The following is a 69,463-nucleotide window of genomic DNA, read 5'->3' on the forward strand; positions in this document are numbered from 1 at the left end:
TTCTCGCTCTATTTGTAGATAGGAAAACTCGTCCTTTGATTAGGTATTTGCTCCGAATTGGTTACAGCTCGTTGAATACTCGTGAGATGTTATCAGTGATGAGCAACAAAGGGTTCGATTCATATCACCGAAACGACGTCGTTTCTGTTCCGGATCTTAGGGCGTCTTCGAACTGAGTGCGTGCATAGTACGTGCCAAGTTGGTTGTGTAAATCAGATTTTTTACTTTATTTATTCGTTTTGAAATAATTTTTTTAAATCTATACAATGGTGTACCACACTACCCTATTAAATCCATGTTTCCTATTATATCCTCCTAAAATAGACAGCAAAAAGAGTTTGCTATTGTGTTTATAGAAGGCCAAAATTGTAATTTACGTTCCTCCCTATAGCCATGACATTGGTGTTGTCGCCCTACTTACCAACATCATCCCCGTTTTACCCTCAAATTGAAATACATTAAAGGGAGACTACTGACCCAATTTTGTGATTTCACATCTCGCAACTTTTTTCCGTTTACAAAAGTGCAACCAAAGAGGCCGCACCTACGCTCCAAGTCTCCAACTGTGTGCCATTTTCAGTGTTTGGATTTACTCTGAAAAACTGTCTTTGGGTGTTTGATTTATTTTCTGGAAAATGAGTAGAAGTGTATAATTATATATTTTTTATTATTTTATTTAAAATATAAAAATACTAATAATATTTATTATAAATAAATTTAAAAGTTTAAAAAAAAAAAGAAAAAAAAAGAGGTCGCTGCCTCTAGTTTCCGTCGGACTGAGGGAGGGACGGCGCACGAATTCCATGTCCAGAAAATGATTTCTGAACTTTTTGTCCGGAAGTCATTTTTCGAAAATAATAGGGTTATTAGTGAAACTTGTGTGAATAATATAGGAAGAAAGATTCGTAATGAAGAACCATCTTGGTTGGCGTGAGTGGCCGTTCACTATTCTCCCTTAAGAGAGGTCGGGAGTTTGAATCTCCTCTTGTATGAAAAAATTAATCTGGCCAGCACTTTCCCCATTCATTGAACTAGCCAAGTGACACCTCATGGTCTAACCCAAAAGAAAGATTGTCCTTCTTGTGAAATAGCATGTAAACAAGAAATTAAATGTGAGATTAGTTTTTAAATTTATATTAACTTATTTATAAATTAAATTAAGCTTTGTAAAAAATAGCCCATAGCCCATAGACAGAGATATTACCTTTGAAACATCATGTGTAAACAAGACTAGTATATTATCATAAAACAATTTAATTTCAAAGAATATAAATGATTGATATTGTTGTTTTAAATTAACTCAATGGGCATATATTAGTATAAGTACATAGAGGTTGCAATAAGACAATAGTTGAATAAATAAGATATAGTCACGTATGACTAACAAATATTATTAACTTAATGTATATGACGTTAGAACAATTATCTACAATGAAAATGACAGTGTAACTATGCATATTTACATAGCACATAAGCGAGAAACGAGAAATAATATTTTAAAAAAATATAGGAAATGAAATGTGTAAATATAAAAATAATAAAAAGTTGCATCATACAAACAAGCTAAGATCAATGAGAGTTTTCGAATGAAATTTTACTTGTATGGATGAATGAGTGTGAAATGAAATAGGAGAGGTTTGACTGCAACACACTACCTTTTTTCATTGTTTTCTGAAAGAGAAGGAAAAAAAAAAATCAATAGCAGCTAAAGTGGCACCTCCAAGTTTCGTGGAAAGGTTAAAAAAAAAAAAAAAAAACCTCACGTGTACTTAGACTACTAGAGCAGCCAAAAGAGTACCTATGAGTTATGAGGAAAAAGTTATGAGGAAAAAGAAAACCAAAAATAAAAAATAAAAAATAAAAAATAAAATAACCACACACATAAGTAGCCAAACTGGCGCGTACACGTGTATTGCACGCATCCGCACGGTTAGTGTAGTTGTCACTAGTTCTACTTTTAAATATTATTATTATTTTCAAATAATTCACTAAAACCCCTTGAATACAACTCAACACAACAGATGATCCTAAAATGAAAAAAAAAATATTGAAATTACTCTCACTCACCTACTCACTTTCGCAAAGCTCTGAAGAATTTTCGTTCTTCTAAGCTTTCAGTCTCCTCAAATATGTTCTTCTTCTCGTCTATTTCCTATGCTTAAATTAAATAAGAATAATATAAAATATTTTCAAAATATGTTACACTAGTATTAGTTAATTGTTAAGCTGATAAATTGGTTTGTTTCTTATATTATTTAAATTATATTATGGACTTATTATTATTTAATTGTGTCAGCTTTGTGCATATTCATGTTATTTACATTATATATATATGCTAACAAAGACTAAATTGAGTTAAATCAATGAAATTAGGGCTCAATTTCAAGCTAAACGGATGAATTTGAAATAATTCAACAAATATTTGGGGTTAAGTTGTAATTACAAAAAGCAAATTAGGGAAAAATATATATATATATTTTTTTAAAAGGACCTCAAAATTCATGCCCATTTATATTATATTCATCCCTACTAATTAATTATTTCCAAGCGTAACAATGTTCAACAACAAATAAAATATTGAGAAGTAGAGCCTACAAAGTTCAATGTCAAAGAATTTTCAGAATCAGTGATGTCGACGACGTTGGTTTGGGACTCCATAACTAATTGATGATAAATTTTTGAGGTGGTGTCCAATCATGGTAACATTAGGAAAAAAAAATTATAAATAAAGAACAAGAATCGATGATTGGAAATTGCAACAAGGATGAAGATGGAATGGTGGTTATGTTTTCCTCTATAGTTGGCTTCTATGAGATCGAAAGTGATGTGAACGACTTCCTTCTCGGGTTAATTCGTTGCTTAACTCAAGTCACACAAAGGTAGTCTTTTCGGTTGTTGTTTTTTTGTTTGCTTGTTTTTATTTTTTTTATTTATTCTAATGTGAAAATAAAAAAATTGATGGGTTAGTGTCTGGATTTTTGAGGATGAAGAATAAACATTGGTTTGTTGCAAACGTGAAATTTAAGGGGTTTATTGGTTTGCCAAGAAGTATATTTCTTTATTAATATCTTAATTATATATATATATCGTGATGAGTGTATTTTTGTACTCATTTTGCTTGCACTTTATCCCATATTTAATCTCATTTTTAAGCCCCAAAATGTAGATATCATTGTCAAAGAGCCTTTACTTGCTCTGTTTGTGCATTTAAGTACAACACCTCACACTTGAAGCAACAAGGAATATTTTTTTTCATGCATTTTGGAAGACATTGAAGCCAAATATATAGAGCATTTTTTACGTATTTGGAGTCAGCCAATAATAAGCTAAGAAGATGGATAAAATACTTCCAAGTGAGACAATGAGTGGTATTTTCAATGGGATTGGTCATTTGGCAAACCAACGCACAAGAAGAGCAAAAGATCAAAGTGGGAAATTTCTTTCATCTAAACCATTGTTCGGTACTTGGGTCATATCTCAACTTAGAAATTTCTAAATCAAGTGATTCCTGTGCCATAGGCAAGAAAACTCAAAGGACTACAACTTTCATGAAAATCAGTAAGCTAAATTATGCTTTCAGCACACCACCCCGCGGTTACAAGCTTCGTGACACCATATTCCAGTGAAAAGTCTTCTTGTTGTCACACCATCCCACCACGCAGTAATGCACCTCATGAGGCCATATTCCAATAAGCCAAATTTTTTTCGTGACGAGTGATTTCATGGGTTTAAAATTACATATTTTATATCATTTCTCCTTGGTTCCATATACCACACGAACCCTAGCTATTTCCTACTCGTTCGTTTCATATTTTAAAATTAGATTAGGTTTAGGTTTAGGTTCGTTTATACTTTTGGAGCTTGTATTTAAGATTTTATACATGGATTTCAAGATTTTACCATCCATTTTAATAGACAAGCTTTATTTCCCATTTTGTCTCTTTATCTTGCAATGTTTATGCTTTACATTTATGCTTTTATGTTCTTTATGCTACTGAATCATGAGTAGTTAGTTTATGGGTTTGAGCTAGGATTGTATTGTCAATCTTGACGCTTTATTTGTGATTAATGTATAATGGGTAGAATTCTAACTTATGATTCATATGTTTATTAGGGTGTTGTGAATGTATCTTGTTAATGAATTCACTTAGATGATTAATGAATTAATTCAATTTGGATAGTTTGAATTTTTTAAAGGCTAGCACATTTGGGCCAAAATCGCCTTCTCATTTTTTGAACATAAGATATATATATAGATTATGATCAAATAAGACCACCTGAAAACTATGAATTAATTTTGGCCCTTGATTTTGTGTTAATCTATGGTGCTGATTTTTTTTGTTTTCCAGTTATTTATGATTATTTGTTTAAATGTATTTATGAGAGATTGTTTAGTAACTATGGTTGTATTTATAATCTAAATATAATTATATTTTTATTTTATGCATGAGTTTAGAGGTGTAATTTTGGCAGGATTCTATCGTATCTTATATTTTCAAGATCAAAATATAATATGCCTTGTGGTAATATGCATGCGAACTATGGACTAATTATATTTTGATTTTAGGCTCCATTCGTGTGCATTTCATTTGCCGGTTGTGTGCATTTCAGGGTTGCCGCCATGTTCACTATCGATTCTTGGTGTGTGTACTTTTGGATCCCTTTGTGCGACTCAGTTGTGTACACTTTTGGCATGTGGTTTGTGTGTAAATATGCTTTGTGGTTGCCAAAGACCTTGTGGGTTGTGTGTAAACATGAAATTCGGCGAGTTGACCGTAAGTAGGTACAAAAGTAAAAAACATGAAATCCGATGAGTTGAGTGCGGGTAGGTACAAAAGTAAAAAACATAAAATCCGGGTATGATGAATTGAACATATGCGTTGGCAACTTTAATGACATTTAAGACCGTCCCCAATAGGGATTTTTTAGCTCACTTTTTTTGGAAAGAAAAAAAAGTAGATGATTTTTACACTATTGGGGGAGGTGAGTTTAGCTTGTTTTGTTAATAAGGTAAGGAGATGGTGTTTATTAGACCCACATGAAAAAAACACAGGTGAAAAAAGAATATGAGAGCGCACTACTGGGTGCGTGCATATTATGTGCCAAGTTTGGTGCGTAAATCATATTTTTTACTTTATTTATTTGTTGTGAAATAAATTTTTTTAGAGTTAATATCCAATTTAATTAGTCCTCTAACTTTTAAAATCACACCCAATTAGGTCAATTTCCATCTATATCCACCGTTATTTTGAGGGCAAAGAAGTCATTTTATTTACTCCAAACCCGTTTATCCTGTGTCAATTCAGTTCCCATCATTTTCTCATCGATTCCATATATTTTCTCTCATTTCACATAAAATCGCACCATTGTTGTCCCATTTCTTGCTCAATTTGTAGATATAAAAACTCGTCCTTTGATTAGGTATTTGCTCCGAATTGGTTACAGCTTGTTGAATACTCGTGAGATGTTATCAGTGATGAGCAACAAATGGTTCGATTCATATCGCCGAAACGACGTCGTTTCTGTTCCGGATCTTAGGGCGTCCTCGAACTGAGTGCGTGCATAGCACGTGCCAAGTTGGGTTTTTTACTTTATTTATTTTTTGTGAAATAAATTTTGTTAGAGTTCAAAAAATAATAATAAAATAAAGTTAATACCCATTTCAATTTTTTTTTAGAGTTAATACCATTTTTTTTTGAAAACAGTTACTACCAATTTTGATCCTCCGATTATTACGTAATACTTGATTTAGTCCCAACCTATTAAAAGTACGTAATTTATTCCTCTAACTTTTAAAATCACTCCCAAGTAGTTCCTCCGTTATAATTTTCATCTATATCCGCTGTTATTTTGAGGGCAAAGAAGTCATTTTGTTTACTCCAAACCCGTTTATCCTGTCTCAATTAAGTTCCAACATTTTCTCATCGATTCCAGACATTTTCTCTCATTTCCCATAAAATCGCACCACTATTGTCTCGTTTCTCGCTCTATTTGTAGATAGGAAAACTCGTCATTTGATTAGGTCTTTGCTCTGAATTGGTTACAGCTCGTTGAATACTCGTGAGATGTTATTAGTGATGAGCAACAAAGGGTTCGATTCATATCGCCGAAACGACGTCGTTTCTGTTCCGGATCTTAGGGCGTCCACTCTCAACGACGTCGTCCCTGTTCCGGATCTTAGGGCATCCCCAAACTGAGTGCGTGCATAGTACGTGCCAAGTCGGGTTTTTTACTTTATTTATTTGTTGTGAAATAAATTTCTTTAAAAGTTAGTAAAAGCAAACTAAAAATTTGAAATAATTCATGAGCTAACCATAGAATGGTGTACCACACTACCCTATTAAATCCATGTTTCCTATTATATCTTCCGAAAATATCCAGCAAAAAGAGCTTGCTATTGTGTTTACTAGAAGGCCAAAATTGTAATTTACGTTGCTCCCTATAGCCATGACATTGGTGCCGTCGCCCTACTTACCAACATCATCCCCGTTTTACCCTCAAATTGAAATACATTAAAGGGAGACCACTGACCCGATTTTGTCATTTCACATCCCGCAACTTTTTACCGTTTACAAAAGTGCAACCAAAGAGGCCGCACCTACGCTCCAAGGCTCCAACTGTTGCCTCTAAGCAACGGAAGAGCCCAAAAAGAAAAAAAAAATCGGAGAAAAAAAAATATAAAAACTCACACTCTCTCCTACTCACTCTCGCAAAGCTCTCCGAAGAATTTCCGTTCTTCTGAGCTTCCGGTCTCAAACATACCTTTCTTCTCGCCTCTCTGCGCCGCGGTTCCGCCATTTCTGGTTCTGTACAGCTCTCTCCATTTCTCTCACTTGCTCTGAGCGCTGACGTGTACGAATTCCTGTTTGTTTAATCATTTGTTTATTTTACATTTCGCAGGGTTTTATTTCACTGCCTTTTTGTCGGTTTTATTTATTTTTTTTGCCGTTTTTTTTTTTGTTTATTTAACTTCCATTTGACTCTATTGCTGGAGCGGTGTTGATTTATTTGTTCATTGTGTGATTTGTCTCGTTTGTTCTGAAGTTGGAACTAGGGTTTTTGGCGCGGTGGTTCTGTGGTTGGGTGCGGGGGTTTTGTTCCTCTGCATGTGAGTTTTGGTCGGGATTTTTTCAATGTTGTTTCTCCTTTTGTGTTTTGGTCAACGCTGTATGTCTGTTTAGCTCGGAAATTGTGCTAAAGAGAAATGATCGGGAAGAGCTGCTTGTCGTCTGTGTTTTCTCTGCTTTTATTGAGTTGAATTTTACTAGAACTGTTAATGCGCGTGTGTTTATTCACTTCATACTTCATTTTAGAACAGGTTTTAACCGTGTCATTATTGTTCTTGTTATTGTTTTTATATATTTTAAACATATGTGCCCTTTGAGATTTGATACTTGTTTGCAGATGTTTTTTGTTGGGCATGGTTATGTCAGTTTAGGGCCACTGCTCACGGGCATGCCCTGTTTTTATTGTAAACTGTTTTAGTCAACAAATTGAAAAAAGAAAAAACAACAAGAACGGGAAAAGCTTGTATATATTGACCCAAAGTGAAGATACTCAGTCCAGGATATCTAATTGCAAACAGATATGCAATGCACTTTCATACCTTTAGAAAGAAGATGAAATTTTAAAAGTAGCATGCAAAAAAAAATTCAGCACTGCTGATAAAATTAAAAGCAAAGGGTTTTACATAATTATGGAAATTAACTTATAATCCAAATGCATGCTCAAAATCTTTTGTGCATTTTAGCTTATTATGTCATGTGATTATAGGTGTGCTTTTAAGCTTATTATGTGATGTGATTAGTTTCTGTCCCTTCAGTTCTTGCTTTCATTAGGTAATATACAGTTTTAGATTAAAAAAAGTTCAAATCACATCAGTGCTTAGGCTTTACTTGTGCCTCTGGTATTAAATTATTTTGCTAAAAAGGTAACATTTCTTATTTCTGAGAAAATGTTTGGGAAATTGAAAATGTGAGGTTTGGAATAAGCTATTAAGCTGCATGGATGTTATTGGAATATTTTTATACCATTATCGTACAGTGTTGCATGGATTTGGGAAATGAGGAAATGAGGAATGCAGATTAATTGTGTCTGGTTCTGTTTGAACAAATTTTTTAACTGGAAATTCTGGAACCATAGATCCCAAAGGCCAAAGCACAGAAAACTGTTTAATATTATGAGTTGGAATGACATCATTTTGCTCTTTTTGTTTGCCTTTGCATTTTAGTTAGGGCATTTGCTTTATTTACAAATTGCAACTTTGTTGAAGAGTGACTAGCAGTATTCACGTTAATCTTGTTATATTTCTTTTGTATTTCCAGATTAGTTGATTTGTTCACAGTTGTAATATTTTATTCCTTTTTATTTTTTATTTTTTCTTTTTCAGCTTTGGTGAATCGAAATGGAAGAGGGTACATCATTCGAAATATTGCCTGGGACGATAAGGGGTATTAAATTTGGCTTAGCTACTAAGCAAGAAATTGTAAGTAGTGTATCTGCATTATAATATAATGCCCCTACATCTATAAGTTTTACAAAAATTATTCAAGTTAGTCCTTGACTTGAAAAGTAACACAATACGCTGTGGATTTTGCTTAGGTCAAGTCCTCTATAAATGAGTTCCCCATAAATCATCCTAGTCAGCTCTTAAATCCTTTTCTTGGGCTTCCGCTTGAGGCAGGAAAATGTGAATCTTGTGGTACTGCTGAGCCAGGGCAATGTGAAGGTAAGCAAGAGTCTATTCTTCGTACCCTTTTTGATGTATGACTTTATCATGATAGCTGATAGGCTTTTAATTTCTTGTGCTGACATTTCAGGTCATTTTGGCTACATCGAATTGCCAATACCTATTTATCACCCTGACCATGTTAGTGAATTAAAGCGGATGTTGAGCTTATTGTGCTTAAAGTGCCTGAAATTAAAAAACAGGAAGGTATTTTATCTAACAATTGTCTCCATCTCTTGCTTGCTCATACATAAGAAGTTGTTCTTTGTGTCAAGAGTCTGCATAAATTGCTTGTTATTTTTTAGTTCATGTATTCCATGAATTCAAACAGTGTCTTCTTTTGACTTTCTCTATGTTCTATTACCCTTTTGTTTATGCTGAAACTCAATAGCATTTAAGTACTAATGCTGTTATTTTAATATCTGTTCTTGGATTTATTGTGAGGATGAGCATCCATTTGATCTCTGATCCATGTGAATGCTTCAAATATATGTGTTACATTGACTCATTGAGTGATGTCTGGTTTATACCTTATTCCACCTCTTCATGAACGCAACCTTTTGTGCTTGAAGCTTTAAAGCATTGAAAAAGGCCTTCCAGTTTTTATTAATGTTTATGTATATGTTGTAACCACTGAGGTATCATGCATGTGACATGGAACTTGCATTAATTGCATCGGTTGTGTTTCTGATATTTATTTTCTCCTCTCCCTCCAAGATATCTGTCCCTGCAAGGAGCTGATGATGTCTGAACTTCAACATCTGTAAATTTGAGCAATTGGTGTCTGTGAAATTTGCATTTGCTGCTTGCGTGGCACTATCTTTATACCACCTCTTAATGAACATCATCTTTTGTGCTTGAAGTTTTAAAGCATTAGAAATGGCCTTCCTGTTTTTATTAATGTTTATGTGTATGTTGTAACTACTGAGTATCATACATGTGACATGTAACTTGCATTAATTGCATTGATCTTGTTTTTGATATTCATTTTTCTTCTCTCCTTCTAAGATATATGTCACTGCAAGAAGCTGGTGATGTTTGAGCTTCAACATTTGTAAATTTGAGCATTGGTGTCAGTGAAATTTGCATTTGCTTCTGGTGGCACTATCTTTGTGTTCTAACTTATTCTGCTGGTGTTTTTAGTTTCAGGTGAAGCATATTGGTGTTCTTGAAAGGATGCTGTCCTCATGTTGTGAGGTTAATAATTCACTCTCCCTATTTCTGAAGAATGCCATTTTTCAGTTTACTTCCTGTCTATTAACTACTCCTAATTCGTTGCTCATCTATATTTTCTATGTTGATATGGGTTTATGTAAAATTGTCATTGCCTGCTATTCTGCTTGTTTGATGTTATTATGTTTTCTCTTCTCATCTGTTTTCAAGGAATAAAGTTACATTTTTAAATTCCTGGTGTTTTACTCTAATTTTCATCAGTGGTCAATGCTTTCCTTCCATAGATTAATTATAACTTGTCTGCATAAGAATTTGTAGTAGTGGATAAATAAGCTTCTTTGTATTGGTGCATATGTTGAATACCAGACTAACTACCATGAATGTAGTAAGTATTGTACTTTCATTCCAGGAAATTTCTAATATGGGGACGACCTGACTTTGTGCTGGGAGCCCTGGGAGTTATTTGGGATGTGGGTTTGTGGGAATCCAAATTTATGGATTTCACTGTCTTGTTCATGATGAAAATGCCTTTGCATTCCACAGTTCAAAGTTTTTTTGGGATTTACATACATACAGCATCTTCAATGCTTAAATGCATTAAAAATTTGCTGTAGATCTTCTTTCTCGTTCATATTTGGAAAAATCTATAGCATTGAATTCTCTCTCTCTCTCTCCTTTATTTTATTTTTTATTTTTTATTTTTAAATTTGATTTATTATTTATTTTTTTGTTTACTGCAATTACATATTCTTGATAAAAGTTTGATGTAAAGTGGTAAGTTTAACATGAGCAGCATGATTCATATGCTTAATAACCTCATTGTGGCATTTTGCTACAGGAAGTTTCACAAATATCAGTAAATGAAGTTAAAAATTCTGATGGTGCTTGCTACCTAGAATTGAAATTACCAAAGAATGCAAATCTTGATGATGGCTTTTGGAGCTTCTTGGAGAGATATGGATATCGCTATGGTGATGGCTATTCTCGTCGGTTGCTTCCTTATGAGGTCTGGCTTCTCAAACACCAACCACATTTATTTATTTATTTTTTGTTATAAATAAAATCTTTTTATAATTTTTTATTTTAATAAATATGACTTCTTTTGCTTTTAATTGCTTTTATGATTGATATTAATTAATTTATGGTAGCAGAAACCTTATGCCATTTATGATGGATAATAATTTAATCTTCCCCTTGATAGTTTTGAATGTAGTAAACTTTGGAGTACGGGAGTAGTAATGTTATTCTATATCAAAGTAAATGGTGAAGATTTTGGAATACTTTGATGCAGGTGGATTAAATTGATTATCATAGAAACGTAGTGTTTCCTAGAATTCAAGTAGATATAATGTATTGTTTGATTCTTTATTCATTTAGAATTTAGAATATAACAAATAGATAGATTCCACTTAGCATTCCAGCTGACTTGTATGGAACTCATATCTATGATGACAATATGTTGATCGAAGTTGCCTGGCTGCCCCTTCTGGCCATCTTTATGGAATGTGTTGTTCTATGTGAGGAGCTTTCTTCGGTCGGCCTTGAATAGTTATAACTTATAAAAACAATTGGTATTTCTCATTAACTTATTAGAATGCGAATACTTTAAAAATCATTATGTGGTTCTAATGTTTGCTTCAAGGGTGATTTCACTGATTTGTATTACCTATCTTATTAATGTGGATGAACTCAAATAATGGATTGGCCTTCTGTTTTCTTGTTAAGTTTCTGTATACAGGAGGCATCCTGTTGTGCTTTTGAATACGGAGTATGTTTTTAGTTTTACAGTGTAGAATAAAGCACGCTGGAAGACTCTGGTGCTTGAAACTTGTTGTCGTGATATGACTTACCATCATCTTGATTTTATTGTTTGCTTCTAATCTAACTGTACTTGTCTAATTTTAGTTTTTTCCCCGCAGGCAATGGAAATACTAAAAAGAATACCTGAAGACACCAGAAGAAAGCTTTCAGCTAAGGGATATTATCCACAAGCTGGTTATATCCTGGAATTCTTGCCTGTTCCACCAAACTGTCTGTCTGTGCCTGACATTTCTGATGGGATGAACATTATGTCATCAGTAAGGCATTTCTGTAGTCCTGATTTAATCTTGAATCTTGTTATTTGCTTGCTATTAATTGTCCATTACATGTCTGTGATTAGGATCATTCAATTACAATGCTAAGAAAAGTCCTAAAACAAATAGAGAACATTAAAAGTTCAAGGTCTGGGACTCCAAACTTTGAGTCTCATGAAGTGGAAGCGAATGACTTACAAGTTGCAGTTGCACAGTATCTTGAGTTTAGGGGGACAGGAAAGGTATTCTGCTATACTTTTGCATCTGTCTCTTGAAATATGCTGATTGTGTGCCTTATCTCTTAACCTATAATTCTATTATTTGATTTGTTGCATATTTATGTGCAATAAATCAATTATCACTTAAATATGATGCTTTTATAACTTAGGGTTTACATATCAATTATCTGCTTCTTTTCAACAACTGGGCTTATATTTTACCTAAAATTTGTTTATTAGGCATCTCGTGATGTGGATAAACGTTATGGAGTTGGGAAAGAATCAAATGACACAACTACCAAGGCTTGGCTCGAGAAAATGAAAACATTATTTATTAGAAAGGGGTCTGGCTTTTCTTCTCGTAGTGTGATTACTGGTGATCCTTTTAAGGGGGTTGATGAAATTGGATTACCATTTGAGGTTGCCCAAAGAATCACTTTTGAAGAAAGAGTTAGTCTGCACAATGTGGCATACCTGCAGAAGTTAGTTGATGAAAAATTGTGCTTGACCTACAAGGATGGATCATCCACATATTCCCTAAGGGAAGGATCCAAAGGGCACACCTTTTTGAGGCCTGGCCAGCTTGTTCACAGGAGAATTATGGATGGGGATATTGTGTTTATCAATAGGCCACCAACTACACATAAGCATTCCTTGCAAGCTTTATCTGTATATGTACATGATGATCACACAGTCAAGATCAATCCGCTCATCTGTGGGCCCCTAAGTGCTGACTTTGATGGTGATTGCATACATCTGTTTTATCCCCAGTCTCTAGCTGCCAAAGCAGAGGTTTTGGAGCTCTTCTCTGTAGAGAAACAACTATTGAGTTCACATACTGGTAATTTCAATTTGCAGATGGGCTGTGACTCTTTGTTGGCATTCAAACTAATGTTTGAAAATTACTTCTTCAGTAAAGCTTGTGCCCAACAATTGGCCATGTTTCTCCCAAGTACTTTACCTAAGCCTGCACTTGTAAAGTCACATATTTCTGTCCCTCATTGGACCACCTTTCAGATTTTGGAGACTGCTTTACCTAAGTGCTTTGACTGTTTAGGGGATAGATACGAAGTTAACAAAAGTGAGGTGTTAAGAATTGACTATAGCAAGGACACTGTGTCATCGATCCTCAATGATATTGTTTCTTCAATTTATTTTTCAAAGGGTCCAAAGGAGGTCATTGAGTTCTTTAATGCATTGCAGCCTATGTTGATGGAATATCTGTACAAAGAGGGTTTCAGTATCAGTCTTGGGGACTTCTTCATTTCTAAAGCTGCAATAGAGAAAATTCAAGGAAGTATTCAGGGTGAGTCTAAGCTATTGAACAACTTGCGGTCATCCTACAACCAATATGTGGAGCTACAATTGGAGCGTCTCCTGAGGGCTGAAAAAATCCCAGTCACAGCTTTTGCTTTACATTCATCGGCTATTGGCCACTTAATTGACCCTAAGAGTGAGTCGGCTCTTAATAAGGTTGTGCAACAAATTGGGTTTTTGGGATTGCAAATGTCAGACAGGGGGAAATTCTACTCCAAGACACTTGTTAAGGACATGACTTTGCTGTTCCGAAACAAGTATCCTTCTGCTGGTCATTATCCTTCTGAGGAATATGGCGTGGTGAGCAGCTGCCTCTTTAATGGTTTGGATCCATATCAGGAGATGGTTCACTCAATATCCAGTAGGGAAGTGATTGTCCGTTCAACAAGAGGCCTGACTGAACCTGGAACATTGTTCAAGAATCTGATGGCAATCCTCCGAGATGTTGTTATTTGTTATGATGGGACTGTGAGAAATGTATGCAGTAATTCCATTATTCAGTTTGAATATGGGGTTAACAATGAAAGCAAGTTTCAGAGTGAATTCGGTGCTGGTGAACCTGTTGGAGTATTGGCTGCAACTGCTATGTCAAATCCTGCATACAAGGCAGTTCTTGATTCGTCTCCAAGCAGTAATTCCTCGTGGGAAATGATGAAGGTATTCTCCTTAGGACATCTGATGGTTTGAGTACTGTCCTCTTTTCTTATTGAAATGTGTTGTCATATGTATACCTGCTTTTCTACACCTCAGGAAATTCTGCTGTGTGGAGCCAGTTTCAAGAATGATCTATCAGATCGCCGTGTAATACTCTATCTCAATGATTGTGGATGTGGAAGGAAGTATTGCCGAGAAAGAGCAGCCTACCAAGTGAATAATCATTTGAGAAAAGTTTGTTTGAAGGATGCTGCTGTTGAATTCTTGATAGAGTATGCTTATATCATTTTCTTGTTAGTTATTATTGTTATTATTATTATTATTATTTCATATTTTCAAAGTATCTTGATTAATTTAGTTTTGCTTGTTGCCCAATGGTCTTCAAATCTTGTATTGAGATGGTCATTTATTTTTTATTATTATCTTTAGTTTTTATTTCATGATACATGTCATGCTGTTTTGTTTTTGTTTTTGTTTTTGTTTTTGGGTTTTTTTTTTGGTTTTTTGTTTTGTTTTGTTTTTTTTCTTGTTTTTGTTTTTTTGGGTTCTATGGTATACAAAGATAAGCCTCTTGAAAGGATTCAATGCATTAGATTCTTATCATCTTAAAAGAAAATATTGGTGCTTCTTTCTTACAGATATGGAATACAACAAACTACATATGAGGTTCTTGGAGTGGGTGCTTACCTTGTTGGTCACATTCATTTGAACAAGGTTTTATCTTGTTATTTTAGTCTTTGTAGTTGTTTTGGATTGTTTTGCTTTATGTTTTTTTCACATCCTTTTGGATTTTTGGTTTTTAGCAGAAGCAACTTGATGATCAAGGTCTTGATCTCAATGAGATTCTTGAAAGATGCCAGGATAAAGTTTATTCCCTCCGGAGGAAGAAAAAGATTGCTCTTTTGTTCAGAAGAATTGATTTATCAGTCAGGTTGCTTTTGACTCTTGAACTTGTGTTAACTTCTTGTAGAACATATTTACTTGTGATGCTATTATTATCCCCACTTTTTATTTTATTTTATTTTATTTTTAAAAATTTCTGAAATTATAGTTCCATTCATATAATTTATATCTAAGTGGTTTTTGAACTGCTCAGACTGAAACCAGTATACAAATCCTCCAAACTAAACTATACAAACTTGAGCATACCTATGATGTCATTCAAAGAAATATCATTTTTGGGCAACTCTCGATAAGCGGCCCATACAAAAAAGGTATCCTTGAAAAAAAAAAAAAAAGAAAAAAAAATGTGAAAGGGATAAGTCCGCCTTTGAAGTTCTTACATTTCTTCTTGTTCTAACAAAGCCTCATAAAAAACACAGGGATTAAGTGGCATTAATGATGTTTCTTATTGGTTCTCTTGAAATATTTGGAGATAATTTTTGAGCTAGACACTAGCTACTTATTCTTCTGTGCTCAATATCAATAAACTATTACATACCTTGTTTTCTTCTTATTTGCTTCAGCACATTACTCGTATAATTTTGCTCCTTAGTGGTGTAATGTGTTTTAGAGTTACACTTGTAAAATTTGAGAATTCTGCTCATTCCTAGTGTTCTCATTACAAGATACAGGTTCTTCTGGCATTCAAAGGAGTTGTATGTTCAATATCAATAATTATTAAGTACCTTGGTTTCTTCTTATTTGCTTCAGCTTATTACTCTTATTATCTTATATTTCGCTCTTTAGTGGCATAAAATGTGTTAGAGTTACAAATTTTGAAACATTCTGCTCCTTCCCAGTGCGTCGTGTTGTTTTAACCAAGGCAAAAGTACATCAAGAGAGATGCCATGTTTGAGATTCTCTTGGCCAATTGATTCAAGTGATGATCACTTAGAGCAAACTGCGCATCTTCTTGCTGACACAATTTGCCCTGTTCTGTTGGAAACTGTTATCAAAGGTATGGAGTATGCATAGGTTAATTTATTTTTCTGGTGATTGTATTTATGCTGCTTCTTGTTTATTATAGTTGACAATGTTTACATCTCTTCTCATTTGGCTATTGCTTGTTCCCCTAACTCATGATGAGGTTGCCATCCAAAAGAGAATAAGTTAATTCTCATTCAAGGCACCGGCAAAAATTTTCTAGAATTAAATATATTACTCCGTAACTTATTCTCTTTTGGATGTTATGCGTAATTGCTTATCTCTCTACCTCTTATGATTTTCCTTTGGAAGTTACTTCATTTAACATTGTTACCTGTTGGATGTATCCTCTTTACTGCAATCCTCTTCGTTGAGACACAGACAAAGGGTTGTTCTGTGCACTTATAGCAGAATGAAATGACATTGTGAACTTTAATTTCTAGGTGATCATAGGGTCTCTTCTGCAAGTATAATCTGGAGTAGTCCTGAGACAATGACTTGGATTAAGAGCTCAAGCAAGAGTCACCCGGGTGAATTGGCTGTAGAAGTTACTCTTGAGAAGGAAGCCATCAAACAAAGTGGAGATGCTTGGAGGATTGTCATGGACTCATGCCTTCCTCTTATCCATCTAATTGACACAAAACGTTCTATACCATATGCTATCAAACAAGTACAGGAGTTGCTTGGGATTTCTTGTGCTTTTGAGCAAGCTGTTCAGGTATTATAAAAGAATTGACTTATCTTCTCTATGTGGCATCCTTATCTGATATGGTGTTTGTTACTTCTGGTTGGCCAATTTTGGGACTGTTTTTGTCCAATTCAGTAGTTACGGCCTACGGGACCACTCCTTTCCATGGGGACAAGTGGAATTTCACTTGTAGTTAAGGGATGAAAGTTGGAGATAACCTTTTTTTGTTTGTTTGTTTAGTTTTGATTTTTGTAGCTAGTGCATGTCAATAATTTTCTGAGTCAAACTTTTTATGGAAGCAACAAATAGTTACTTGTGTTTGGAATAACTGATGAAGTATAATGTTGTGGTTGATCTTTGGCACCCTCTTACCTGTGGATTATTGATTAATGAAAAAGAGATTCGCCATACCTGTAACCTCTTCTACTGTTGAAAAAAATGATAATTATCTTTAGTTCTATGCTTTGTTCATCTCTAATGCCTGGGTTATTGATTAATGAAAATGAGATTTGTGGTACCTAGAATATCATCTAATGTTCAAAAATATGTCATCTTTAGTTGTTCTAGATACCTTTGTTGTTTTAAAGGCTGTTGTGTAAATACTTACTAGATTGGCTTGTGTTTCAGCGCTTGTCAACATCTGTGACAATGGTTACAAAGGGTGTTCTAAAAGACCATCTACTTCTATTAGCCAATACCATGACATGTGCTGGGAGTCTTGTCGGCTTCAATGCTGGTGGGATAAAAGCATTATCCCGTTCATTGAATGTCCAAATACCTTTTGCTGAAGCCACTTTGTTTGTAAGTTTTCTCACTGATATTGTTCTTTCTAACTTCTTTGGAATCACTTATCAATTTGTATAGTTCGTTCCAATCAATGTTATGTTTTGATATTTTCTCAAGACACCAAGGAAATGCTTTGAGAGGGCTGCTGAGAAGTGCCATGTTGATTCGTTATCAAGTGTTGTGGCATCTTGTTCCTGGGGTAAACATGTATCTGTTGGTACTGGATCTTCCTTTGATATTCTTCTTGATACAAGGAAGGTAAATGCCCCACTCTTTCATTTATTGTTTTGAGAGTTTAGGTTTTCTCAAAAACATTGTTGGAGAAGAAAAAAAAATTTAGTCTGTTGTTTTGTGCTAGTGATGCTCTCTCAATACTGAGATGTATGTCTCTTCTGCTAGGTTGAGTTAAATCAGCAGGAAGGTCAGAATGTATATGATTTCCTTCTACTGATGCGAAGCAGTCATGCTCAGGAAGAAAAGGGTACTGACTGTCTTGGTGCAGAAATTGATGATTTGCTACCCGAGGATGAAGATATGAACCTGTACTTATCTCCAGAAAGGGATTCAGACACAATGAAACCAACCTTTGAAGATGGAGTTGAGGATCTGAACGAGAATGTGGATGAAGGCAAATCAAGTGGCGGTGGTTGGGATAAGGTTTCAGCCAACACATCAAATACAGGTGGTGGTGGATGGGACCTGGCTGACAAAAACCCAACGTCAGCTAAATCGTCTGCTGATCAATCAGACTCCTGGTCTTCCTGGGGTGGTAAAAAGGTTGAAGAAGAATCCCCTGGTTGGGGTAAAAAAGTGGATAGCGATGGTCTCTCCCAGCCTGCTACTGGATCCTGGGGCAAGGCAACCCAATCTAATTCTGCTAAGGTTTCAACCGACACACCAAATGCAGATGGCGGTGGATGGGATCTGTTTGACAAAAACCCAACAACAGCTAAATCATGTAATGATCAATCAGACTCCTGGTCTTCCTGGGGCGGTAAAAAGGTTGAAGAAGGATCCCATGGTGGTTGGGGTAAAAAAGTGGACAGTGATGGTTTTTCCCAACCTGCCACTGGATCCTGGGGCAAGGCAACCCAATCTAGTTCTAAGATTTCAGAATCTGGAAAAGTCCCTGATCAGTCTGGGTCACAATCTTCTTGGGGCAAAGCCTTTGGAGAATCTGGAAAAAGCCTTGATCAACCTTCGGATAATCATAAACAGTCTGATCAATGGTCTTCATGGGGGAAAACTGTCAAAGATGATGTTAAAGTCACATCATCAAGTTCTGGAGATTGGAACCAAACAACTGAAGGAAAATTGTCAACCTCCAGTGGTTGGAATAAACCAGAATCTAGTAAAGGCCTTGTTCAGTCAGCATGGGGGAAAAATGCTAATGAATCCAAGGGAGGTGCTTATCTTTCCAGTAATGTACATAAGCGAGCTGATTCCTCCCCTGCGTGGGGAAAAAGTCCCAAAGAAGATGGTGGGCAAAAGTCAGGACGGGAATGGTCTGCATGGAAAAAAGGAAATGAAGATGCAAGATTGGTTTCACCAACTGCTAATGCTAGCATAGAAACAGCACAAGGTGATCGCTCATCTGCTTTGGACTGGGGTGAAAGTGGTCCTAGGTCTCCAGAGGGTAGCTGGAGTAAAAAAGGCATACTGGGTGAACAGCCTAAAGAAGCGGCTAGTGGTTGGGCTTCCTCTAAGGGTGTTAGTGGTGATTGGGATAATGTTGTACCTAGGTCTCCTACGGCACAGAAAATAGAATCTCATAACAATACCTGGAATTCCAGAGGTGTGGTAAATGAAAGGTCTAATGACTCAGCTGGTGGTTGGGGTTCTCCAAAGGTTGCCACTAGTGATAGTACACAATCTCAATGGGGTGTGCAGAAGAGTACTGTAAAAGTGGATAGCAATCAAAGTCCACGAGGCTGGGGCTCTGCAGGTTCTGAAAATGAAAAGTTAAATGAAGCTACTGGAGTAGCTGGTGGTTGGGGTTCTTCAAAGGGTAGTGGAGACTGGGGTACTGCTGTACCTAGGTCTCCTGCAGCACTGAGGGAAGAGTCCCCAAATAATACCTGGTCTTGCACAACTGCTGCAGATGAACGTGGGAATGAATCAGCTGGTGGTTGGGGTTCTCCAAAGGTTGGTTCTAGTGAGGGTCATGGTTGGGGTTCTCCAAAGGTTGGTTCTAGTGAGGGTCATGGTTGGGGTTCTCCAAAGGTTGGCTCTAGTGAGGGTCATGGACAATCTCCATGGGGTCCGCGCAAGAGAAAAGGAGGAGACGGCAATGAAAGTTCACGAGCTTGGGGCTCTGCAGGTTCAGGTTCTGGAGACTGGAAGAATAAAAGAAACCGCCCTGCAAAGCCAGCTGATGACTCCGGTACTGGTGTAGCATTCACCTCAACAAGGCAGAGGCTGGATAGATTCACTGCAGAGGAGCAAGATATTCTCCTAGAGGTTGAACCAATTATGCAAAACATCAGAAGGATAATGCACCAGTCAGGGTAACCTTCATGACTCTTCAAACTATCAGAAATTGGTTTATAAGAATATTCTAAATATGCAGGAATGCACTATGAATCTCTAGTCACATAGTTCTCTTAATAGGTTTTTAAGCATGATTGCTGCTTGAGGGTTAGCAATATTTCCATTTAGAGTTTCATATATTTGTGAATAGTCTGCTTTATAATAACTATACAAAAAATTCTGCTAAATTTGATATTTTGAAGATTGGATACTAGGATATTTCTATATATGATGCTCTTTTGTTGATAAAATTGGAAAATAAAATCTGCATCCCATTCCTAACTTGTTTTATTAACTATTTTTCTATCTTTTCATTTTTGGCTTAAAGGTTGAATGATGGTGATCCATTATCTGCTGATGACCAGTCATATATTGTTAATAATGTTGTCAATCACCACCCGGATAAGGCCGCAAAAATCGGAGCCGGAATTGATTACCTTATGGTATGCTGCTGGACTATATTTGAAATATTGCTTGGTTCTTTTAATGTGTTTTGCTGACTTAACTCTCATTGGCATGTGTATTCTTTTGCGGAATTGCTTTAGTCATGCAATGGCATGACACCTTTCTTTTTTGTTGTGTCTGGGTGTGGATGCTGCTGCATTGAATTGGCTTTTTATTCTTCTATTTTTAAGTAAGAATATGGTATCTTGGATAGCTTTTCTGTTACATTGTTATTCTCATACATGATCATACATAGAGTGGTGTACCATTTTAGGGAGTGCATCTAGTTTCACAAGTAATAGTATGTGTTGCAGATTCTAGTTGCAGTGTTCATTTTCTAGATGTTTTAGACTATTGATAACTTTCTGCCTAATTTAGTATCACGAATGCTACCTTTTGTAGACAGGGATCAAATGAAATCTAGTCAATGGGTGAATGCATTCATACATGGGGAATATTTTGTTGATTTGCAAAGTGAATATGAATAACAATGTGTTAGACATTATTATACATTTTCTTTACTGTTCAAATTCAACTTTCTAATATAATCTTTACCAATTTAATTGTTTTTCTTTATCATTTTACACCCAAGCAGAGTGGTTAAAAACTATATATGAAATTTAAATGAAGTTAGAAGAAAACACGAAAACAAATATTTTGCTAAATACTTCACAAGTGAAGGACAAGAAGCAGTGTTGGTTTTTGGAGACTGATGATCCATTATTTAAATATAATTGAAATGGAATATGGGTCTATTGTGATTTGTTGAACTGCAGATGAGGTGGGTGGGTGTAAACAATTTCGAGAAAATGCTGACAAATTTCTCACACTGCTCTAGTTGTTGCTAAATGCAGTATGTATAATGCATGCTCTTTTTCTAAGTACTAACAATCAATACTTATTCACTGGACAGATTAGCAAGCACAGTAGTTTCCAGGACACTAGATGCTTCTATGTGGTCTCCACTGATGGTGCTAAACAAGATTTTTCCTACCGTAAATGCCTGGAGAACTTCATCAGGAACAAGTTTCCAGATAAAGGTGATGGCTTCAACCAGAAGTATTTTGCAAAAAAGCTTCCACCACTGCCTCGTCCCGGTTGGAAGCGAGAACAGAATGCTGCCCCAGAAGAAGCAGCTGCTGCTTGGAGGCGAGAACAGAATGCTGCCCCAGAAGAAGCAGCAGCAGCGACTGAAGAACCCAAACAACCTAGTGCTGCCACAGAGGAACCCAAACAACCTAGTGCTGCCACAGAGGAAACCATGACTGCAGAAACTTAACCAATTGTTTTCCCTTTCGGCTAGTAGTTGGCTTAATGTTGAGATAGTCTCACTGTACAGTTTCTCTGTAGAAAGTTGTTCTAACTCTAGTTAACTGCATTTTGATGGAAATGTATCTCCTCTGGCGATGAAATGCCCATTTTCTATGATCCTCTGAAACATTCCTGCGACCATTTTGGCAGGCCTTTGTGCGAAGATTGTGACAACATTTTAATTGTTTATGACATCTTTAATTCAGTATATAGTTGTGATCCATGATTATTATTTATTTATTTATTTATTTATTTTTACTCGATTATAGATATAGTATAATACTCGTACTTGTCTTTCCCTGTCTTCTAAGAGACCATCCCTGTGGCTGTAAACATTTTGGTATTGCCGTGTGAACATTCTAATGAGCTATGCTCCAATAATTTTCTTCCAAGTATTACACTATTTTTTTGATGGAAAATGCTAAATATACCTCGGGTAAAACTTCTGTCAATCGCTGACGGGGATTACACCACTTGGTATATTCATGGATAAGGATGATGGGATAAGAATGTGATAGTGTGAACGATGAAATTTAATTCAAAATTGCTTAAAAGAGATTAATTTACTTTCAAGATCTACAAATTTATACAAAAAATCATCAGATAGAAGTAATTTTAAAATAAGTCAAATAAGCCATTGAATGAATTGCTTTTGTGTAGTTAATCTATGATTTCTCGCGAATTCAGTTATATTGCTTTTATTATACGGTACTTACTAAAAATTTCATTTATGGTGCTAATTGGGAGGTAAAGTTTATTTTATTTTTTAACTCAAATTACATCATAAGAAATTTTTTAAAAAATATTCAATAATTTAATTATACATCTTTTAAGTTTAATAATTCAATTGTACAAAAGTTATAAGTTCAATATAGATATTTGTTTTCATAGTAAAATTATTAGAAATTGTAGATAAAAACTATAGTTGATGGAGTTGCATAAATTATTGCGTTGAAAAATGATAGAAATTGTAGATTAAAAGTATAGTTGATGGAGTTGCATAAATTATTGCGTTGAAAAATGATAAAGAAAAGATAAGTTTTAACAATGATATAAAGAAAAGATAAGTTAATCGTGTACGGATGGAGCACTACGTAAAGGATAAAAGTTCCAACGTGCCGAAAATGAAACTGATCTCATCGCACTCGTGACTAGTGAGTAGTGTCTGCCCTTTCACTTTCTTGCTCAGACCACTCACTCCACTCTTCTACTTATTATTATTACACCTTTCAAATCCATCTCTTTATGTGCCGTGCCAATCTTCTTCTCCCTTTTGATGATTCAGATTATTCTCTCCACCACATTTCTGCCATTGCAACTTTTGTTTCGTTGATTCCTTGCCTGGAAAGGGGATATGGCTTTTGTAATTAATCAAATGGTCGTTCCCCCAAATAGCAGCAATTACAAGCCTTGGGAAGATCCTTCATTCTTCAGATGGAAAAAGCGGGATGCTCATGTCCCACTCCGATGCCATGAATCCGTCGAAGGTATATTCCTATCACCAAACTTTTTGTTTCCATCGTCAATTTTGAATAATACTGCGATCAGATTCCGCGCCTTTATGTAAATGCTGTTTTCTTCACATTTGAATCCCGAGATCGCTTTTTGATTTTTAATAGTTTTGTTTAGAGGTGTTTCGCTGTTTATAGACCAGTATTGTTGAGGTTTTTCATGGTTTAGGATCCCTGAAGTACTGGCGTGAGCGCAACAAGGCGGATGTTGTGGTGGCTAATTCTGCAGTTTGGGACGACGGTGCTGTTCCTGAGGCGCTTGATTGTGCTGCTCGGTGGGTGGAAGGTTTGCCTTTTGTCAAGTCTTTGTCAGGCTATTGGAATTTCTTCCTGGCTCCTAGTCCTCCCGCTGTTCCTTCAAATTTTTATGATAGCTCGTTTCAGGACTCTACATGGAGCAAAATTCCAGGTGGATAATTTTGTGGCCTTGTGTTATCTTATGATACTTCTCCTTTTTGTGGCTGATGCAATTTTTTCTTCTAATCCATGCAGTTCCTTCCAATTGGCAGTGTCATGGATTTGACAAACCAATTTATACTAATATTCAATATCCCTTTCATTTTGATCCGCCCAAAGTTCCTGATGAGAATCCCACTGGCTGCTACAGGACTTTGTTTTTCCTTCCTAAAGAATGGGAAGGTGAGATTTTGGAATTTGGTTTTCTCATGTCTTTAAACTTGAATTCTCTGACATTTCTACTTATTCATGCATTCAAATTTGTGCTTACAGTGTATTAGTACCTTTTTATATGCATGCATGTGTGTATCATTGTGAATCTGTGCAAATCCAACATCTCCCGGTTCTCCACAGGACGCAGGATATTTCTACATTTTGAAGCTGTGGATTCTGCATTCTATACCTGGATAAATGGGGTTCCTGTTGGATATAGGTTTGTAAATGCATCCTTGTTAATCTCTCTTTTGTTAATTTTCTTTTTGCTGTACCGTAGGATTTGTGGTTTTGTTTCCATATCATTCATTCACTTCATCACTTGTGTGTTGTTTAGTGTATGTTAATCCACTTAGCTGGTAGTTATAAGCTCTTGGTCCTTCCTACTGCAAATAGTCTGCAAATAGTGATGGTGCTATTATTAGATATACTGTTGTCTTTATCTTTGTATCATCAGTTACAGTGATGAACTTCATTATTTGGATTGTTTCAGCCAGGACAGTAGATTACCTGCGGAATTTGAGATAACCAGTTTTTGTAAACCCTGTGGGTCTGACAATTGCAATTGTCTAGCTGTTCAAGTAATGCGATGGAGTGATGGGTCTTACCTTGAAGATCAAGATCACTGGTGGTTGTCTGGCATTCATCGTGATGTGCATCTTCTTTCAAAGCCAAAGGTGAGTTGCTACCTTTTTTATTTATATTTATTTCATCTTTGCTTGTTGCTGACATTCTACTTTATCATCTGCAGATATTTATTGCTGACTATTTTTTTAAGTCAAACTTGACAGAAGATTTTTCCTATGCAGATATAGAGGTAAGTGTAGTGTGTTTGCTACGTATTTGGATGTTAGTGCCTTGAGACTCTGTATATTCTGTTTGCGTATTATATAATTTCTATTCTTCATCTGCAGTATTTAAACCTTAAATTTATTTTTATCTGTTTAGAAATGGAGACATCATTTCAGATAATTTTGACCATGATGTATTATGAATTCTTGACCATTTGCTATTCTAATTTACCATTCATTTCTTAAAAGCTATCTCTGTAATTTTAGTTATAAGCATTCCTTGGTTAAAAATCGTATATTACAGCTCTTTGATTAAGTTATTTTCTGAAACCTTTTTGGAAATAAAAGTAGTTTTCCCTTTTTGCTCCAATGGACAGGTTGAAGTGGAAATTGATAACTCATATGCAGATCTAAGTCTTTCTGACTTCACTGTTGAAGCTGCAATATATGAAAATGGAAGTTTATGCGATAAAGCTAAAGACAGTGATCTGCTTTCTGCAGATGCAACTCATTTACAATTTACTTCCAAAAGTGATTACTGTATAGGATTTAAAGGGTATTCTCTTGTGGGGAAAGTGCAAGCTCCAAAGCTCTGGTCTGCAGAGCAGGTATCAAACTTCTAATACAAAATGTTACACACTAGATGAGTGTTCATGTTTTTTTTTTCCTCGCTAAATATTGGCAGTTGCACCTATTCATTAAATTCTGTTCCTGTTAAGTCAATCTTGTCTGTTGCTCATTTATTTATTTTGTTGTTGGCAGCCCAACCTTTATACTCTTGTTATCACCATTAAAGATGCTTCAGGACATGTCATTGATTGTGAATCATGTCAAGTTGGCATACGGAAAATATCTGAAGCACCAAAAGAGTTGCTTGTTAATGGGCAGCCGGTAATGATAAGAGGTGTAAACAGGCATGAGAACCATCCACGCATTGGAAAGACTAACTTGGAATCCTGCATGATCAAGGTAACAAGTTTTCTTCTTCTTCTTCTTCTTCTTCTTTTTTTATTTTTTTTATTTTATATCACTGTGTAAAGGTCTGAGATGTTTACTTTATTTTTCTTTGTAGGATTTGGTTTTAATGAAACAAAACAATATAAATGCTGTTAGAAACAGTCATTATCCTCAACATCCACGATGGTATGAGTTGTGCGATCTCTTTGGCATGTACATGATTGATGAAGCCAATATTGAGACACATGGTTTTATGGAACATCCAAAACATAAGCATCCGGCACTGCTATCATATTGGGCTGCACCTATGCTGGACCGTGCTGTAGGCATGGTGGAGAGGGACAAAAATTATGCATGCATTATAGCCTGGTCCCTTGGGAATGAGTCAAGCTATGGACCTAATCATACTGCTATTGCTGGTACATAATTTTTTCTTGTTAAATTTCCTTATTCTAAGATAATTTAAAATCCCTTCATTTATTATGGTAAAGTAGATACCTAGTTTTGAATTGTGCTTGCTTATGGAATGGAAGGGGATATGAGGCTTATTCCAAGGTTTTCCAACAAGAAGTAATATCTGTTATATTTGTTGTACAACATCAGGATGGATAAGAGAAAAGGATCCATCAAGAGTATTACACTATGAAGGTGGTGGTGCCAGGACACTATCAACTGATATTGTGTGCCCGATGTATGCCCGTGTCTGGAATATAGTTGAGATAGCCAATGATCCAACTGAACTGCGGCCAGTAATATTATGCGAGTGTGTTTTCACTATCCAATTATGTTCTTGCCATTGTTATTCCTTTAATCTCTTTGTTTTCAGACTATTAAAACATTGATTTCTGGACAACCAGATATTCACATGCAATGGGTAACAGCAATGGAAATCTTCATGAATACTGGGAAGCTATTGATAGTACATTTGGTCTTCAAGGAGGTTTTATTTGGGATTGGGCTGACCAGGTCTTTACCTTTTTAAGTTAGTGTATATATTTAATCACATACTGTTATAACTTCAGTAATGAATAAATACTTGAAATTTTAATGGACCCTTTGTGCCTTTTCTCCACCTGACAACTCCCCAGCATCATCATTATAGAACTTCTCATAATCCTGATCAATTATTTACAATTTCATGGAGGGTGGATGGGCTGGGATTGTAATCCTATGATTATAATCTTGCCTGGATAGAAGGTAGGTCCCATCCCAAGATTTTAGGTGCCAATCAATGAACCAAATAGGGTACTAGGCCCCGAAGCCCATGATTAAACATGGGATTGGTGACTGGCTTTCCCACTCATAACCCTACTCCTCAGTCCTCACTGCTCAACAGGCCCAAAATGATAAATGATAAACATGCAAATTTTTGTTGTGATAATGTTTTTGGTTTTTAAATGGCTATTGTTTCTTACGGAGTATTAATTAATGCATGTCTCCAATTTCTGATCAGGCAATATTGAAAGAAGGTTCTAATGGTAAAAAGCGCTGGGCATATGGAGGTGATTTTGGGGATACACCTAATGATTTAAACTTCTGCCTAAATGGTGTTGTATGGCCAGATCGAACTCCTCACCCTGCGCTACATGGTGACTTCTTCTTCTTCTTTTTCACTGTTTATTTGATCTTCGTAGTACTTAAAAGTCCCATCCATGTTGGATCGCCATCTTTTCATTTGTTTTTTCCACTTTTTTGCATTTTTTACCATAGAAATTATTATGTATACTGAAGAGTGTTGCTTGTATGTTTTCAGAGGTTAAGTTTGTCTACCAGCCAATAAAGGTCTCATTTGATCAGGGTATTATTGAGGTAAGATTGTGTTTCACTAACACTTTCTCTTTGCTTAGATTCTTAGAATGTATCTCTTATTGCTACCTGTTCGCTTTCCAGATTAAAAATACCCATTTTTTCGATACAACACAAGAATTGGAGTTTAACTGGTTGCTTCATGGTGATGGTTGTGAGCTTGGGTCTGGGAACCTTGGTGTTCCCGTGATAGAACCTCAGGGTACTCACAGAATACTTTGGGAGTCTGGACCATGGTATTCGTTGTGGTCTTCATCCGGAGCTTCTGAATTTTTTTTGACAATTACTGCAAAGATATTGCACCCTACACGTTGGGTTAATGCCGGTCACCTTATTTCTTCTACACAAATCCTCTTACCTGGCAAACAAGAATCTGTTCCTCATGTAAGTAGTGTTCCTTTGCACCTAACATTTCTCTAATTATTTTTTCACATTGTATTAACTGGGTTTATGACAGACTATTAAAGGCACAAAGGCTACTTTAGTTATTTCCAACCATGAAGATACAATAAAGCTTGGCCACGATGGCTCATGGGAGATGGTCTTTAACAAAAAATCCGGTGCTATAGAATGCTGGAAGGTAATTTTCATGAATGCCACCTGTTCCAACTATTTGACTATTCAGTAGTTTAATGCTGGCATTTAATATTTTGCCTATATGCCTTTTTCTTTTTACCTATTTGCTGAATTTGCTTGAATTTTATTAATGATAGGTCGGGGAAATTACGGTTATGAATAAAGGTATCATTCCATGCTTTTGGCGAGCACCAACAGATAATGATAAAGGAGGAGAGCAAATGAGTTATTTATCTAGGTGGAAGGCAGCAAATCTTCACAATCTGATTTTTCTTAGCGAGAAGTTTTCGGTTGAAAGTGAGACTGAGCACGTGGTGAAAATTCAAATTACATATGTTGGTATCCCTGCCAGTGAAGCGAATACTTTTTCAACTTCAGGGGCATCATCTAATCTTCTCTTTAAAGTTCATATGTTATACTCGATATATGGTTCTGGAGATGTTATTCTGGAATGCAACGTGGAGCCATGTTCTGATCTTCCACCTCTGCCACGTGTTGGCGTTGAATTTCAACTGGAAAAATCCTTGGACCAGATTAGCTGGTATGGAAGAGGACCGTTTGAATGTTACCCAGACCGTAAAGCTGCTGCCCATGTAGGCATCTATAAACATAATGTTGGCGATTTGCACGTGCCTTATATTGTTCCTGGGGAATGCTCGGGTAGGGCAGATGTTAGATGGGTAACATTTCAAAGCAAGGAGGGCACTGGCATCTACGCTTCTATGTATGGGGGCTCCCCACCAATGCAAATGAACGCTAGCTACTACACAACGGCTGAGCTTGACCGGGCTACACACAATGAAGATCTTGTAGAAAGTGATAGCATTGAGGTACCACACCACCCTTACAAATTCTTAAACATTCATAGTTCTGTATCATTGATTCCCTTTATCTGTTGCTCACTGCCCACTTCGGAAATGCTTTGGTCTCAGAATCGGGTGAAAGGTTCTGGATTTGAATCTCCTCACTACCCAATATAAAAATAATAGGTTCACATGATGCTCGACCCATCAAATAGATAATTGGCCTGCATCTGTGAGGGGTCGTGTTGAGTAATGAGTATATAATATAAAATATAAAATGTGCAGTCTCACTATCAATTTAAGTTTTTAGTTATGACGAAATCTTTCAATAAGCTGTTCAAAAGAAACTTTTGAACGACTTGTCACCCAAATATAAAATTTCATTCTCAGTTCTCATATCCTACTTTTTCTTTAGACTAGTCCATTTATTGTTCCTCGTTTATCGTTTTAATTTGTTCTTGATATATATTCTGTGGTGAATCTTGTTACGCAGGTGCATCTCGACCACAAGCACATGGGTTTGGGAGGCGATGATAGCTGGTCGCCTTGCGTTCACGAGCCGTACCTTCTTCCTGCTGCTCCCTACTCTTTCTCCATCAGGTTTCATCCCTTAACTGCAGCAACTTCTGGCACTGATGTCTACAAATCACAACTTTGAGGACCATTCACTCACTGCATGGGTGGACTTGTTTAGCCTAGACTCTGAACTTGCATGAGAATGTAGAAATTAAAACTGAATAATAAAATGCGGGGACCTTTTGATTTGAATAATGGAATCTGTTGACTAAAGATTTAGTTGTGTTAACAACAATTGTGATTTCCCTAGCATGGATAATGAGTGCATGCTAGTTACTCATTTGTTACAGTGCTCTTGTTAGTTATATTATCTGCATAGTGAATAATTGATCAGTTCAGGGTTTGATCCTAAGTGTATGTAGTAATATCAAATAACACTATAGGGAGAGTTGTTTTTCGAAGGGGTTTGATTGAGACTTAGTTGGATTGGTCTCATCTTATGAAAGGTAGATGCCAATCTAGCATGTCTACAGATGTATAATTAAAGGAGCACATAAAGATGTAATCATATTGTACCTAAAGACACAATCACAATCGTAGTGTGAGATTTTTACTATTTTGTGGAGATGACTTTGGTTCTTAGCTAAAAGCATGATTGAATCATGACAATTTTCGTGTGAGAGTTTCATTATCTATGATTGAATCCTGACAGTCCGAGTTTGAATATTTTATTATCTTGATTGCACGCAAATACACATAATTAGATTGAATCTTGACAGTCTGAGTTTGAATGTTTTATTATCTTGATTGCATTCAAATACACAATCAAATCCTGAAAGGTAATTTCAATGTGGACTTCTTATTAGTAAGAGGCATGATCTTTATCGTGATTTAAATCATCCGCAAGGTAAATAATGCACCAGATATTGGTCCTGGGCTCCTGGCCTTTTGCACCCAAGAGTAATTCATCGCTCTCTCTCTCTCTCTCTCTCTCTCTCTCTGAGTATTTGCAGTATAGGGACAAAAGAGTTTTCATAAACCGTAATTAATCAGAAAGTAGATCATATTTGTTAACCTACCAAAGAAATAAATAAATAATGTGATATGATGGAGTTGCTTTGTTTTATGTGGCGCCATTGTCGACCAACACTCTATCCCTCCCGTATATACAGCCCAGGCAGAGTGGAAAGTAGAATCTGAATCAAGAAAGAAAGAAAGGGAATGAGATGGATATTCTGAGGGTTGTTGTTTCAGCTTTGCTGGTTGCCCTTTTGGCCATAGCCTCACTTCCTCTTCTCAATCTCAACGACGATTACTCCAACTCTGCAAGTACACTCTTATTATTGTATTCCAGACATGTATGCTCTGCTCTTCTGCATTTCTTCTGTTTTTCACTTTCCATTTTTGTGTTCTGAGCAGAAGTGCTGAAGTGGAGAAAATCGTTTGCGGACTTGGTGGTGAGAAACGCCACTATTTACACCAGCGATGCCTCTCTCCCCTTCGCCGATTCCATGGCCATTCGCGCCGGTCGGATTCTCCGACTTGGTACCTATTCTTCTATCAAGGTAATCATTAGCCCAGCCCACAATGTATCTCTCTCTCTCTCTTGCACTGCGCATTTGTTTTGCTTCCATTATTCTTCAATATTTGTTGCCATATGCATATTTGTTATACAAGCGCGCCAATTGAGCTTGTACTTGGTATACTATTGGTCATGGCCCCTGGGATCGCATGAAATTTGGTTCCATAGTTCGCTGTAAAAAAGCTTATTATGTCTTTTCATTTCTTATTCCAAAAGTAGATTTTTATTATGAGCATTTTTTTCATAAAGCTAAGCTACAGTGTTAAAAAGGTACTCATATGTAACCAAGTGGCTTAGACTCTGAACCAATCACACTAGGTCCAGTTCCATTTTTTTTTTTTTTTTAATTTGGATTAATTAGGTTTCCACCTTACTCTTAACTAATCCTAAACTCTCGTGACCCTGTTCAAAAGTCCTGGAGGAGGTAAATCGCGAGTTGCTCAAGCAACATTCCAATCCGTCCCTTTCATTGACTTTGCCCACGAGGGATCCATCTCTACACTTCCACCAACTTGGGGAGAGCCAAATCTCCAAGTTCTCTGCTGATCTTATTTTTTTTTTTTAAAGGTGAAAACAATGGTGGGGGTGAAGGGAGGGGGATGGATAATGGCTTCCTCCTCCAAAGAGATAAAACGTCACAAAATAGTTTTGTAAAAAGTGAAAAAGGAAACAGGCATGGTCTGCAAGTAGGTTTTCACCCCTCAACAAGAAACAAAAACACAAGAATACCTGCTCTAGAAATGCGAAAAATAAGTTATTGGTCTGTTGTGAATGGTTTTTCTTTTTTGCATATTCGTCAGGTCTATGTAAGTACATAAAGAATATATGGAATATAATATTTTATTAGAAGTTTATAAGTTTATGCAGTATCTATAAGTTTAGGGAAAGAAGTATCTATGAAACGTGCAAAAATATATGCTTAAGGAATTTTAGTTTAGATAGCTTTAAATTTGATGCCAGCTTAATGTGTGCAGTGTGGCCCTGAAGAACTGCACATATCACTTTTTAGAAGTTGTTGATCCCTATTCTGGATTAGGAGAACATATAAAGGAAGAAGCTTCCAATGGCCATAATATATTAGAAAGAAGAAATAAATTACCATTTTGCTATAAAGTGGAAGTTGGTGCAATGTAATGATGGCCTTAGACAAAGGGGCCACAAGTCCACAACTAGCACTTTTTGGACTTTGGAGATTCATACATAACCAGTTGCATGTAGTGAGAGAAAGAGCTGAAACTTGCAATTTGCAAATATGGAAAGCATGGTTTTGGTCACTTGAATCTAGATTGATTTGTAGGTTTTGATCATTTTATCAATGCCATAGTTTGTTCTCATATTGTTGATGCAAACTTTGCATTTAGATGACTGCAAAAGTAACATTGATTGAAAACTGGTTCATTAAATTGCAATTTGTACTTCATTATGTACTACATCCTAGTACTTGTGGAAATTCAAAGCTCGATGGTGATCTTCTGACCACTTATATAGTCATGCAAGATCCACACTAATGAATATGATTGATAGTCTGAGACCCAATATTCTATATCTTGAAATATATCATCTGTTTCTTTGTTTTACTAGTCAATTCCATTAAGGCACTGGTAGTTTTTTTCTATTCCCTTCCTTTTTGTTTCTCTCTGAGTCACAAGTTATGATATTAAATAAAAGAGTAATGCTAACCAACCTTCCAAAATTTTCCCCTCCTAATCTCCTGACACGACACTTTTTCATTGGATGGTTTAGTCTTTGATAACAAGTTAGTGGGGTCAACCAATTCATTGCACCCAATGATTATAAGCCATGTTAGGAGGGATTTTAGGAGGGGAACAAAGCATTTTCCTAAATAAAAACGCTTCATTTTCAAGAGATATAGAGGTTCATGGTTTTATAAAGTCAATATAATAATGGAGTATATGTGAACGCAGGACTTGGCAGGGTCGGGGACTAAGGAGCTGGATGTAGAAGGGAAAGTTGTGGTTCCAGGATTTATTGATTCTCATGTACACTTAATATTTGGAGGATTGCAGGTCTCACATCAGTCCTATGATCTCATTTTCATCTATTTTGTAAAGTGTGGTATTTCACTGACCACATATCATGAACTTTGGCTTAACTGTTGTTAGATGCTTTTTTTATTTGCAAAGTTTTTTCTGATATCGTATGTCTGTTTATCTTGATTGGGCTACATGCTTTTGAAAACAAAATTGAAATAGATGGCACGAGTGGAGCTCCGTGGTGTTAATAGAAAAGAACTTTTTGTGAGCAAAGTTAAGGAAGCAGTAACAAGTAAATATTCTTGTCTCCCTTGCAACTTATGGTCTTGTTCTTCACACCAATATATTACTCTATTTTAGCCAATAATAATTAGAGTTACTTTCAATTTGTGGAGTTGAGTTTACTTGCATTCTTGAATCAGCTGCACTTGACATTAGCTCTACAGAACTGCTAAGTCTTCTTAATATTTCAGGTGTGGTTTTGATGGTAAATTCTGAAGACTTACCTGCCTTGTCAGGAAAATAATAATAAAAAAAAAACATTTGTAAAACAAAACGTTGATTCTTTAAGAATTATATAGAATAATTGAACTCCTGATATATCTCAATCTGAAAGAAGTTTATATAAATACTATGCTTCATTTTAATTTTACTAAAGTATTTTACAGTTACCTGATTGATTGTTCTTTTCTTTCCATTTTGCTCTGTTCTCCCCTGAAATTTTTTCCAGATATGAAATCTGGTTCTTGGTTATTGGGTGGTGGGTGGAACAATGATCTCTGGGGAGGAGATTTTCCAATGGCTTCTTGGATTGATGATATTACACCTCACAACCCTGTAAGAAAATTTTACCTTAATATTCACCAACTTAATGTGTCCATTTGCTTTGGAAGTCAGCTTAAAATCTTGTTCATTCTTGAATCTTGAGATCATACCCAGGTTTGGCTATCAAGGATGGATGGACATATGGGCTTGGCTAACTCCTTGGCACTAAAATTTGCTGGCATTTCTCATGACACACGAGATACAGATGGTGGAGCTATAGTGAAAAACAGTGATGGAGGTGATTTCAATGTGTATTTTTCATTTTCTTGTGCAGCAAATAGCAACAAAGAAAATTAAAAGCAGTACACTTGATTAGCAAATAGTATTCAAGCACTTCAATCGCATGCTCCTACTTCTTATTATGAAACTTGCTACCATATCTGATGCTATCAAACAAGTTTTACAATAAAATTCTTATTAATCGGGGACAATCATGTGCAGAACCTACTGGTTTGTTGATAGATTCTGCAATGAAGCTTGTGTTCTCCTGCATCCCAGAACCTTCAACAGATGAAAGGAGGAATGCTCTTTTAACAGCAAGCAATCTTGCGCTGATGAGGGGTGTGACAACAGTTGTCGACTTTGGAAGATATTTTCCTGGTTCTTCCACAGAACTTTCATGGGAGGATCTTTCAGGTTCAAATAGATAAAACAATGGCTGAAATTACTGTAGTGTTATATACACAGCCATTAGGTGTTTCATTTTTTTGGACATTAAGATTATGCATGGGATTAACAGACGTGAGAAATACTTTAATATATACTCTTCAAATGAAAATAACTTGGAAAAGTAGTCAATCATTATAAGGCAAAAAAATTCACACAAGCACAATTGCACAAACATAGTGACACTAATTTATCAAACATGTGCATTTGTGTAGAACCTAAAACAGGATTTAGAATTCTGATATATCCATCATTAGATAAGAATCCTACAATAATAATTCTGTATCTTTCTAATCTGTGCTATTCTTTGAATGACTTTCTTGTTGCATGTATAAAGTTAAGCCATCATTAAAACATGACAATTGCAGATGTGTACCAATGGGCTGATTTGTCAGGAAATATGGTGATCCGTGTTTGCTTATTCTTTCCATTGGAGACATGGGCACGCCTAGAGGTATTCGAGAAGTAATATAAAATTATAATTTTACTGACTCATTCTGTTTAAGTTGATATACTTCATGAAAGGACGGGTGTTCTATAACCAGTAGATGAGTGCATGTATATTTGCACTGTTTGGCTGAAAATGAGGATGGGAGGGTGCTGTGTATTTGCTTTATTTATTTACCTTGGTTGTTTCTTTGGTAATGATGTGTTTTGTTTTTCACTCCTATGTCTCAGGGTTTTGTAAAGAAGGTTGGTCGTTCTCTGAGTCAATGGGTTCACTTAGGTGGTGTGAAGGCTTTTGCTGATGGATCTTTGGGATCTAACAGTGCACTGTTTCATGAGGTCAGAACGTATGACTTGCTTTTATGCTCTCTCATCCAAAGATACATCATGAAGACATTATTAGACTTTGCTTTCTGCAAATATAACCATTTGTGATTTGTCTTGCAAATATTTCGATCGATCTTATTCAAAGTAGTGTGTTCAGACATGGGCACAGGGTGTATAGATTTATTTAATTGCACTAAGTTTCTCTACTGTGTCTTCAGCCATATGTTGACGAGCCTCACAACTATGGACTACAAGTAACAAATATGGATCAGCTATACAACCTGACTCTTTCTGCAGATAAAGCTAACCTTCAGGTGCTTTATATTTTCATACTCCAATCCTTTTGCTGTATTTTTATGTTGCTCATGCACACATTTTTTCAGGTAGCCATTCATGCCATTGGCGATAGAGCCAATGACTTAATCTTGGATATGTATGCTTCAGTAGCTTCTGAGAATCAAATGAAGGATCAACGATTTAGGGTAAATCCAACTGCTAAGAATTTTACCAGTCAAATCTTTCTGGCTTTCTGTGTTGCTTCACATTGTTCTTCGTCTTCTGAGAAATAGTATTATATAATTTAACAAACACTTGCAGATCGAACATGCTCAACATTTGGCCCCCAGGACTGTTGCACGGTTTGGTGAACAAGCAGTTGTTGCTTCAGTGCAGGTTCCTCTTCTCTAATTGCGTCATCTGTATACATTATTCCTATTGTACATAATTTGCAGAATTTTGGAAAGGTAATTAAGACTGAATTCCTATTGACTACAGCCAGATCACTTATTGGATGATGCTGATTCCGCAATTAAGAAACTTGGGTTGAAGAGAGCAGAGAGAGGATCCTATCTATTCAAGTCGCTCCTCGCTAACAATGCACAGCTAGCATTTGGCTCTGATTGGCCAGTATGAATCATCTCATACCTACAAACTCATATTTTCATTATTCCATTGTAGTTCATCAAGTTTCTACTCGAGGGTTGCCAGACCTTTCTCTTCATCTTGTTTTTAGGTAGCAGATATTAATCCGTTGAGAAGCATAGCGACAGCAATGAAAAGAATACCTCCAGGTCAACAAAACGCTTGGATTCCATCAGAATGCATGAGTCTAAAGGAGGCACTAAATGCGTAAGACAAACAGGGGCTCTTTCTAGCCATTCCTTTATGTTTTAGCCTCTGGGAAAGAAATTAAGGAATCCACAATCTCTTATTCTCTTCTAATGTTTTCTGAAGTAGGAAGTTTTCTAGATATATTATAACAAGAATAGAAATTGTTTGGACTGCAAAGTTTTTTCTAAATATAGCAAAGTACTACACAATAATGTAATTGCTACTTGCTAGTAAAAAAATGGAGCACTCGAATCTTTATGTTGTTTCTATAGTGTTATTATTGTCACCTGCTAGTGGTCACTTGGATTCAACTGATGGTAGGTACACAATCTCGGCTGCTCGGGCATGCTTCCTTGACAAAGATGTTGGATCACTCTCTCCTGGGAAGTTGGCAGATTTTGTGGTTTTGTCCACTGATTCATGGGATTCTTTTGCAAGTGATGGATCTGCCTCGGTTCAAGCAACATATGTCGGTGGAATCCAGGCTTATCCCAAAAAGATCAAGGCTGATTATGAGATGGAACTTGAGAGATAATGAAATACATTGTAATGTGTATACTTCTTTCCTGTAGTTATTCTGAAGGTAGTCAAGGATAGTAAGTTTCAATATGCTTAAACTAGAAAGTGGACACCTGAATACCATAGACTGCAAACTTGGAGGTTTTGCCCAATTAGGCAAAAGATTCCGATGATTTCTCACATTGACAGTCATTTACTTAAGATAAAATATTGTAATAGTGAGTAGATTCTGAGAGTTTTGAGGCAAGAATCTGGCTTCTTCATTAGATAGTAACCTTAAAACTCTGCTCAAAGAAATGCAAGCATTAATATTTTGCCATTGTTTCATACATCAGCAAACATAAATACCAGAAGACTTGTACTATCTAACACCATCTCTGGTTGTATCCTTGAGGAGTTGGCGAAAACACTGACACAAGCATAACTGTGTCCTCTCTTGAAATGGGGCAAAAAACTATATTATCTGCTAATATTTGACTGTTTCTCAGCCATGGGACACATGACAATTGACAGAAATTGTGAATTAAACAAGAATTGAAAGACCCTTCTTTTCGGAGGATGGAATGGCTGCCTTGTTACCAGGGAAAGCAGCTCGTGAGATGTCAACCAGGGCTTTGAAGCTATATGGTTCGTGCATTGAGAGCTCAGACAAAACTTTTCTGTTTATCTGGATATTTTCCTTCATAAGTCCATGCATGAAATTACCATAATTTACCTGAAAAGTTGACAAGAAAAGAAGGAAGGCGGTTTCAACATCTTAATCAACTAGTAACAGCAAATCTTGTTCTAATTACTACAAATTATAGATGGTAAGTCTGAATCATGAATATGGAGTATAGTGATGAACTTTGCATATGAACCAAATCCAGCTACTTTGACTGCTTTACACCACAACCCTATATCCATACTAATCACCAGCACAGAGAATGAAAAAGTTTCATCAAGTCACTAGAAAAAAGAAACAAATGTGAAGAACATTTTCTAAACCACTTTACAGTTTAAATCCCATCATGAAAGAAAACAACTTTAACCATCCATTTCTTCGACCAAATTTTAATCTTCTCTTGTTTTTTTTTAAAGTTCTGTCATGTCCTCTCGGTTTCTTCCTCATCCCTAAATACCTATACAAAATTTTGGGATCTCCAAATTTGAAGTCTTTACACCCCTATTGGACAAGAATTTCCCATCTGCTGGCCTTTTTTTTTTATCACATGACTATGTTTTCAAGGAAACACAAATCCTCAATCTGTAATTTCATTATATCATTATAACAAAAACAGTAGTTTGAGTAATGGATCCATCAAGACCAACAAAATGAAATTGATTCACACTGTTGTTCGAGCAACGGTTGTTTGTATTGAATGTAGTAGTTATACTTCCAATTTTGCTCAAATATACGCATTGCAGAACTAACACCAAACAGAGTTCACAGTGCATAGGGAAGAATATATATCCAGAGCACATAAACCAACCAAAACACACCACACAATAAACAAAATTCCAGAAAAAATCTTCAAGAAAAGCTATCAGCTCGAAGTCCAATGAGGCATTTAATCAAACACATAGCAGTCACTCAAAATAACACCACATATCAAACGGAATTTACGGATACAAAGGGATGGCGAAAGAAATGTGATAAGAGAAGCGTACTCCGTGCTGGCGAGTGCCGGCGTTGATGCGCTGGATCCAAAGCGAGCGCATGTCTCGCTTCTTGTTGCGGCGGTCTCTGTAGGAGTACTGTAGCGCTTTCTCCACCCTCTCCCTCGCTATTCTTATACAGTTCTTTGCCCTCCCTCTGAACCCCTTTGCTAGCTTCAATACCTCCTTCTTGTTCATTCTCTCTCTCTCTCTCTCTCTCGTTGTCTGTCTTGCTGAAGCAGTGTAGACTGTAGACTGCAAACTGTTTCTTCCTCTTTGCCCTATTTCGGACCATTGAGGTTATAAATAAGTAAATAACATAATTTATGAGATAATATCGAATTTAGTTTTGGGTATTTTTTCTTGATTTAGTTCTAAATGATTTTTTTGTTTTTAATTAGGTCATCCGTTTTGATGGTTATACTCAATTGAGTCTTCTGTTAAGATCGTTTGGTAATTTCACATTCATCAATACTCAATTAAGTCTTACACTATAGTAGTTTTATACAAGTTAGTCTTTGACTATAGTAATTTTATTCAAGAGTTTTTCGCACTGTTGGTCTCACGACTATAGTGGCACAAGTTTTTACCATGACTTTCAAACATTTCATTATCGATCCACGACTATTGTTTTTTTAGTTAAAATGGTCTTTTCGGCCAAAAATCACCGGAGATTGAAGCCAACCATTTCTGAATGGGTAAATATGGCATTTTGCTCCATGCCTTCAGCTTCCCCGTTTAACAAAATAACAGCGTGTTTGGTTTGTGGAATAGGTCGGAAATGGAATACAATTTCCGGGAATAGACCTATTCCATTGTTTGTTTCGTCATTTTATTCTTGGGAATAGCATTCCCGGGAATGAGTTATTCCCTTTATAGGGATAATAGCTATTCTTAGGATACCTCCTGGTATTAACTATTTCCAAGTATTTGAAAATAACTTTTATACTATAGTACCGAAAATACCCTTTCGTATTATATTATAATCCTTATATATAATATTTGTTTATTTAAATATATTTATATATTAAAAAAGTAATTAATAATAATAATAATACATTTTTATTAATCTAAGTTATGAGTTGATTTTTAAAACTAATAATAATAATACATTTTTATATATGAGTATTTATGTATTTTAAACACATATTTCATTTCTATTCCTTAAACCAATCAAACAATAAAATTGCATTCCTAAAGTCTATTTGAACCAAACAATAGAATCAATTCCTATTTTATTCCTTACCCTATTTCATTCCCTGTGAAATACTATTACTATTCCATTAAAATTCATTCCGTGAACCAAACATGCTATAAGGAAATTACAATTCCTTTCAACCAAACATTGTAATTCAAGTGGTTAAAGAATTATGTTTTAGGGTCCGTTTGGAAAGCATTAAAATGTTTCATGGAAAATGAGTCATTTTCCGAAAAACAGTTTCATTTTCAGTGTTTGGATGTATTATGAAAAACTGTCTTTGTGTGTTTGATTCATTTTCTGAAAAATGGGTAGAACTGTATAATTAAACATTGTAATTATTTTATTTAAAATATAAAAACGTATAATAATATTAAAATAATATTATTTATTAAAAATAGAATTAAAAAGAAAAAAAAACGTAGCACAGGTTTTCAGCGGAATCCTGTACTAGTTTTCGCCATGGTTTCTGACGGTTTCCCCACTTCCTTGGTCCACGGTCATGGGTGATATAGCTTGGTTTTGACCGAGAACATGTGAAACGACCATTTTGACAATTCCAAAAAATGACTTACAAAAAAAAATCTCATAAGTCATTTTCCGAAAAAATGAACTGATTTTCCTTGGTCAACGGAAAACATTTTCCGTTAACTACATTCTTCGGACGTTACCAAATAACAAAAGCTCAAAAAAATATTTTCCGGAATGCATTTTACGGGTTAGCAAACACACCCTTAATTAAATTGTAACTACATCCAACCAAACAACCCATTTAATGGTAAAAGTTTTACATTAAAATTTTACTGATTAATTTAGTAATAATTGTGAGGGAATATTGAGTAGTAGACTACCCTCAATAAGCTGAACCCAATAGATGTTCCACAATTCCACTGGAACAATCGAAATCTGGGAGTCTAGGTATGATACGCATGCATAATGTTTACACGTGGAGTTGTTGTCACACTATAGCGGCTAAGACACTGTCAAGCCTGTAAATAATAAATATTCACATTGTAGTTGGATCCAACTTTGTATTGTTAATTTATTATCCCTCAATTGTTATCAAACTGTCAATGTTGTCCCTTAACTCCGTATTCATCGATTTGACCCCTGAAAATAATTGTTTTTGGTCACATAACTCCATCCGGCCGTTTTCCGGTGAGGAGTCCGATTTAGCTATGGGTAATTTGGTCATTTCCTTTCTTCAATCCTCCCTCCATCCGATTTAGCTAGCGAGAGAAATTCTTGACGTCTACGGCCGCCGCAGTAGAAAAAGAAGCAAGTTGATGAGAGACACCGAAACTTGAGAGAGATAGAGATTTGCAGTGAAGCTTGTCGACTTTCATATCCCCGTCGTTGCTCCGGCCAGAGCAGCAACAAAGTCGTCGCCGGCTAATGAGATTGTCGACAATCATATCCCAAAAAAGGCTCGCTCAGGTGGGAAATACTGGATTAACCATAGAATACTGATATTCTTTTAATATCACAAATGGCAGTTGGAAATTCATTGTTTTCTTCTCTAACAAATTCAGTGAAAAACACATATATATGAGTATTGTAATTCGGGAACGGGTCAATTTGGCGATGAGAGAAACAATCGAAGACTTTCGCCCTTGTCGACGAATCGCTGTGTGGATGGCGGATTGCCTTCATCTTCGAGCATTTCTTCCAAGGCAAAGGTCGGTAGCTGTCTCTTTATAGTTTATGGCATATAGCTGTCTCAACATTAATTCAATGAATTACTGGTTTTTCCATTTTAATTTTCAGAAACTATTTGGCCCCAAGACTTAGGCATCAAATGTTACTTCCCAACTCCTCTTCATTAATTCAAGATGAATTAGAGGTTGCCGATGCTCTGTTTGACTTGATGAAGCAATCTCGTTCTCCGTCTCAGTCTCAATCTTTGTCGCCGTTGCAGGGCTCTATGAAGCGAAGTGATTACTCAAGTCAAAAGATCTCGGGCAACTTCTTCTCCTCCGCATTCCCATCTTCTTCCCTGGACTTGAGTTTCTTCCTCGCCGATTTTCTCACAGGGGTCTCTATCGGCCGCTTTACGGGGGCTTTGAGGTCGAAGGGACATTAGAGGGGAGGTTAGGTTTGATTGTGAAGTCAGGGGTGTGTTGGGAAGAATCCGACCCTTCTTCGTTGGATTCAGATTCGGATGAAGATTGTGGCTTTTCAACGGTGGGCTTCTTCGACAACAGCGGCGACAATGAGCTAGGGAGGACTGAAGAAAGGAAATGACCAAATTACCCATAGCTAAATCAGACTCCTCACCGGAAAACGGCCGGATGGAGTTATGTGACCAAAAACAATTATTTTCAGGGGTCAAATCGATGAATACGGAGTTAAGGAACAACATTTGACAGTTTGATAACAATTGAGGGACCAAATCGGTGATTCCCCCTTTATTACTCTAAACATATAATTATATTTCAATTTAATTTACATTATTTAATTCACTAAATATCGTTTCGTAACTCTTTAATGTTCTTATTCTAATGTCTCAAAGTTGACTAAACTCATCATATAATCAATTTGTGACTATTTTATGAAAAAATTAACATCAAACATACCATTTTTCCTTGATAAGGTGGACCTAAACAAATTATGAAGCAAAATCACTGAAAGCAAAATGACAAAGAATTTAATTAATTATAACGCATGTTGGTTTTATCAACGCTTTTTTCAAAGTGCTATTTATACAAAAGATAAATGGTCTAATTTAGGTAAATTTAATTTACCCATAAATACAGTTAATTTTCTTTCCTTGTAGTCAACACTCCATTAACGGTGGGCATTCAGCCGACAGTCAATCTGAGCGTAGTATTCTCCGACCACCGTACGATGATTGATTAATAATACTGTCAAAAACCTCGATAAAACATTGTTTCCAGTCGGCTCCGTATGACTGAGCCGTTCTTCGAAAATTCACGGTTGTCAATCTGTCGTACAGAGAAGATACCACGAAACGGCTGTGGAGATTGCAGATATTTATCCCAAAATATCTGTTCTAGTATTCCACTTGTCTGTGTTTTATGGTATATATACACAGAGAGAGAGAGAGATAGAGAGAGAGCTTTAATTACAAGATTTTTTCCTTTTCGGGCTAAGAGGTAAAGCGATCGGATTAGGATTGCCATTTCTGCGTTTTCAGGAGGAGAAGAAAGTGAGAGATGAGTGGATTGAGTTGTCCGTGGATTTCGGGAGCTTACGCTTCTTCCGTTAGTAGAAGTCGATCCTTGTCCAAATTCCCTTCCAGAATTCATCATTTTTCGCCCAAGGAAATTGACGGCGGAGGCGGTGGCGGTTTTGCCGTCTTTTCCTGCTGTAAATCTCAGGCCGAATCCAATAAAGATCTCAAATTTCTGCTCCATGATGCCCTCGATGAAGCCGGCATCGACACCGCCCATGCTCGTGTATGTATTTTCTCACTCTTAGCTTTTTCCATTTTCTTGATCACTGCGAATTATGATTCCTAAGCTGCCAGGTTGTTGGTGTTGTTATCATCAAAGCTTTAATCTCATGAAAAAGCAAAGAAAGAGATGTTTGGACAGTTTTGAGTGACGAGGGAAACTTGCAACCATTGTTGGAGTTTGTGTAATGGATAACCCCTGTCTTATGACCCTCGTACTATAAAGAGATAAATCAGGTCGGCAATAGCCGACAGGCTCAAACCAAGGAGCCTAATAGGCCGTTCCTGGGAGTTGAACTTATAAACTTGTGGTTATTAAGTAACAGTCTGACCAATTTGGCTGGGTTGTCTGATGTTTAGATAGTTTGGGTTGGTAGGAACTAGGAAGAAGCTAGACTGCTAAGTAGTGTTTGTGAACAAGGCATATGAGTTCATATATATAATTATTTATTTGATTCTTTTCCTAATTATGGTAATGTATCAACTACTCAAAGATAGTGGTAGGTTGTAAGTAGCAGTCACATAACTGGTATTTCTTTTGTGATGCCATTGCATATAGAGGTAGGTGGATTGATTGGAAATATGGGCATTTTTAGGGTAAGGCAATTGTTAGAAAAGTACCAAGCTAAAAACGCGGGATTGGCAATAAAACGAAGAATCAAGAATATAAGTTTACTGATGTATGTTTTATCCAGCAAAGTGAGAACTTTTGAAAGAGGCAATTTAAATTTGATGCCACTGATTTGGTTTCTGCGGTTCTATATCACTTATGTACAGATGGCAAGGGAAGGGTTCTACTCACAGATACAAAAACTATCAGAAATTGAGAGAGAAACGAGCATTAGCATAAATAGGAGGGTTGATTTGGGAAAAGCAGCTCTGTATGTAGCAGCTGAGGATGACTCGCTGATTTCACACTCTTCTGTTCCACTTCCGGTGGATGATTTCTTGGCAAGATTGGATGACCTTTCTATGGACTATTGTTCCCACTATGGCTCTTCCTTCAGGTCGTCACCGGAAGATTTTCTTAAATGTTTAGACAGATACCTGTATATTGATAAAGTAAGTCTGCTTGATTCGTATCATTATAGATGTGATGTGATCTTGACCTTCAAATTGAAGCATGTGCTCCATCTCAACTAAAAGCCTAAGCTGATAGTTGGATTAGACATTTATGTTTATATATTATATGCTCAACACTTCATATTGTCATAGCTGTGAAGTGCGACCTTTTATTCTTGAATGATTTTAGTTTCCAAAGAGTGCCTTTGCTGTTTGCATCCTCGTCCCGTCGAGCTTGTAGGTGTTGATTGCCTTATCAGCTCAACAATAAGATACTAGTTTTCTGCTCTTTCCGCCATCGGGATTTGTTTTGTAATTCGAGCATATTGAAATCTTGTAGGGTTTTCAGAGGATGAGCAAAAGCAACCAAACAGAGCAACGGGCTCTTTATCTTCACTCGGTACGATCCTTTCTTTGCTTCTTCTCTCATTTAAGAGACTTTAACCCTCCAAAGTTATTTTCATAGCATTTCTTGTGTCCAGGTTTTGACTCATCGTTCGGGATCTGCTCCCTTGCTCTCACTCATATACTCGGAGGTTTTGAAGATGCTTCGTTTGTGGGGTCTTTTAAATTTTGATGCCGAGATTTTCTTCCCCCTTGATCATCATAGTTATCCTAGAGGTTATCCTAAGAAGAAAGGCACAGAATCTGATCAATCTCATATCATGACTGCAGAATCCTTGTTGGTGCAGGTAAATATTTCATTGAATGGCTAATGCTGTTTATGATTTTTTTTTTTTTTTAAAAAAAAATAAAATTTCCCACTCCGTTTATCTTTTTTTTTTTGAATACAACTGACCCTTTTTTTTGAATACAATTGACCCTATTACATTTAGTATCTATTCATTTATACTTTCTCAACCTATTGAAGCACGAATGGCTCAATCTCGTGACCTTCCATATGGGAGAGTCACTGCATCCCATCTGAGCACAAGGTGCATGGCCACTCCGTTTATCTTATTTGTTTTTACTTACGTGTGCATATGCAGATATTGAAAGATTTGAAGGTCGCTTTTTGGCCATTTCAACACGATCGTACTAGGAGTCCCTTTCTGAGGGCAGCAGATGCTGCTAACTGCTGCGAAAGAACTCAAAATACCAACGAGAGGTGCTTCCCGTGCTCAACTATCTTCTGTTAGACTTATCTTTCTTATTTTATTATACATTTTGGTGCAACTTAAAGTTTATACTGCCTAAATGCAGTGCCTTGGAGCTAGCATCTGTTAAGGCTGCTCAGCATAGGCTGCAAAGGGGTGTTTGGACCAGTGTTCGTTTTGGGGATATGAGACGTGCACTCTCAGGTATATATGTGAAACTCGATTGAGATTTTATCTTGTACATAAAAGCATCATGTTTTCTGCTTGATCAATATTACTCCGTTCTTGTTTATGCAGCATGTGAACGTCTTATCCTCGTAAAAACCGATCCCAAGGAAACGAGGGACTATGGCGCTCTTCTTTACCACTGTGGGTTTTACAAGGAATCACTCCAGTACCTTTCGCTATATCAGGATACGAAGGTATACCAATTATGCTTTCGGGTCACTTGAAGCATTATTATTGTGCTCATAATTTATCTTCTGCCTAATTTATTGCCCGCTTCCATGTAGAATGAAGTAATCGATCCAAGTGACGAGGAGGATGAAGCGGTGCAGAAATTAATGTTTCGTGTTAACTTGATCTTGATGGAGGAAGGCTGGTCTAGGCCTGCAGATAACGGAAGTCTCCTTCGCAACAACTCTGAACCCTGGTAATGTACAGTGTTAAATTATTCTCCGTTTTAATTAATGAAGAAGAAACACCCGAAGTTTTTGTTCCTTCACAATGTACTATATATATAGCTCAGAAACGTAACTATAGTGATTCCTGTAGAAAAAAAGTGTAATAGGAACTGAAGATGTGGACACAGAGGAGATGATTAAAACATGTAACTGTGTTCAATATAATATGGAAACAAATCACTGTAGTTGGTTCAAAATGAACAAATGACGGGTATTTCCTCCCTCATGAAGATCATCAAGTTAACAGCACTATTGTAAAAATTGGCCTAGGCAACTGCCCAGGCGCCAATTAGGCGTTAGGCGCCCTAGGTTAAAGGGATTTTACCTTTAGGCGGACATTAGTCGGCCGGTTGATTAATCAGTTGACTAGGCGGCTGAGTCGGCCAACTCGGCGCCTGATTCGGCCAATCCTGACGCCCAACTCAACCATTTTTTGGGTGCAATGTGTATACTATTATGTTTTTCTTATTATTATTATTAACTCGCTCGCCTAGTAGGCGCGCTAAGCACCTCCCGAGCACCCGACTAGCCTTCTACAACATTGGTTAACAAGTTCACTTCCAGGGAAAAAAAGGAACACTCTTAGCCAAGAATTCGTTCCGGCATTATTGATTCTCAACAAAGACATAGAAATTAGGTTTCGTACAGACCAGGATCCACATCATTCGCACTTACCTTGGAGTCTCAGTGTAAATGCCTGCAAGGCTAAAAGAACAGCCTTTATTTTCTCCCTGGTATCAGCATCAACCAAGGCATTTAATCATAAAGAACAAAATTATTGGCGATATTTGGTTTTTCATTTAATCATAAAGAACAAGGCAAAAAAAGAAAACAAGTACGCATACAATTAATGTATTTGAAACGAACAAAATTACCAAAAATTATCAAAACAAGAGCAATAAAAGGCATCAAATTGTTTTCTCAAAAAAAGAAAAAAGAAAAAGGCATCAAATTGTCTAGATTTTTATGGCAAAACCATTAAGTATTTGACAAATTGACAATGTCACTTACCATCATTAAAACTCATCATGTATATTAAAATCAACCTGCGGGCCCACCCATTTCATGGCACATTAATTAGTATCCGAGATCTTGGACTAAATATCTGATATTGTTTCATTCGATATGATTTGTGACACATAATATTAATATTATTATCATCTTTCGTATTTATCTATACATTAACTGATTTTATTGTAAATTATCTCACAAAATTTTTTAAGATTTGGTCCATATGGTCCTATTTGATAACATAGTTAGCTTATCAGTCAATTTTAACTTATTTGATCAATTAATTTTGTGTAACAACTTATTGCTCTAAAATCTTAAAATTCAAAAAAACCTTTTTTCAATTAGCTTTTAAGAAAGTAATTTTACTCAGCTAACAGCAAATTTACCAAACATATTTTTATAATCAGTTAATGCTATCAACTAGTCAAACAAACTAACACAATCAGCTAACAGTTACTCTGTATTTACCAAACACTACCATAATATGATCAAAGAGAGGCTTAAACTTTAATGGTGGAGAAAGATATTAAGAGAAATTAAAGGTCAAAACTCAAAACTAAGAAAAATAGTACCAGTAACCAAAGAGAGAAGTGCAGTCGTGCAGAAGCACGAAAACCTTAAAGGCGCATTTGGAAGTTTTAAATTAAAAAAAAAAAAAAAAAAAACTCCCAAAAGTGAGATTCAGTCAGCAACTAGTCACGGATCCAGAGAGTTATAGTATCTCTGTCCTTTCAATCTTTGTTCTTTTCAATACCTACTCCTTATTGGATAAGGATATTAATAGCCCGTTTGGTTCGCTGAAAAATATTTAGAGGAAATATAATTCAAATTTCATGGAAAACAAATTACCAGGAAAATATATTTCATTGTTTGGTTAGTGGAAAAGAAATTACTGGGAATATGAATTCCATTGTTTGGTTGGATTTGGAATGGTAAGGAATTATCAATATAAAGACTAATATGCCCTTAACAATTAACAGTGATAATAAATTATATTATTTTGATAAAGGTAAAGTTGTCCATGCTCAATACTTTCTTCCCAAACTCTAAGGAAAACAAAATACCAACTCCTAGCAAAGAATTTGTTTTCCTTCACTTTTGGGAACTCAAGTTCCATTGGAAAACATTTTCCATCCATCCAAACAATGGAAAAACACATTTTCCTTCACTTCATGGAAAAGATTTTCCATCCAACCAAACACCCCCTAAATATGGGTATGCTCTAATTTTTTTGTGACAATTGTAACCACTTTCAAATTAAGAAAATCAATCCCAAATTAAATTTGAAATCTTGTGATTATCAAGTCAACAGTCTAATTTGACTAATCAACTTGGTTGGAATTGTTCCGAGTAGGCTCTAATCTTTACAAATATGTGTCATAGAAGTTAATTTCTATATTGGCGAGAAGTGATTGCAAAAGAAATACGCTTTTAATGATTGATTGTAGGGATGTAACCGGGGTTAGGTAAGTTGGGTATTGTCTTTTTTCCCGTTGTATCCAAAAGAAAATCTCAGACAAAGTGGTTGTAGTCTTGGAATTCAACACAACCTTTATATAGCAACAAATCAAGCATGATTTACTGTTTCCTAGTTTTGTTCTTTTCAGTCTGATCCCCCATTCATACCAGATTCTGTGTCTCTGTCTTTCATCTTTACAGTCTTTTTCTTGAATGCTTTCTGGGTTTTGTTCTCCCTTTTTTTGAAAATTGGGTTTTGTTCTCCCTTGTAAACCTCTCTCCCTCTTGCTCCACTCTGTCAATCAGGGTACCCATTTTATCCAAAAAGGTAAATTTCTACTTCTGGCTTTTTAACTTTAATAATTTTGATCACACTTATGTTTCTGCTTTTTATATTTTTATCAATCTTAGGATTAGTAAATGTCATTTCTTGTTCTTCCCTTCCATTTACTCAGCATGCTAAGGGCTTGATCATCTGTTGTTTAATGTTTGATTCTTGATTGTCTTTGATTGTACCTGACATTAACTGTAATCTGAGGTTTTGAAAAAATCACCATTTTGGTCCCTCAATTGTTTCGCAATTGTCAATATAGTTCATAGTTTTCAATTTCAACTAACTTGATCCTCGAATTGTTTAAAATTTCATCAATTAAACCTTCCGAGGGACCAAAATGGTGATTTTCCCATTTTTTAAATTTCGTCAATTTGATCTTCGAAGGGTTTAATTGACGAAATTTTAAACAATTCGATGATCAAAATAGTTGAAATTGAAAACTAGGGACTACATTGATAGTTGGGAAACAATTGCGGGACCAAAATGGTGATTTCCCCTGAGGTTTTTATTCTAACCTGTTTGTTTGATGATAAATCACATTGGCTTACAGCTTCTTGCTGTTTTTGAGGTTTGGTTCTAAATTGTGTTTGATCCTATCCTAAGAACTGATTGAATGTCAGGTGATTTGCTTTTCAGCCATGACCACTGTATTATACTAACTCGATCTTTGTATCGATAAATGTCAGCTTCGTTGTAAAATTAGTGCATTGTTCTTGCAGATTGAAGTTGCTGTTCAAAGCGATTAGCGTACTGCATATGTTCTGCTAGCCCGTGTTGCAGAAATTAAGGTGGGATGGGGCGGGCAACAATGTTGTTTCTGGTGCTACTGTCGTTTGGATTTTTTCTAGCAACTTATAATGTGATGATGACAATCATCCACTACAAAATATATGGGTATGGGGAGTGGATCATCAGCGGTTTGGGCAGCCAATCTCGTGGTGATCCAGTTCTGCAGATGCCTGAGAAAACGAGAGGCCCGGGAATGGGGAAACCGCGATTCCACATTGCTGTCACAGCTGAGAGCTCTCTTTATAGCAAATGGCAAAGTAGGATTATGTACTACTGGTACAAGAAACAGAAGGATTTGCCCGGATCAGAGATGGGGAAGTTCACGCGAATTCTCCATACCGGAGCGCCTGACAATCTGATGGATGAAATCCCGACAGTCGTCGTTGATCCCCTCCCGAACGGCCTGGATATGGTGAGTAGAATACTGTTACGAAAGTAAAGAGAGAATTTCTGAATATGTTGTCTTATACTGTACAAAGCCCTATTTAGGTACTAGAACATTATAATAGGAAACAAGTTTTCATATGCCTACCTACCTAAATCCTAAGACTGCCTAATCTATAGAGATTCCATATATTAAATATATTCCATAACAAATACTAGAACAGCGTGATCATATTTCTGTCTGTTTCTGTCACCTCGTTTTAACCTCGTTTCAGAACTATGTTGTCCTAAACAGACCGTGGGCATTCGTGCAGTGGCTCGAGATAGCTACAATCGAAGAAGAGTGAGCTTTCGTTTGTTCATCCGAAGATTCATATATATATGGTGATTACATACTAAATCCTAGTTTTTGTGCCATTTGCAGATACATTTTGATGGCAGAACCCGATCACATTTTTGTAAGGCCTTTGCCTAATTTGGTTTTCGGGGACTACCCTGTTGGCTTCTCGTTCTTCTATATCGAACCATCTAAACACGAGAGAATCATAAGGAAGTTCTTCCCCGAAGAGAATGGCCCCATAACCAAAATCGATCCAATTGGGAACTCTCCCGTTATCATCAAGAAGGCAAGTAAAAAAAAAATAAAAAATCTTCACAGTTCTGTCGAAACGAAAGATATGGCATAATGGTTTTTCGTGTGACTTGTTTAGGATTTGCTGGAGGAAATTGCGCCAACTTGGTTGAATCTTTCTGTGAGAATCAAATATGATCCCGAGGCTGATGAAACGTTTGGCTGGGTTCAGGAAATGTGAGTGTAACTGTGCAAGACAGACATATCTAACAACAACAACAATGTCCATTATTCTACTTATGATCTGAACTTGATTGTGTGACTTTGTTGTGAGTGTGACAACCTTAAAATTATTTTTTTCGATGAATACAAGGTACGCTTATGCTGTAGCTTCGGCTCTGCACGGGGTGCAACATCTTCTCAGGGAAGATTTTATGATACAGGTTTTGATCCTAACTACATTCTTAGTACACATTTCTTCTGTCTTTTTGTCCTTTATGGTTTATGGTTCACAAGTGGTGAAATTACAGCCTCCATGGGATCTGGAAACCAGAAAAAAGTACATTCTGCATTTCACTTATGATTTGGACTACAACGCGAAGGTAAAGCCTGTTCGTTTAAGCTGATAGTGAAATTGCATATTAGCCCGGTTCAAATAATGATGCACCTTGTGAACTTGGGATTTTCAGGGTGAGATGATGCCTTATGGGGTTACTGGAGACTGGGAATTCAAAAAGAGAAGCTATTTCTTTGCGCCACCTCCTAGAAACTTCTCATTGCCCCCTCCGGGGGCACCAGAAAGCGTGGTATGTCTTCTTCTTCTACTACTACTCGTTTGCTCGTTTGTGTGAGGAACATACACGGGGTGATCAGTGTTTTGTTATGGCGTTTTTCGTAGGTGACTCTCATCGAGATGATAAATGAAGCTACTGCCAACCTTCCTGACTGGGATTCGTTGCGGTGAGCTGTCATGAAGCTATGGTTTTGAGATGCAAGGGAAGTGAAGTTTTTGGTTGAGCTTAGTGTAGAAAGGAAAAGGGAAAGGGAAAGGGAATGGGAATGGTATAGTGTAGACACAGCACAAGCAGTAGTGGAGTAGTTGGGATGATTGTGAAAATTTTGTGCAATTGAGTGGGAGATTGAGTGGTTTTGCATTTGATCATAACTAACACACCATGGAGGGAGCATATAGCTGCACAATTGCTCTGTGATGATATTGGCTCCCAGAATGCTATTTTTCTCCCAACCAGATTCCCTTTCTCTAATTTTCCTTGTGGTCAATACACATGATGTCCACCCACGGTGATCATACATGTCACTCACAAGACCCTTTTTGTCACTCACAAGACGAGATTCATCCAGACCCTTTCTTTTTTACAGTTAATAAGAAAGGACAAAAAATTCCTTCGGGACAAAAAAAATTCCTAAGAGACAGTAACTTTTTATTTAGGAACACCTATGGCTTCTTCCATACTATTCTATACTTTCTCAATCATTTTTCAGCAGTACTATCCTATGACAACTCATCTAAAATAACAATAAAGATGTCATCACACTACTACGTAATAGTTGGCTTATAAAATATAAGATAATTTTTTTTTAAATACAATTCTCAAAATATATCTAAATAGTTTTTGGAGAATTGTTCTCTTCTATATCAATCCTCAAGATCTTTTTTTTTTTTTTTTTTTTAAAACCAAGAAATAGACTTATATTAAAGCATCAAAGAAAAACACAGTGAAAATCAGTACAGATAAACTCATACTGGTATTATTTAGCACTCGGACAGGGTGATTGTTACATGACGTTGCAAATGTTGCTGCAAGCATATTGCGGTTCAGTGCAATTGCAGGTGGTGTTCCCGTGTGGATACAGTAATGTGAGTTGTTCTTTTTAAAAAAAAAAATCTTTTATAGATGACGAGAACATCTATAACCACTATCCGAGTGTGTGCAGAGTAAATCTCATCTTGTGATTTTAGCCAGCAAAGATTATTAGAAGGTAAATAATTGCGTATAATTTATCAGCTCAAGTTAAGAAAGTCAACAAAAGATTTTCATTGAGAGTTGAACTTTGAACCTTATTATTAAAGACATCCTTATTTTACTTATATATTCTCGCTTTTTATTATACTTTTTTATTTTAAATTAATGTTACGAGTTTAGATTAATCTAAAAAAGTGAATTGCAATTTGTATTTGTTTTATGATTTAATAATGATAGTGTAAATTATCATGAGATTAGGTTTAGAATTGCGCTACGATGATGAGAATTAAGATATGAGAATGTATTAATAGGTGTAATATGGTTGGTCAGTCTAACGAGGTCAAAGCCATCTGAGCAACTATTACAACAAAGTAAATGAGTACTAGCAAATAAGTGAGTTGGAGATGATCTCTCAAGCGAGCTAAGTGAGTCTACTTATATTATAAACCTTGGCTAATGACATGATAACTAGTAGCAAGTGGGACCATGTGGCGTACTCAAACTAGATAAGGAAGGCGATTGATCAAGCCACTTAACGATTACATCAATCGACACATTCATCAAGCCAATGTAGACTTTTCCAACTAGTTCTCCAACACCCCGTTAGTCGGGTAAATGATATATGGACTGATTTATTGGGCTACATAAATTTTACTTTTAAGAGTACACTTATTATTTTCCTATTTTATCGAGATTTACGATGAAATGGTGGAACACACAAACAAAACAATGTGATTGATGAGACAATTCCCCGTGACCATGATAACAAAGAAGAATCTTGGGGTCAAAGAGTAGTAGTGGAGAAATGGCAACAAAAATGGGACAGCAACATAGATCAAAAGGCTGCACCCAACTTCCAAAATAATGTAGACTGCAGTACTGCACTCTTCTATTATTTCACTGTCTTCCCACGGGACTCCATCATGCCATTTCCTTCGCCTTTCTTTCTTTTGTTATCTTCTTCATACACTTCTGTCTTCCTATTTACGTCTAGGTTGCCTTTTTTGTGTCTTTTTTTTTGGGCATATTCTGTGTCCTTACTCCTTATATAAGTCTTATTCATTGACCGGAGATGCTTTCCGGTAGGAGGGAGGCAAGTCAGCCGGAAACTCCGGGAAGTCTTCCGACCAAATACTACACTTCCCCTAGCCTTGATCCCCTGGCCCCCAACATTTTAAAAAGAAAATTGTTATTCTCCTTATTGATGAAACTCTTTATATAAATATTACCTCGCAAATCACATAAGAGATGTAAGACCTTGTGCGATGAGTTTGATTGAAAACTACGAAAGTCAATAGATAGCTTCATAGGGAGTCAAACTTGAAATTTCGTTACCAAGTTAACTGTCCGATCAATTTGGTTGGGTTGTTACTGGGCCAATTTTTCCACTGAGTAAGAATCATTAGTTTCATAATAATGGTTGGTATACTGAATGTTATATAAAAAAATATTATTATATAATTTGTTATGTTTAATAACATCTGAACATTTATTTTTATAAATAATTATAATTTAAACAAACTGAACACTAATGTAAACAATGATTGGAATATGAAAACACTAATTTGGTGATTGGCTACACACTCACATGCAATTTACAACAGTGCCCTTTGTGTGATTGGCTAAATGAATGGGACAGGCTAGCTGATGAGAGGATATATAATTATATAGTGGAAGACTTCTTGACTAAATCTGAGAGCTTATGAGCTTGATTGCACTTAACAATTATATTGCTCCCTTCCAGTGGCTGCCCCCACCACCTCATATCCAAGATCTGATTCAATCTCTGAATATTTGGTAGATTTTGTAGTAAAATATTACCATTATATACATTATGCCACCTTAGGTAATGGCACCCAGATTTGTCCCTTCATTAATTTGTCATTTTTATAGCTTAAATCTCAACATCTTGCATGAATCCCCATGAGCCAGGGGCACCATCATATACTATATATTATATATATAATACACCAAATCTCGCTTATAATATTGATTGGGTTATTGGGTTATAGGGCCAAGTAAGCTCAGTATCTCAAACTCAATAGTTATCTTCTGAAAGAACGGACTTGAGCTCAACAAGTTGAGAAGTCAAGCGAAAAACTTGCGTAAGATTGTCACAACTAACTGGGCAACCTAGGCCTAGAAGATTTCTGTCATAAGTTATCTTACCTACTTGACAAATTAACTTGCCACTTAAGTGATAACCGTGTGAGACAACCAAAAAGTGTCATGTTAACTTACTTGCAATGTGTCATCATGACATAAACAACTTGAATCCAGTATAAGTACACACTAGTTTCTCATTCTAGATCATCCCACATCTCATATCATATTCACTAATCACTACTTATACTACTTACATTATTGCATCTATCAAACTAGAGCTATCCAACTTCTTAGTCTCACTTGTAATTAAGTTCTTACACCGTCTATTTTAATACACCTTAATTCTACACCCACACAAAAGATAAGTACTAACTTTAGTGCCATAGGATTTCACCAAAACTATGGTGTAGTAGCAAATAATGTCTTCCTTGATTCATTAATAAACAAGTCAGAAAATACACTAAATGCAATTAAGTAAACCGCCACATGTTCAATCTTAATTCCCTTGGATGCAATAGAAGAAAAAGGACAAGCCCATGAGGTGATATCATATCATACTTCCGTTCAATGGAATACAGTCTGTATCAAACTACACAAAGTCTACAATAGCTGCACTTCTTTGCTTTACCCCATCCTCCCCGCGTGGAGTGTATTTCACAAAATGAAAGAAAATCACTCCACAACTGGACAAATTTATACCGTTTTTCTAAATAGGATTTGAACCCACACATTGTCCCTACATATTCATACTTCCCCGAGGATTGTGATCCTAACGGGTAAAGGACCACAAGAAGTTAAACCAATCTAGATTGCCCATAGCTGACCGGCTCAAATCAAGAATGACGGGATGTGATTCAAACTCGTGACTTTGTGGTTACAAGTTTGTATTTTAACTAACTTAACTGGGGTTATCAGTTTATCACTCTAGGTACTCATACTTGAGTGTATATAAGTAGGTTGTGTGACACTTGATAAACCATCACAAATTAAAGAGGAAACCATGAAGAAGACTAACCTCTTCTTGACACTATTCCTTGCTGTTTTCTCTTTGGGAGTGGTAGCCCAAGGGCTCAACAACCCAAAATGCAAGGCTCAAGAAAAGGGATCCACCCTGCAAGTCCTCCATGTTTACAGCTCTTGCTCACCATTCAGGCCAGCTAAATCTTCACTCTCATGGGAGGACACTGTGCTCCAAATGCAGACCAAGGACGAGGCGAGGCTGCTGTACCTGGACAGCCTCGTCGCCAAAAAATCCAGCGTGCCGATAGCCTCCGCCCGGCAGATTACCCAGAGCCCGACGTACATTGTCAGGGCTAACATCGGAACGCCCCCGCAGACCTTGCTGTTGGCCATGGATACTAGCAATGACGCTGCCTGGGTTCCTTGCTCTGGCTGCATTGGCTGCCCCTCTTCTTCAGCGTTGTTTGATCAGTCCAAATCCACCACTTTCCATGATGTTGCCTGTGGAGCTCCTCAGTGCAGCCAGGTTTAGCCAAATTTAAATTTCCCAGATTTTGTGGACCAATGACATTTTTTTCTGAGGACTTTTATCGAACATGTTGTATGCATTTAGGTGCCAAACCCCAATGACTTTATTTATTTTTCTTTCTCTGAGGACTTTTATCGAACATGTTGTGTGCATTTAGGTGCCAAACCCCGCGTGTGATGGTAACGTGTGCGGATTCAACCTCACCTACGGCGGCTCCACCATAGCGGCGAACCTCTCGCAAGACACGGTGACCCTCGCTGCCGACTCCGTTGCCGGATACACTTTCGGCTGCATTCTAAGGGCCACCGGAAGCTCAGTACCACCGCAGGGTCTGTTGGGGCTCGGCCGCGGTCCATTATCGCTACTGTCCCAAACCCAAAGCCTCTACCAGTCCACATTCTCATACTGCCTGCCGAATTACAAATCTCCCAATTTCACCGGTTCGCTGCGACTCGGCCCGGTCGGCCAGCCCCAGCGCATTAAGTTCACTCCGTTGCTCAAAAACCCTCGCCGGCCGTCGTTGTACTACGTCAACTTGATCGGAATTAAAGTCGGCCGGGGACTAGTCAACACCCCTCCGGGCTCCTTCACCTTCGATCCGGCCACCGGCGCAGGGACCATCATTGATTCCGGTAAATCATCAATCATCTCATTCGTGCCCTAGATTTCGTCACTAAAATTTGAATCCCCCAAAATTCACGACTAATTTGAACAATGATTAGGCACGGTGTTCACGCGGCTTGTCCAGCCGGCGTACGAAGCGGTCCGAGACGAATTCCGGCGGCGGATGGGGCCGAACGCGACGGTGACCTCGTTAGGCGGGTTCGACACGTGTTACACCGTCCCGATAACGATTCCGAGCTTAACGTTCCTGTTCGCCGGGATGAACGTGACGCTGCCGCCGGAAAACTTCCTCATCCACAGCTCCTCCGGCAGCACCACCTGCCTCGCCATGGCCGCCGCCCCCGGCAACGTCAACTCCGTCCTCAACGTCATCGCCAATCTGCAGCAGCAAAACCACCGCATTCTGTTCGACGTCCCAAACTCCAGGCTAGGCGTTGCCCGCGAAACTTGCAGCTAAAATTCCGGGCCGTTATTCATCAATTCACTAATTAATAATTAAATATAGTTAATTAGTGATTAATTACCGTCATCTAGTTGAGGAAACCTATGATCTTCGGTATGAACCGTTAGTCGACTAGTTAAGAAAAATTGTAATCTTCAGTGTGTGATTACTAGTTACTGGTCGACTGATCCAGAAAATTAGTAGTTTTTAGTGTTTGATTACAAATTATTGGTCTACTGATCGAAGTCGAAAAAAATTATAGAGTGTTTAGTGTGTGATTGCTGATTAATTGGTCGATGAAACTTATGATCGGACCAAAGATTAGCAGGGTTCACGGGCGCAAAACAGCATTGTGTCCCCGATGATGTGTTGTTTTTTGGGATTTTTTTTCTTGTTTTTTTGTTTGATTGATGATATTCTGATTTGTTGTCAAATGTATGTGTGAATGTGTGAGGAATTGTGGGATTTTTGGTTGGTTTTTGTCTGTTGCCGTTGCTCCAATAGCGCTGATTAAGGTACCGAGTCACGGATTGCAATTTCAGATCTGTTTTGTCATTTGTGGGACAATGATGTATTTCTACTTTCTAGTGTAGCAGACTAGTACAATACTATTGAATATTTTATGAGAGTTTATTACAAAATATGTTTTATATATACTTTCCATTTCCGATATAACTTTCATATTTTGATACAAATTATTTATAATTTAAAGAAAAATTCTCTCATATCGATCAATAAAAATGCATACATACTATATTGTACATAGTATATTGTGACTATTAACGGAAATATGTATGTGTAGTACTTGGTACAACTTCTAAATCCTTTTAGAGCATAGTGTAATTGGTGTAAAATGCACCAGTATTGATCCGTACTTTTAAATTCTTTCATAAATTAAATATTTTAACCATTTAAATTATAAGTAACTTAAGTCAAATATCACTATAAAATATAACTAAAAAATATAAGAAATTGTTATAATTGAATATTGGAAATAGGACAAGCCCAACATGGCCCAACCCACCAAAAGGTTAGAGCAAAAACTAGACTGGACCATGGGCTAGGAGCAAGGAGCCCCATGTACATTTGCTCATATACCTGAACAAAAGTCAATGAGTACGATGTCCGAACACAGCAAACTTAACTATGGACACTTTGTGGATTATGGATCAAAACAATGTTGTTTCTTTTAATGAGAAAAAATTACACTCATTCCGGTTAATTTTAACACAATTAAAGTATCATTTTAATTTAACTATAGTTTCATTTGACAATATACACTCAATATATGAGGCATGTTATTCAATATCATTTTAGATACATTATAGTTTCATTACATCACAATTAAAGTATCATTCTAATTCAACTACAATTTAATTTAAAAATATACACTCCATATGTAAGACATGTTATTCAATTTCATTTTAGATATATTGTAGTTTCTTTTTATTTTGAGCATATTATAAATACGAAATTTGTTAAATATAACAGTCGATCGACGGTCATTTCTCTACTTAAAGAAACCACGTTATTTTTTGACCAATTATATAGATCATGGTCCACCGTATAGCACTTATACAAACACGGGAAGGAGTGATTACGTTGCCCGATAGAAACCAAATAACCTTGGTGGCAATCACATCAAATAGATTTTTTATTCTCTCAAATGAGAGGTCATATGTTCAAGCCTCAGTTGCTTTAGTAACTTGAAAAAAGAAGTGAGATTAATTAATCTAAATAAATTAAAGTTCACAACTTTTCAAGAAAAGTTGCAATTATTAATTTTTGACTTTGAATTTAAAATTAAATTTAAATACGAATAATTACAAGCTTTTGTACATAATTGGTCTTTTTAAAAAGTTAAAAGTCTCATGTCTAAATTTAATTCTTTAAAGATTGAAATTTATTTCTCATTTAATAAATATAATTCATCTAGGGTTACACTAATGTATAACATTTTGTATGGGTTTGACTTTTCATGTATTTCGTCTTAACTAATTATACGATAAATAGACTTCATATATATATTTATATCTAAAAATTCAATAAGTCTCAATCTAAGTTATATCATTGAGATAGACTTTATATACTCTCTCTTTCTCATTTTATTTGTTATACTTACTATTCATTGATCAAACCAACATTTTCTTTTTTTGTTTATTTTCTTTTGTATTTTTATTTATTTTTAAAATTAATTTTTCATGTTTAATAGTACTTTTAGTGTGGTTTCTAAATATATAAATTTTGTATATCAATATGAAACTTAATATTATGAAAAATTGGAGTAAAAAAACTTCAGCCAAGCCTCATTAACCGAACCAGACACATAAAATGTGACGGAGAGAGTATATATATTTATATCTAATTAGTTATAAATTAATTGTAACTACTACTACTAATTAGTTATAAATTAATTGTAACTACTACTACTACTCGCTAAGTTATAAATTAATTAGTTATAAATTAATTGTAACTACTGCTAAATTAACTACTACTGCTACTAAATTAACTACTACTACTTTCAGGCCACTTTCAGATGGTAGGCTTGTCACACTGCAGGTCACGGCATGATTAGTAGCGTGACACCTGACCATCTGAAAGCTGGCCAGAGTGTCACGCTGATGGTCACAGCGTGACCTCTAGCGTGACACACTCCCGATGGCCCTTCCTGGTTTTTCTTCGCTTCGATACACCATTGATCCTTGCTGTGAATTTGCCCTTCCATTTGTGAACCAATTTGCCTCAATATCATCTCGATTTGTTCTCATTTGAAGCTCCTAGATTCCTAAGTTCCAATTTCCAATCCTCAAGTCGAAAACACCTAAAATATACATCACTCTGGCACAATCACCTAGCATTTACTCAGATTTTAGTACAAATAATGAAGCATAATTAAGCGCTAATTCAAGGCTTATCAGATCCTATGGACCAAGTAGCACTCTGCTAGTATACGACTTATTAGCACTCTGCTTGGATCCTACGGACTGAGTGACACTCAGCTTGTATACGACCGATTGGCACTCTGCTGGAACCCTATGGACCGGGTGGCTCTTCAGCAGACCGACTAGGTGACCCCAAGAGTAGTCCTTGCGCGTATTTTATCCATCATTTTGCAAAAGTCTAACTAATGCATCTTCCTTAACCTTAACCTCCAAAGTCAAACCCAAACACTTTAAAAAGTCAATGCATTACATACACAATATAAATTTATAATATATATAAAATGCTAAATATACAATATTTTTTATGACAAAATAAATTCTTTAATTTAGGATACAAAAATTGGTAAGATAGAACACATCATTTGATTAACCCCTCCATGCACACATGATAAAGTCTATTACCTTGTTTTTGTGTAATAACTACTTGACAATAGTATGCTAGCAAGAATCGTATATAAAAGTCATGTTTTACTCATTTGATCAGCTCCCGTACTAGTCTCTAATTCCCTCATGAGATTTATCACATTTGTGAGTCAAGCTAAGCAACCCAATTCTATATTGTTGAAGCTGAAAATATAATTAGGTTATTATATTAATCATCAATACCATGAAAAGAAATATATATATGTTTCCAAATTGATGTTTAGCTTACAAATATCATAATTGGTTGATAATGATGGGCCATTTATATGATCAAAAAGACCAAGAATCCATGTTATTTTTTTGCCTAAAAAAAAAAAAGAAAATCAAACTAAAGTCTTTTTCTATCAGCTCATCAGCTTCTTCCAATTCTGAGCGAAGGATCGACGACTCCCTTATTATTATTGGTGTTGTTGTTGTTGTTACTGGCAAGGCAGCTGGCAAAAAGCTTTGCGATCTCCAGCTGAGTGTTGGCGATGATCTCCGTCCTCTTCAGCTCCATTTCTCCCCTCTTCAGCTCCGCCTCAGCCCTCATTCTCTCCACTTCTCTCATCGCCTCCGTCCGCGCTTCCTCCGTACGCGCCACCACCTCCGCCAGCAGCCGTATGCTCTCCGCCACCTCCCAATTGCGGTCCCTCCCGCCTCCGCCGCCGCCGAGGCTCCGTTTTCGCCTCTTGTTCTTCATTCTCTCCGTGGATGATCTCAGCTTGTTCGCCGCCGCCGCCGCTTCTTTCGCCTCCTCCTTCTCGTTCCTGTACAGCGCCGGCGTGCTGATGCTGTCCGTGTCCGTCGCCATGTTCTTCTCCGACGCCATGTTTTCCGATAACTTCTCTTGCATAACGTCCTCCTATCATAACGATGATGAAATTCAAGCAATTTACTATCTGAACCATGCATGCAAGTAAATTTTAGAAGAGATATGGAGTTTAATTTGTTCGAATTTTGATTAGAATGATAAAAGAGGGAAAATTCTAGGGTTTTGAAATTCGAACTGACCTTTGCTCCACGAATATAACCGTCGGAACCGTGGGAATGATGGCCGGCATTTCCTAAAGGGACAACCAGGGACGGCGGAGGAGCTGGCGGAGGAGGAGGCGGTGTAAGGAGCGGCGGCTCCGGCGCCATAATAAACTGCGCGTTAGCGACTCTGGAAGTCGGCTGCGGCGGCGGAGGCGGAGGAGGAGGCGGTGGCGGGGGAAGAAGAGCCGGCGGAGGCTGATGAGAGGGAGCATTATTCCCGCGGAGGAGGAGATCGAGGCGAGAATAGAGCGGCCACGACGAGGCGTCGGCGGCGGTGGCGGATTCCGACCGGTACCGCTTCTTCATCGACTCGATCTTGTTCTTGCACTGCGTCTGCGTCTTTGCCGATTTCGTCGAGTTCCCACGCGCCGACACGTGCCGCGCCACGTCCTCCCAATCCTGCCCCTTCAGCTTGGCTCGGTTCCGAAGCACCCATTTCGCCTCGTAAGCTTCCAGCAGGCTCGACACCGCCCCTTCGCTCCACTCGTCTCTCTTCAGCCTGTCGCTCGCCGCCACCACCGCCGTAGCCAGACTTCTCGGCGACTCCTGCTTAGGATTGGTGCCGCCATTAGAGAGGAGAGAAGGATTTTCTTTGCTGGTATTATTATTATTAGCAGGCTCTTGCAGGGTGTCCATCCCCCCTCTCATTCTAATACTGCTTATTTACCACCTCTTCTTAGCTGCTAACATGAATATCCTCATACCTCAACAAGTTAAAAGAGCCCACACAAGTGGCATAACCTCTCCTGTTATGACCGGCCACTATTACATACATGTTAAAATATATCTTAGTTAAGAGATGGTTTTGTTAATGGGTGTTTGGTAAATAGCGCGGCTAGTTGTTAGCTGATTGGGGTAGTGGGTTTGATTAGTTGATAGTATTGGCTTGAAGGTAAAAAAATGTTTGGTAAATTAGCTGTTAAGTAATAGCTGATTATTGCCAAATGACTTTCTCAAAAAGCTAATAAAAACGCTGCTTTGAACATCTTTTTGAATTTTAGCATTTTGGAGCAATAAAAAGTTACAAAAAGTTAATTAACCATAAATTTATATTTATTGTAGCTAAAAATGACTGATTGACTAACTATTTTAGCAACCATTATCTTAACTGTAACTCATGATTATCAACAATCACTACCCAAAGACACGAATATAAACTATAATAAGGTAAATCAATCTAGATTGTCAAAAGCTTACTGGTTCAAATCAATAAGGTCAATAGACTTTTTTCACCAAAAATGGAACTCGAAACAGTGTAGTTACCAAGTCAACTAAATTACTTAAATTTGTCCCTTTTAAAATTGTGCTCTTAATATTTTCATGATATGTACTAAAAAGTTTTATAATCATGTGAGGAGATGAACTTAAGAAGTAAACTTATGAGGCGAAAAGAAAATAGCATTAATTATACATTTAATGGTAAGGTTGGTAATATCATGCAATTGTTGAATTGTTTTAAGCACACATCAATTTCTTTTTAGGTACAAAAGAATGCCAATGAGGTGGTTCCCTCAAGTAGTCATGCTAGTTCATTTCAAATCAAACCAATTACTATTTCATTTAGTTTTAATTATAACTATAACTTTATAGAGATCTTACCTATATATATAACTTTATAATTGTAATAACAATAAAATATTTTATAGTTCCTATTTCACATTGAATTCAATATAGAATCGATAATTTGGAATCAAAATAGAACTAGAGACTTGATTAAAATTAGTTTTACTTTTAGTTCAAGAACTATTAGAATATTTTCATATTTAGTTCTTAAGTAAATGACTTTCATCTTTTGTCACATTTAGTCCTTCTAACTAAATGACTAATGTAAAACATTTAAAACATGTAATATATTAATAAATAAAAAAATGACATTTTTAATCCCATAATTGTGATAAAATAATTGACGCAATCCCCTAATTATTGAAACCTCCACATTAAATCACTTAAGATGGTGGATATAGTTCATCGATAACAGTTAAGAAACTATATCCACCACTAATATAATAATTGAGGATTAAATATAAAAGTTATAATACTTGAGAGTCTGAATCAATTATTTTATGAAAACCATTATAATTAAATGACTAAAACCATTATTATTATTTTTTTTTTTGAAAACACTAAAACCATTATTTTTAAGAATTGTAAATTAGGTTTAATGAATGATATGGTAAGGTTTGTCAATCGAAGGAAAAGGTGAAAGAGCCACTAGCATTGAGGGGGAGGAAAAAAGAGGGGGCTACATAGTGGCCTACTGTCTATGGGAAAGAGAGATATGAGAGAATTACGTGTTGGGTACTTGGACAGTGGCAGCTTTTCAAACAAAAATAAGTGCCCTTTATTATTTTTGTGTACTTGAAATTTTGTTTGATTTTGGTATCATGTAGGTCCATCAAATTGCCAACTCTTTCCATATACTTTTACCCTAACCTCCTTACTCTACATTGTGTATAAATACATACATATATACCCTCGATAATTTGATAATTTTACGGTTTTTACTGTTAGAAAATTTTCATTTTTTAAAGGACAAAAATTTGTAAATGTTTATGTGTACATTTAGAAAATAAAATGGAAAATTTAAAAATGCAAAACAAAGATTTGGAGTTGATGGTCTGGTTAGATCCCTCACCAGTCGGTTGGCCGGATGGTTCAATTTATAGGTTAAACATACAAGAGTAACTAGCTAGTTGTAGGGGATTGTGTCTGACAGAGGAGAAGAGCACAACTCGGGGTCACGCACAACTAGACCAATCAACCGACTCGACGTATCAATTAGGAGAGGACCTTGGAGTCCAATGGACCAACTTGGTATAGACATACCTTAACATAGTATAAATGTCCTAACTAACCTTGTTGTTGAAGGGTAATGTCGACTTCACTACTTGTATTCAGACAGACATTTTAACTAACCGCTCGAGTAACTATCAACCGACTTATAATTAGTATAAAAAGGAGTTCAATTCAAGTTATAAAATATTTAAGGATATATATATCCTAATTGCATACTGGTAATGTCGTGGCTTGTTACATTCCAAATTGAAACATTTAGAACAATGGTGGTATAGTAGGATTAAAGAAGTGAATCTTAGCCAAAGACCTTGTGGTTAAGCGGCATCCGGTGTACACTCCCATGTGGAAGAGAGTGGGTTCGAGCCTCGTGCTTCAGTAGGTTGAGAAAGTAGCTATAGCTATGAACAGATACTACATTGTAACCGAGTCAGTAGACCTAAAAAAAAAAAAGTGAATTTTAACTTTATAACTTTTAGCCTTTTAATTTACAAATAACCTTCTTAAAAGCAGTTAGAGCTGCTTTAACCGTGCTGTCAAAAAATAAAACTAGTACGAAGTAATAAAAACACAATTTTATTTTCACATCATACATAATAATTTTTTTTTAAACACATCATACATAATAATTAGTTTCACATTTTGAATATATCACAACTGCAGGATGCTAAACTTTCTTCTCAAAAGGTTAAATCCTTAACACTAAGGGCCTCACACGCTTCGGCGCCGACAGAGCATCTAAGAGGATGTAAATGATGGCAACTTAGATAAACACAAAGGCTAGACCTTAAATTCCCAACTCCAAGGACTTCACACCAGCACCGACAGAGCATCTGGGAGGATGTAAATCATGATAATTTAGCTGAATATAAATGCTAGACATTTGTTTATTGCGCACAAAGAGCCCCTCATTTTGAGAGATTGCTCCCACAGTACACTGTTGTTAGTGAGACTCAATCTCTTATCTTTCTTCCCAAACTTCACCATGTGATAATTTAACATTTTATGTGACCAAATAGGATGCTAAACTTGTGGTACAAAGGTGGCTAAGTTTAATCAATAATTAAATTAATAAGAAAGGTGATGGTGAAACAAGGCATATGGAGTTACTGTGGTGTTGAGGGGAGTAGGATTAGGCCGGTTAGAGGTAGTGGGTGGGGCAGGGGGGTGGGGTTGGGGGGGTAGAGAATAGAATAGAGAATAGAGAATATGGGTAGTGATATTTGTCAAATGAATTAATGATAGTATGCTAACTTTTATCATGCTTTTTGATAGTGTTATGTTGGTGTGAATATATGTTGGGTGTCTGGGTTTGGGCATATTTTTTGGCTGTTAGCGTTGATATGAAGCCAACCATGACATCCACCGACGAGTGGTGGCCATTCACGTGTGATTGTCGCCCACTCCCAAGTCCCAACTTTTTACTGTGCCCCCAATTCCCCTCCTTTTCACCCCCCGCGGTTTATTCAACTTTCATGTGCACCCGCTTGCTTATCAGACCTTGTATTTGCACCGAGAATTCATCACATGTTCTTACCCTAAAATCTCGGTAAGAAAGTAAATTGTGAAACGTGTCTTAATAATTTTAAGATTATTAGAATATTTATATACTGGTGAGACTCGTAATGACATAAATTAAATGTACATAACAATCGGTGAAATAAGTTGTTAATTTTACTTTGAATAGGTTAACCAATTTCAGGTAAGTAATGTCTTGGATACGTATAGCATGTGAGATCTAAAGTTGTCTTTTCTGTAACCCTTTACTTCGCTTTAGAAAGTCCTAAAAGCTTATCTTGTTGTTCGGTGTGCGATTGAATTGGGACTATTGCAGATGTATCTTGGGTTTATTTAGATGATGAAGATTTGTGAGGGAAGAAATTGATCTGGGGTATGTGCGAATCAATAATTCCACATAAATAATATGGGTAAAACAGTAAAGATTTCCTTTTGGATCAATGCAAAACAGCTAGAGTATTACAAGACTTATAATGGAATTAAACATGATTTGCAATTGATAAGTCAATGTTAATTTATATAAAATGGAAAGTACAACAAACTCCTAAAATCGTAGTGGGCCAAGAGACCAAGTTATAGTCCACCACCGAAGCTTAGAGTCGGGCCCCGAATCGGAAGTGATTGATGGCCCAGGGCCAGCCTCGGAAGCAAGCCTCAAGGGCCCTTGCCCACTACTTGGGTGTTGTCCTTGAGTCCTCGAGTTACGAGTTCCTAAACTACAGACCTATATTCTTGAGTAATTTCCAATATGTTCATCAATATAATTTTTAGTTATGTTTCGAGAAGATCTTATCTAAGGTATATATGACATTCACTTATGATCTTTTAAGTGTTGTTCTTATGGACTGAAATGGGCAAAAAAAATAAAAAATTGGTGGCATTAGTAGAACAAACTATTGACTTCATTTTTCAATTAAAAAAAAAAACTATTGACTTCATAGATGATACATCACATTAATTTGAAGTAAGCTGCACACATACTCTTGTGACATTTAGAAAGACTTACTAGGCTCAGTAATCATTTAAACATTTAAAAATCAAACGTATATTTAAATGTCTATATTCTTATTAGATGTACCAAATAATAACAAAATTATCATTACATGCATGATTCATACTTCACTACAATTGATCTTCTAGATATTTTTTATGTTGTCACCAAAAGCTTTTTTTTTTTTTTTTTTTTTTTAAAGTTCATCAAGGAAAGAAGCCTGCATACACCCAAACCAACCTGCCCACTTCTTCATCACTTTTCCCCATTCATCTTTTCAAACTTTTGCCTTTTCCCACCGTTTTCTTACCGTCACAATCCACATACCTTAGATCTTTTGCCAACTAACATAATCACATTAATAATAATAATAATAATTATTATTATTATTATTATTATTATTATTATATTTTATTTTATTTTGGTAGTGTAATCAAATTGCTTATTTTGAGTGATTTATAGCTAGTATCAAATATAATCAATAAGTTGAATTTATAAATTGAAGCAAGTGTGTTAAGACAGCTATCAACTAACTCGCTAGATGTCAAAACAAGCAAAATGTTCTAGGCCAATTCAAATACTAGACATCATGTGATAACAATTCAAATGCATTTGATTAATCGTTGTCGGGAATTCGATAGTAGATTAACCGCATTCGCCTAAATACAAAAATCAATATAGTGAACAGGTGTGTGTGTATATATGTAATATATATATATATATATATATATATATATATATATATATATATATATATATATATATATATATATATATATATATATATTACTAGGCTCAGTAATCATTTAAACATTTAAAAATCAACGTATATTTAAATGTCTATATTCTTATTAGATGTACCAAATAATAACAAAATTATCATTTACATGCATGATTCATACTTCACTACAATTGATCTTCTAGATATTTTTTATGTGTCACCAAAAGCTTTTTTTTTTTTTTTCTTTTTTAAAGTTCATCAGGAAAGAAGCCTGCATACACCCAAACCAACCTGCCCACTTCTTCATCACTTTTCCCCATTCATCTTTCAAACTTTTGCCTTTTCCCACCGTTTTCTTACCGTCACAATCCACCATACCTTAGATCTTTTGCCAACTAACATAATCACATTAATAATAATAATAATAATTATTATTATTATTATTATTATTATTATTATATTTTATTTTATTTTGGTAGTGTAATCAAATTGCTTATTTTGAGTGATTTATAGCTAGTATCAAATATAATCAATAAGTTGAATTATAAATTGAAGCAAGTGTGTTAAGACAGCTATCAACTAACTCGCTAGATGTCAAAAAGCAAAATGTTCTAGGCCAATTCAAATACTAGACATCATGTGATAACAATTCAAATGCATTTGATTAATCGTTGTCGGGAATTCGATAGTAGATTAACCGCATTCGCCTAAATACAAAAATCAATATAGTGAACAGGTGTGTGTGTATATATGTAATATATATATATATATATATATATATATATATATATATATATATATATATATATATATATATATATATATATAGACACACACACGAATACATTATTGAGAAGAGGGCATCAGAGATTAGTGATAACTAAATTCCAACGTTAGAATCATCATATCATCAAGAATCAAAAGTCGTCACCTTTTGAAATGGAACTTTTGGTTGCTTTTGCAAAATTTATGTAAGTTTAGTATAAGTACGGGGCAACATATTTTTGTGTTCTTTAATTTGACTTTTTGTTGTTAGCAAAAGAGTCTAAAGTTGTGTCATTGCCACCACGGAGAATCCAAGTCCGATGTTGACAACACAATGTTTAATGATAAAATTAACAAAATAAGATAAAATAAAATAATATAATATTTTTAAATAAAAAAAACCCCAAAAAAAGATGAGCATATATATATATATATATATAAATATATGTAGCGTGCATGTAAAAGTAGTGGGTTGATTCCATCAAAGTCCAACTATTCTAAATATGATTTGCCTCATCACATATATTGCACTTTGACATGTATGGAGAAAAAAGACATTGCATCTCCCTCGTGGCAATATTTGTTCAGGCTTTTGATTCGTAGGCCGATAACCCAATAACAATTTTATCAACGAATAAATATAAATGTTGACTTGTCGGCATACGAATATTAAGGCTGTTTTTACTATGTAGTGTGATGATATCTCAGTTATCTTCTAAATAGGTGATCATATGATTGAGCATTGGGTACTATTTTGTAAAGAATTACGAGTGTTTCAAAAAAAAATCAATTTATTGTTCCTGGGATACTGAATGTTCAACATGTGGCATGAAATTTATGTCATAAAATTTTAATACCATGTGTCATAGAGTTCTAAAATTATGAATATTAAGCTGGGTCTACCTTGTAAAGTAGACACGGATCCATAGCATAACAACCTTTGTAAGGTAGACCTGACCGGGTCTACAAAATAATTTGCCAATACCTCACATGCCACATGGTATGAAAATTTTATGACATAAATTTGGGCCAGAACTGAATTAGATGACTGGATTTATATTTGATCCATATGTTCCTTAACTTGACCCATCTGCTTAACTTTTGGGTTATTTTAAGCCC

General features: G+C 36.2%; 8 protein-coding genes across 9 annotated transcripts; 6 read left to right on the forward strand and 2 right to left on the reverse strand.

Moving 5' to 3' along the window:
• Window positions 1–6,620: 6,620 nt before the first annotated feature.
• On the forward strand, window positions 6,621–22,021 carry LOC116017014 (DNA-directed RNA polymerase V subunit 1). Its single transcript, XM_031257517.1, has 19 exons — window positions 6,621–6,852; window positions 8,390–8,485; window positions 8,602–8,728; window positions 8,820–8,935; window positions 9,872–9,925; window positions 10,740–10,907; window positions 11,821–11,979; window positions 12,063–12,218; window positions 12,435–14,168; window positions 14,262–14,437; window positions 14,804–14,879; window positions 14,972–15,096; window positions 15,908–16,065; window positions 16,475–16,749; window positions 17,347–17,520; window positions 17,623–17,763; window positions 17,905–20,012; window positions 20,363–20,477; window positions 21,392–22,021. Exons 2-19 carry the CDS (start codon window positions 8,405–8,407, stop codon window positions 21,755–21,757), a joined length of 6,309 nt encoding a protein of 2,102 aa, XP_031113377.1. The 5' UTR covers window positions 6,621–6,852; window positions 8,390–8,404; the 3' UTR covers window positions 21,758–22,021.
• A 926-nt stretch (window positions 22,022–22,947) lies between these two features.
• Window positions 22,948–30,043, forward strand: LOC116016636 (beta-galactosidase). Its single transcript, XM_031256992.1, has 17 exons — window positions 22,948–23,276; window positions 23,470–23,709; window positions 23,793–23,939; window positions 24,111–24,189; window positions 24,463–24,646; window positions 24,721–24,786; window positions 25,138–25,368; window positions 25,523–25,729; window positions 25,833–26,136; window positions 26,321–26,480; window positions 26,575–26,683; window positions 27,171–27,306; window positions 27,471–27,526; window positions 27,608–27,907; window positions 27,981–28,103; window positions 28,237–28,929; window positions 29,396–30,043. Exons 1-17 carry the CDS (start codon window positions 23,144–23,146, stop codon window positions 29,558–29,560), a joined length of 3,333 nt encoding a protein of 1,110 aa, XP_031112852.1. The 5' UTR covers window positions 22,948–23,143; the 3' UTR covers window positions 29,561–30,043.
• Window positions 30,044–30,396: 353 nt separating this feature from the next.
• LOC116016637 (protein LONG AFTER FAR-RED 3) lies at window positions 30,397–37,135 on the forward strand. The gene is made up of 15 exons (XM_031256993.1): window positions 30,397–30,747; window positions 30,838–30,983; window positions 32,926–33,027; window positions 33,214–33,286; window positions 33,725–33,831; window positions 33,934–34,057; window positions 34,261–34,455; window positions 34,854–34,939; window positions 35,164–35,271; window positions 35,478–35,573; window positions 35,643–35,741; window positions 35,857–35,931; window positions 36,034–36,165; window positions 36,272–36,387; window positions 36,691–37,135. The coding sequence occupies exons 1-15, from the start codon at window positions 30,645–30,647 to the stop codon at window positions 36,902–36,904; spliced, it is 1,776 nt and encodes a 591-aa protein (XP_031112853.1). The 5' UTR covers window positions 30,397–30,644; the 3' UTR covers window positions 36,905–37,135.
• A 16-nt stretch (window positions 37,136–37,151) lies between these two features.
• LOC116016638 (50S ribosomal protein L20-like) lies at window positions 37,152–38,800 on the reverse strand. The gene is made up of 2 exons (XM_031256994.1): window positions 38,539–38,800; window positions 37,152–37,603 (listed from the first exon to the last, which is right to left on the reverse strand). Exons 1-2 carry the CDS (start codon window positions 38,722–38,724, stop codon window positions 37,412–37,414), a joined length of 378 nt encoding a protein of 125 aa, XP_031112854.1. The 5' UTR covers window positions 38,725–38,800; the 3' UTR covers window positions 37,152–37,411.
• Window positions 38,801–42,617: 3,817 nt separating this feature from the next.
• LOC116017518 lies at window positions 42,618–46,207 on the forward strand. The gene is made up of 8 exons (XM_031258126.1): window positions 42,618–43,143; window positions 43,917–44,201; window positions 44,542–44,601; window positions 44,684–44,893; window positions 45,191–45,309; window positions 45,405–45,502; window positions 45,596–45,720; window positions 45,811–46,207. Exons 1-8 carry the CDS (start codon window positions 42,901–42,903, stop codon window positions 45,952–45,954), a joined length of 1,284 nt encoding a protein of 427 aa, XP_031113986.1. The 5' UTR covers window positions 42,618–42,900; the 3' UTR covers window positions 45,955–46,207.
• Window positions 46,208–48,503: 2,296 nt separating this feature from the next.
• LOC116017223 (hydroxyproline O-arabinosyltransferase 3-like) lies at window positions 48,504–51,793 on the forward strand. The gene is made up of 9 exons (XM_031257764.1): window positions 48,504–48,778; window positions 49,504–49,985; window positions 50,233–50,300; window positions 50,382–50,583; window positions 50,668–50,765; window positions 50,902–50,971; window positions 51,059–51,130; window positions 51,218–51,334; window positions 51,427–51,793. Exons 2-9 carry the CDS (start codon window positions 49,578–49,580, stop codon window positions 51,490–51,492), a joined length of 1,101 nt encoding a protein of 366 aa, XP_031113624.1. The 5' UTR covers window positions 48,504–48,778; window positions 49,504–49,577; the 3' UTR covers window positions 51,493–51,793.
• A 3,747-nt stretch (window positions 51,794–55,540) lies between these two features.
• Window positions 55,541–57,826, forward strand: LOC116016971 (aspartyl protease AED3-like). Its single transcript, XM_031257459.1, has 3 exons — window positions 55,541–56,105; window positions 56,266–56,740; window positions 56,831–57,826. The coding sequence occupies exons 1-3, from the start codon at window positions 55,620–55,622 to the stop codon at window positions 57,187–57,189; spliced, it is 1,320 nt and encodes a 439-aa protein (XP_031113319.1). The 5' UTR covers window positions 55,541–55,619; the 3' UTR covers window positions 57,190–57,826.
• A 2,858-nt stretch (window positions 57,827–60,684) lies between these two features.
• On the reverse strand, window positions 60,685–62,260 carry LOC116015119 (trihelix transcription factor ASIL2). 2 transcript variants are annotated; one of them, XM_031255131.1, is made up of 2 exons: window positions 61,533–62,255; window positions 60,685–61,383 (listed from the first exon to the last, which is right to left on the reverse strand). In XM_031255131.1, exons 1-2 carry the CDS (start codon window positions 62,202–62,204, stop codon window positions 60,892–60,894), a joined length of 1,164 nt encoding a protein of 387 aa, XP_031110991.1. In that variant the 5' UTR covers window positions 62,205–62,255; the 3' UTR covers window positions 60,685–60,891. The 2 variants fall into 2 exon arrangements, with proteins under 2 accessions (XP_031110991.1, XP_031110992.1); XM_031255132.1 differs by having other exon boundaries at window positions 60,926–61,420; window positions 61,533–62,260.
• Window positions 62,261–69,463: the final 7,203 nt, after the last annotated feature.

This window comes from Ipomoea triloba, chromosome 4 (genome assembly GCF_003576645.1).
Source record: "Ipomoea triloba cultivar NCNSP0323 chromosome 4, ASM357664v1".
Classification (NCBI taxonomy): Eukaryota; Viridiplantae; Streptophyta; class Magnoliopsida; order Solanales; family Convolvulaceae; genus Ipomoea; species Ipomoea triloba.

Bases quoted from the DNA above. Each gene is read 5' to 3' on its own strand.
- LOC116017014 (XM_031257517.1), top strand. From the start codon at position 8,405: ATGGAAGAGGGTACATCATTCGAAATATTGCCTGGGACGATAAGGGGT. The intron at 9,926-10,739 runs GTTAATAATTCA...ATTTTGCTACAG, and splicing joins TGCTGTCCTCATGTTGTGAG to GAAGTTTCACAAATATCAGT. The intron at 10,908-11,820 runs GTCTGGCTTCTC...TTTTCCCCGCAG, and splicing joins GTCGGTTGCTTCCTTATGAG to GCAATGGAAATACTAAAAAG.
- LOC116016636 (XM_031256992.1), top strand. From the start codon at position 23,144: ATGGCTTTTGTAATTAATCAAATGGTCGTTCCCCCAAATAGCAGCAAT. The intron at 24,190-24,462 runs GTTTGTAAATGC...GGATTGTTTCAG, and splicing joins GGGGTTCCTGTTGGATATAG to CCAGGACAGTAGATTACCTG. The intron at 27,307-27,470 runs GTGACTTCTTCT...GTATGTTTTCAG, and splicing joins TCCTCACCCTGCGCTACATG to AGGTTAAGTTTGTCTACCAG.
- LOC116016637 (XM_031256993.1), top strand. From the start codon at position 30,645: ATGGATATTCTGAGGGTTGTTGTTTCAGCTTTGCTGGTTGCCCTTTTG. The intron at 33,832-33,933 runs GTAAGAAAATTT...GATCATACCCAG, and splicing joins ATATTACACCTCACAACCCT to GTTTGGCTATCAAGGATGGA. The intron at 34,940-35,163 runs GTATTCGAGAAG...CCTATGTCTCAG, and splicing joins AGACATGGGCACGCCTAGAG to GGTTTTGTAAAGAAGGTTGG.
- LOC116016638 (XM_031256994.1), bottom strand. From the start codon at position 38,724: ATGAACAAGAAGGAGGTATTGAAGCTAGCAAAGGGGTTCAGAGGGAGG. The intron at 37,604-38,538 runs GTACGCTTCTCT...TCAACTTTTCAG, and splicing joins CCGGCACTCGCCAGCACGGA to GTAAATTATGGTAATTTCAT.
- LOC116017518 (XM_031258126.1), top strand. From the start codon at position 42,901: ATGAGTGGATTGAGTTGTCCGTGGATTTCGGGAGCTTACGCTTCTTCC. The intron at 44,202-44,541 runs GTAAGTCTGCTT...GAAATCTTGTAG, and splicing joins GATACCTGTATATTGATAAA to GGTTTTCAGAGGATGAGCAA. The intron at 44,602-44,683 runs GTACGATCCTTT...TCTTGTGTCCAG, and splicing joins GGGCTCTTTATCTTCACTCG to GTTTTGACTCATCGTTCGGG.
- LOC116017223 (XM_031257764.1), top strand. From the start codon at position 49,578: ATGGGGCGGGCAACAATGTTGTTTCTGGTGCTACTGTCGTTTGGATTT. The intron at 50,301-50,381 runs GTGAGCTTTCGT...TGCCATTTGCAG, and splicing joins ATAGCTACAATCGAAGAAGA to ATACATTTTGATGGCAGAAC. The intron at 50,972-51,058 runs GTTTTGATCCTA...GTGAAATTACAG, and splicing joins GGGAAGATTTTATGATACAG to CCTCCATGGGATCTGGAAAC.
- LOC116016971 (XM_031257459.1), top strand. From the start codon at position 55,620: ATGAAGAAGACTAACCTCTTCTTGACACTATTCCTTGCTGTTTTCTCT. The intron at 56,106-56,265 runs GTTTAGCCAAAT...GTGTGCATTTAG, and splicing joins GAGCTCCTCAGTGCAGCCAG to GTGCCAAACCCCGCGTGTGA. The intron at 56,741-56,830 runs GTAAATCATCAA...AACAATGATTAG, and splicing joins AGGGACCATCATTGATTCCG to GCACGGTGTTCACGCGGCTT.
- LOC116015119 (XM_031255131.1), bottom strand. From the start codon at position 62,204: ATGAGAGGGGGGATGGACACCCTGCAAGAGCCTGCTAATAATAATAAT. The intron at 61,384-61,532 runs GTCAGTTCGAAT...TCGTTATGATAG, and splicing joins GTTATATTCGTGGAGCAAAG to GAGGACGTTATGCAAGAGAA.